The 72,089-nt window shown below is 33.8% G+C and overlaps 1 protein-coding gene and 1 non-coding gene across 3 annotated transcripts; one reads left to right on the forward strand and one right to left on the reverse strand.

The window, feature by feature from the left end:
* The first annotated feature begins 11,654 nt into the window (after window positions 1–11,654).
* MOS14 (ARM repeat superfamily protein) lies at window positions 11,655–30,745 on the forward strand. 2 transcript variants are annotated; one of them, XM_007037010.3, is made up of 27 exons: window positions 11,655–12,003; window positions 13,532–13,609; window positions 13,690–13,752; window positions 14,170–14,217; window positions 14,287–14,433; window positions 14,809–14,940; window positions 16,121–16,161; window positions 16,877–16,968; window positions 17,105–17,232; window positions 19,354–19,429; window positions 19,602–19,722; window positions 19,791–19,890; window positions 21,188–21,269; window positions 24,249–24,331; window positions 24,803–24,919; window positions 25,324–25,375; window positions 25,645–25,800; window positions 27,192–27,315; window positions 27,421–27,502; window positions 27,590–27,678; window positions 27,781–27,855; window positions 27,953–28,007; window positions 28,770–28,889; window positions 28,976–29,068; window positions 29,154–29,299; window positions 29,823–30,000; window positions 30,139–30,745. In XM_007037010.3, the coding sequence occupies exons 1-27, from the start codon at window positions 11,872–11,874 to the stop codon at window positions 30,415–30,417; spliced, it is 2,889 nt and encodes a 962-aa protein (XP_007037072.3). In that variant the 5' UTR covers window positions 11,655–11,871; the 3' UTR covers window positions 30,418–30,745. The 2 variants fall into 2 exon arrangements, with proteins under 2 accessions (XP_007037072.3, XP_017973541.2); XM_018118052.2 differs by lacking the exons at window positions 11,655–12,003; window positions 13,532–13,609 and having other exon boundaries at window positions 14,292–14,433.
* Window positions 30,746–48,177: 17,432 nt separating this feature from the next.
* LOC148763619 (small nucleolar RNA R71) lies at window positions 48,178–48,284 on the reverse strand. Its single transcript, XR_016025651.1, has one exon. It is a non-coding gene; the product is annotated as a small nucleolar RNA R71 (small nucleolar RNA).
* Window positions 48,285–72,089: the final 23,805 nt, after the last annotated feature.

The following is a 72,089-nucleotide window of genomic DNA, read 5'->3' on the forward strand; positions in this document are numbered from 1 at the left end:
CAATTTCTCTCCCCTAGAATTTCGTCCAGCCCTTGATATCACTTTTTGATCTCTCTCCTCAAGCATGCTAAATGGAAATAAAGGCATAGGAAAGGTAGAAATCAAGCTAAAATCGAAAAATCTTACCGTTAGACGCGTAAACGGTCGAAAACCGCGAATTTCCCTTTGAATTTTCTTGTTTCTCTTTGGTTTTTCTTTTTTTCTTCCTTTCCTCTCTATTTCCTCTCTTGTTCTTCCTTATGGCCGGCCAGCACTCAAAATTTGGGTTTAAATGGGCTGACTTTTCATTAAAATAATATTATTTCATTTTAAAAATGCCACGTGTCACTTTCCCATTGGCCCATTTTTAAAATTTCATCCATTTGTTTCCAAATTTTCACCATACACTTGTCCCACATATCCATAGCTTAGATAAAATTCTTAGACTTATCCAAAGTCTCGGTGGAGTAATTTTTAAAATTTACACTTTTGCCCCCGTAAAAGTCAAAAATTACATTTTTACCCCAAAAATTGAAAAATTGCCCATAGACATATTTTTCGTCCCTTATACTCATACCATTCTCCAATTTGTCAAATTTGATCTAAATTCTCTCAAAATCTCAAATTTTGTCCGTGGGTGGCAAAATTACGATTTTGCCCCTACACTCCAAAAATCACCAGAATTAAACTTTTTCACTTCCTATCATTAAATTATACTCCAAATAGTTAATCTTGGTCAAAAATTTCACTCCATGATCAAATTATTATCTTAGGTGGCAAAATGACGATTTTGCCCTTGAATATCAAAATTTCTAATTTTACCCCAAATGAACCCTCAAACTCCGAACAATCATTTTTAGTCATTCCTGGACTATAAAATATTAAATTTCATCCTACAATTCCTATTTGAACTAGTTCGAGGTTAAATCAATTTAAGTGTACCGTTAGGTACAATATCAGGTTTCGTTTATTCTTAGGTGCTTTTCTAGCGTAATAACATGCTACTCAATGCATGTATGTCATGACATGTATTTATAGGGTCGGGTTTTACATTTAAAGCCAACAATCTCCCCTTTTTTAATATGACAAAACTATGAGCATAATTTGCATTTGAAATGATTTTAAATTCTCCCCCTCAACATATGCATAAAATTAAATTTGATCATGAACCTTCTCCCCCTTTTTGTTATTTCAAAACGGTTAAGAAGTGTGAGCATTAAACACTTAAGCTCAAGAAATAATGATTAACAAAAATCATCAAGAATATAAGCATTAAGACCATGAATATATAGCCATAAAGCCACCAAGTCATAATATATATGCACTTAATATCCTCAACCAAGTTATTAAGAAATAGCTATTAAACACATTCAAGTATTAATTCATCAAGAGAATCATCAATAAGAATGCCACATGTATATATATCTATAAGCGAAATGTGGACATAACATTTATGAAGTTTAAGAAAGATAAGCATAAAGATGTTCAATAAGCACATAAGCCATATTTCAACTCCAATACCAAGTGTTAAAGTTCAATATACCAATCGATAGATATAAGTAAAATCTCCCTCTTTATAAACATGCAATATCAATTATGAGAGATGGAATCATTTTAAAGCTTACTATATCAATTGGTAAAGCATTAGTAAAGACTTTCCTTATTATTAAACATTCCAAGCATATCAACTTCGAGGCTCAAATGCATTTAAAAAAAGATATGATCAATTTAAAGCTCAAGTGAGAAAAGATAATTTTAAAGCTTGGTGCTAATATTAAAGTTAGATACTAATTGAGAAAACTTAAGGCTTGATATCAGTTATACATTTTAGCATTCAAGTTTAAGTGAGAAGCAATATAAGGCATAATATCAATTTTGGTGTTTAAAAAGATGTTATCGGTAGTAAAGAACACCAAATGTTGAATTCTCACTAAACTTTGTTGTTAAAGATCTTAATTCCATATAATGACAATGATTGACTCCCCTTTAAGAAATTATAAGCTTAACACAAATTGTTAAAGATCCTTACTAGGTCAAATATTAGGAGAGAAATTATGAGCCTAGAATAAATGAGCGTTCAGATGGATATTAGTTTATTTCCTTAATACTCAAGTATTCAAGGAACTAAAAGAGTATGAGCATTTGGATAGATGTTCAACATATGTATCAAATACTCATACTTTCAAGAAATATTTGCAAAATAGTTCCTAGGCATGTCTTAGGTATCATTAGTCTTCAAGCACTTCTCAATTATCATCAAGTATTATCAATAATTAATCATCATCAAGCATTCATTATTTATTCTCAATATTAACCAACCAAGCTGTATCAATCAAGCATTCTAAGAAATTCCCTAATTCATATATAAAAATAACAACTCAAGGTGAAATTAAAAAAATATCATCATTAATAATTTTTAACGAGTATTTTTCCAATCATTTTCAAGCGGTCATTCATTCAAGTTATTTTGAAGCAAGCATTACAAGATGCATGTATTCTCCAAATTATATATGAAATTATCAATTCAAGGAGAGCTTTCACAAAAGGCATATCATTATTAATAAAGCATAACCAAAGCATTTTGCATTTATTGCAATCATGTATGAGAGTTATGATCAAATAAGCACAAACATGATTACAAGAAATAAAAAGGCTGTAAAGCCCAACCTTATAAAATACTATTCATGACATACATGTGATGATAGCATGATTGCATGCTAGGAGAGTCCCAAAAAATTTACAAAAGTCGGTATTGTACCTAGAGGTATAATAAAGTTTATTTAATCCTCGAACTAGATCAAATAGGAATTTTAAGGTGAGATTAAGAGTTTCACAGTTCATGGATGACTTAAAATGGTAATTTGGAGTTTGAAGATCAATTTGGAGTCAAATCGAAATTTTCACTAACTAGGGGTAAAATGGTAATTTTGCCACCTCAAGGGCAAAATTGTAATTTTCCACCACCAGGATATTTTTTCCAGCACATGGTCTTCCTTTATCTTCATCTTTGACCCTTGACTAAACATGTGGTGGAGATAAAATGTTTAAATTTTTAAAATTTTAAAAATGGACCAATTAGAAAATGCCATGTGTCAAGCTTAGGATATTTTATTATTTAACTTAAAAATCAGCACAAATCAGCCCATTATTCCCCAAATATTCGGCCAAGCAAGGAAGAGAGGGAAAGAAAGGAAAAACAAAACCTAGGTGAGGAATTTCAAGAGAAAAAGTGTGGAAAATCAAGGAAAACAAGTGAAAAATGTAGGATTTTTCAACTCAAGCTTGAAATCTATTTTCCTTAAGCATTTCTCTTCATTTTCCATGCTCAAATTGCATGTTTTTATGATGAATTGTTGGCTGATCAAAATGGGTTAGGAGAGAGAAAGTTGTTGGATTTATTTGATTTTAATTTATGTTAGTGTTTTTAGTTAGTTTAGCATATTTAGAAACAAAACAACAAGAAAAGAATTTATTTTCTCCCACAACCATTAATGGCTGAATTTATCATGTATTGAGTGAGGATGAGTTTGATTTTTATTCTAGTAGAATTGGTTAAGAAATGATGAATTATGAGCCTAGAAAAATAATGGGAATTTTCGGAGCAAAAATATGAATTTTTACCCACTAGGGGTATTTTCGTAATTTACTATCGAGACTGATAATTTGCACCACACTGAGGGACATTAAGTTAATTTGGGTGCAATTGAGGTATAGAAACTGAAAAGAATTAAATTGGAGTTTAAACGGACGCGTTAGGAATTTAATCGGGTGATAAGACGAATTAGGCCAATATTGAGTTTAGATAGTTACCAGTGCATTTTTGCATTCCATATCATGCATTGGTAGTCGAAATTAGTTTAATTTTGATTTAGTACCAACTTGGTGAAATTCTCGATTTTGTATTGTGTCAAGATGGTGAGTCCTCCGATAAAGGCAAAGAAATTGCATCCAATGACTAGTAGACAGAGTGCTTCGAAAGTCTGCATTCTAGACATTGTGAGTAAACTTACTGTCATTTTAATTATCTAGGGTGGTTTTTAAATGCTTTCATGAATTCTATGGAAAAAGGAATTTAAAAAGGTAAATTTTCATGTTTTATGAATAAATGAGTTTCAATGAAATTAATTTATAAATTGTTTTAGAATTAATAATGATTTTGAAAAATAGAGTACACGGAGACTGTTAATTGTGGCAATTTGATTGTTTAAATTGACTGGCTTATGATAAATCGAGCATGATTGGCTAGTTGGCAATTGTATTGAAATGCGAATTGTTTGGTTGCCTTGAAAAACTGTGAATTACAAAATTGCCATATCATGTTATTGAGTTTTATTATATGGTGGATTATATATTAATTAATCACTGCAGTAGGGGGTTTCTATGGACCAGCCTTTTAGAGGGGCACGGTAAACCCCATTATATTCTTACCTCGAACGGAGAGGCGCTTAGGGTATCTCCTGGGTTAAAGTTTAGGGTTCACTTCACGCTAAATCACCACGTGAGGGGGAACTCAGCCAACCCCAAGGAACGGCTATGTTTTCAAAACAAAAACATGATTTATGTGAAATGTGAATTTGAATAGCCTTGGCGGTCTCGGTAGGATGCCTCGGTCAAGGTGTCCTTGAGAATGGATTTATGGCACAAGCCTAGATTTTTATGAGATTCATAAGCCTTTTTACGTGTTTTGAACAAAATGTGTTCTAATGCTATAACTCAGTTTATGATGATTTACTTTATTATCTCCATGTACTCAACTCTAGATGTTTATGATGATGTCTGTTTACTCATTGGGATTTTATAATCTCACCACCCTCCTTTCCACCCATTTCAGGTTCAGTATAGACTGTAGATAGCTGATCTCATCGAGGACTACAGTGGGATCTGTATTTTCCAAACCGTAGGTTCACAGTCCTCTTTACTTTTGTTTATTCGGGGGCACTCTTGTTATTGTAAATTAAATTAAATATTTTTGGCTTACTGTATTTAAGTATGTATAAATTTATTTAGTTTTTACGCTATAAAAATTATTCACGTATAACTCTATAAATATTGTTTTATAAGAAAATAGAATATTTTACTTAATATTTCTTTTATTTTCTTATTATATTCAAATAACCGTAATTTCATTTTAAATGAAGATTTTAGACTTTTAAACTCGTTTTGAATATGAATTATGTGTTTTGTACTTGTATATTACGTTTTAGCCAGTTTCAAAATTTTTGAGAAAAATGACCAAAATACCCTTGTGAGACGAAAAATTAATATTTTATTTGTTTAAAGTTGGAAACAGCTTAAAATCTTTTAGAACACGATATTTGACAATGGTTGCTCACAAGGGAACAGAGAAACTGATAGTAAAGCCTTGCGGGGGTTCGGGTTGACATTCTGAGCAATAAGTGTCTATCGGGACACCGCGGAGGTTGTCACGGGCTCGAGGGGAGTACCGGGTCGTGACAAAGGCTATCTTCATTAATCATGATTCTAATTTTGTTTATCAAAATGAAGTTCAAGGTACATGCAATTTCTCAATAATTCATGATTCATGAGTGATATCAATTGTTATAAAATATTGAAAAGTAAAGCACTCAACTCATGAATATATTCAAAGTGAACATTCAATCATCAATGAATACCAATTGTTAAGATTCAAGAAAGAAATACTTAATAAAAGCACATTAAGTATTCATTGCTAACTAAAGCTATAGGCTATATTTCATTTGACATGTTCAGTTATTCATGGTAACCTATAAGTTAAAGTTTGATGCACACAAAATGTTTAGATCATGTAAACATTAAGATTCAATGAAGACATAGTTAACGTTTAAATGCATATTCAAAATAAATTTCAACTATGTCAACTTATAATATATGTCATGATCAAACTTGACAATTAAATTCATAATCAAATGCATAGCTCAAGTCAAGTTTTAGACTTTAAACCTTAAGGTCAAGCAAAATAAAAAATCATGTAAGCTTGTGTCTTAACCAATATAATAGATGAACCAAACTTTATTTTCATGAAGTTCAACAAGTTCTTCATATCAAGTTCATAAGTATAATCAAAGATTCAATCTTGAAACAATCATTTAAGTACAATCATAAAGCATATTTCTAGAATTTATCTTAAGATTCATTGAAAAGAATTTTCAACATAAGCACATGAACATTTTATTCTCAAGAAATGATATTATTTATGTAAGCACATAAATTCAAGCATTCATGAATAATTTCTCATTTTTCAATTTTAACATTGTAAACACATGAGAATTTATGGAATCAATATGAGTGTCATGTTTGGGAATAGATAGATTTAAGTAATCAAGAAAGTTTTCCCATTTTTCAACAAATGTTACAATTTCAAGAACATGTACTTGCACCAAATGATCATAAGAATATTCATAATGCATGTTTTAAAGAGTCAAGAATCATCTTTGAAAACGAAATTCATGGAAGAAAATATTGCAATGGACAAGAAATGAAGTAAGAAAACATTTTGGAACTTAAAACCTGTCCATTTTGACTTTAGAGTTGTTGGAGTAGGATCTTAGTGAATTAATATGATTGTGTAATGCATGGATTTCAAAAAAAAATTCTTTTTATAAAGGAAGCAAGCAATCCAATTATAAAAGAGAAAACACACATTCTTATTATTGCAAGCAATATAATCACACCAAAAAAATAAAATAAGAATCTATTAAGTAAGAAAAACCATACTTTTATTTTGAGATTCTTATTTACAGACGCCACCACACGAATGAATGATTTATCGACCAAATAAGTTTACCACTTATTCTTCAAGAATACTTTCAACTTGAACCTTGAGTGGATAAGGTGTGGAATGCAAGGCTACAAGATGGCAATTGATTTTATTCTCTTTTCTTTGGAAAAGCTTGGAGGAAGAAAATAGAAGAGATGGCTGAAACCTTTTTTTTTTTAAGAAAAAGTACATTCTACCATTTTCTTCCAATCTCTTCTCATTTTATTAAAACTCTTGCTTCAAAGGTTTAATCAAAATGAAACACCTTTGAATCAATCTTGACTATCCATTCAGAGTTATGGAAGCATCAAACATGCTCCATAATTATCAAAATAAAAATTAAAAAATAAATAATTTAATTCTTTAATTATCATTTAGAGTTCTTGATAAAATTAAACTCTTTATTGAATAATAACTCTTATTTTATTATTATCCATCTTTATTTAAAAAAAATTAATAATAAATAAAAGATTAATAGTCAAACATGGAGTTTCATTTTATCAACATGGATGTCTAGATTCATTTTGCAAGAATCCTCCTAAAATTACCTTAATTTAAGACAACTCTTTTTTGTAATTAAGAAAAAAAAATATCTTATCTTATCTAAATTGAGACAAATATGTTAAAGTTGCCATTTTTGTACACAATTTAATTAAACGAATTAAAACATGCATTCCAACTAAAACAAGTTGAATTCTATGAAGCTAAGTGGGGAATCTATTTGAACATAGATATTCCAAGCTCCAATAAACTTAGAATTATTCTTAATCTCATTAAAAATAATTCAAGCTTATTAATCATGAAATCACTCCACCATAGATTCATGGTTGCATTCTTGGATTAACTATAATTATAAGAAATAATTCAATATTTGATATTAATTGTTAGTTGTCCAATTGCAAACCTTATATTATGAACCCTCATAACCATCCAATGACAAAAGGTGAAATTACCGTTTTACCCTTTATGTCAATTTTGTCCCCTAGTCTCAAATTTCATCCAATTAGTGATTCAATACTCTAGATCTAATCTTTTGAGTATCCAGATGTGATGAGTAACTAATTCATTAATCCACTAGGCCCATATTAATCACCAATCTTCTTGAAATCACTAGAAGTGATGTTAATGCTATGAACACCATTATTTGGATATATGTTCCCAAATGTTCATCTCGATTATAATCCCAAAATACGGAGTCTAGATCAACATTTTATGATGATCATGCTTGTGGTAAATCAAAGATCATAAGGAGATTAAACATGAGTCTATTATCCATCAGGATTTCGGTTCTACTATAAGCAAATGCATAAGTGTGAGATCAAGATTTAGGTAACAGTAAAACTTAAATTTGATTCTCACATGATTCCAGTTCATGTTATAGTGTCATTACTCGAAGTCAACCATTTCGATGATTTGAGACTCATCATTCCCTTGAAATGAATCACATTCGTTTCGTTGGAAGTAATTTGGACACTACCGCCTTAATATAATAAAGTGACCAACTTTATTATATGACTGTGAATAATTTTTTAGATTCAATTAAAATACAAGTCTCCTATGTATGACTCTTCATACAAATGTATTTTAATATCTCAATAGAATCTTGGTACCTTAATAACTAGATAATGAATGCTTACTAAAACAAACTCTTCATCTTATTATCAAAATGTACTTTCATTACAAATAAATTTAATGAATTTAAGCATGAAAATATACTTGCTTTCCAGGGCACCATATTTTCAAAATTCCTAACAAGAGCACTCAAGAATTAACTACATATCCTTGGGAGTCGACTTTTTATCATTCCAGTAGCTTTTTTTTTTTTGCATTTTGTTCTCTAATAGTTGACTAACTATGCTTAGGAGTCGACTATGCCTAATCCTTGCACATTAAAAAGGTAAAAAACAAAAAAATAAAATAAAACATGCAATGGTCCAAGGTTCAATGATCTCAAAATATAGACTTGCGTGATAACAATTTAGAATTTCATTTCAACCACATTTGGAACATCATTTTGGACATGTATGATCAAAGATTCTTCAAGAAAAATACGTGAACTTAAATTTTGGCTTTTATTTCTCACTGTTCACAAGTGCTAAAAAGTTGAAATGCTCATTTGAAGAATCATGTCTCTAATATGTTCAAGTATGTTCAATTTTCATCATGATGTGTGAATATGACTTATAAAATGTATAAGCATTTTAAACAACATTTAAGCATAATAAGCATCAAATTTCACATTTTCAACATTTTTTCAACATATAGACAAAAATGCCCTTAAGGTCATTTAAGTATTCATTTGCAACAAGAACAAGTTATAATAAAATTTTTATCATAAGGCATACTTTTTCAAGTTTTATATCATTGAAATCATTGTAGCCTCAAACATTACAAGAAGTTTTGTTCATTTGCTTAAAATATCATCAATGTCAAATTATCATACTCATGATTATGCTTAAGAAAACTCTTTCAATCTATTTCATAAATCCTGAAAGAAATATCAAGTAAAATGGGATTTATGCAACTCATGTATTAAATCAATTTTGCTCAACCATGCTATATCATCAAAAACAATAAATCAATTTCAATCAAAGAGAATAAAAATATTTTGTAAGAAAATCAATTGATAAAGATTTAATCTTTCTTTATAAACTTTTCAACTTGAAACATTCAAGATTAGACATGCTTTGTGAAAAATCATGAGTTCAATATCACTCAAATTTGTTCAATTATACTTTAAATGATTTATAAAATGTGTAATGAGCATAATGAATCATGTTTATGCATGTCAGGCTCATTTTCAAATATCTCACAATCATGTGTCAAAAATGCCCTTATGACCATTCAAGTTTACAAGCAAGCATGCACATCCAATAAGAACAAGTCATAAGTATTTTCATTACGAAACAAACTTGTTCAATTCATAAATCATTCTAAACTTAAATGATGAGAACATTTTTCTCATATAAGCTCATTTTGCTTTAAAAGTACCAAGTAAAGTAGTTGACACTTATCATGCTAGACTTTAACCAACTTGAAACATTCAATTAATTCTTAAAAGAAAAGTTGTTCAAGTGGTCAAATTATCTTAGACACAAGAAAATCAAAAGGTCAACTGTTCGAACTCAATTTTCCTTAGTTATAGGCAATTATGTAAATCAAGCTAATAAGCACATATTAGCCATTTCATGTATTCCTTCAATCATGAAGCTCTTGTGCTCAAGGTTAGGCGTAAAAATAATTTTTCTAAAAAAAAAATGGTATGAACCAATTTCACAAAGTATGAAGAAAAATTATGCAATATATACATAAATATTATAACAAATCATTTTACATAACAAAGCAAAATTAATCCAATTAAATATGACTATCCAAGCAATTTTCTCAATCAAACGAATGACTAACTTTTTGCAAGAGATCATGAAGAAATATTCAAGTTCATATAGAAGCACAAACTTACCAATCCTAAACTTCTACTTCCTACAAAATTATGCAGTTTGTAACATGTATCATATTAAATCAATTTTACATAATCAAGATTTATCAATAAGGCTCAAGGGAGAGTAGTCATAGAATTATACACTTAATATTCAAACAAGAATAGGCAACCAAAATTTTTAATTAAGAAAAGTAAACAATTTTAAAGCTAAATTAATGAAACACTCAATGAATAAGTAATAAAAATCTCATTAAAAACAATCTTTTAGCATAAAGATCACCTATTTTCCTTTACGTGTGACTAGAGAACATTCATTTTTCAAGAATTGTTTTTCCTTGCTCTAGCACACCTACAAGGAACATTTTTCATTTAATCTTTGATATCCAAATTGCTTTGGAGTCTTGAAAGTTAGTCTTGTCATACAAAGTTTCTTTTGGAATCCATACTTTTCTAAATTTATAATGTAAGCATTTTCTAATTCGGCAATAGTATGAATAATAACTATAAAATGTGTAATAATTGCATTTAGTCATTTTGGAAGATGAAGAATTTGTGAAATCCTTTTGTTTCTCATTTAATAAATCTTCAAATTTCCTTTTCACATCAAAATTCTTTTTTTTTTTTTCAAAATATCAATCTTTTTTGGTAAGCTCCAAAATCTATTTTCAAATTTCAAGCGGGACCATTAGTTTTCAAAATAGACACTCCACCCTAAGAGTGCAAACACTGTTAATAGAGCTTATGAAAAGACTAAAATAATTTTTTTATTAATTTAAAAATTTATTATTATATTTTTTTTTAAAAAATAAGGAGCACGGTCGATGCTCTCGAACGCCCCAAGAAAAGGGAGCGCTGCTAAGGAGAGGAGCACCTAGTGCTCTCTAGATGGAGAGTTTTTTTCAATTAATAAAAAAATTAATAAAAAATTAGTAAAAATTATATAATAATAATTTTAAAAATTAATCAAGATAAAATTATTTTTTTATCCTTACCACGTCATCAAACTAACAAAAATACCAATAATTGACTAATGGTTAGACCTACATGTTCAGTAAAATATATTTTTTAAATTGAAATGTTTATTTTAAAAATTAATATACTTTTATATAATTTTGATTAAAACTTAAAAATAAAGATATTTTAATTTAAAAATTAATATAAAATATAAAAATTTAGAAAGAAAAAAAATATAACCGATTTGCAATCAATTTGATTATGGAAAGAAAGAAAAGCGACCAACAATACTCCCCGCATTGACAATCTGCTGAGCGGGACCCCAATCAGACTGACGGAACCCATTAATCATAGTCCATCTATAGTAACATACAAAGTTCTCAACCATCGCGTTGACAGAGAGTCAAATGTATACAGATCGGACGGCTACAACTCACTCCCATTCTCCATCACCACCAATCGGAGCTCCCCAAAGACCCCACGAAGGCCCGAATTCACTGACGGGCGCCAAAAACCCTCCCAAAATTTCATTTAGAAAAAACAAATCAAAACTCAAAAGAGAAAGAAAGAAAAAATAAAAAACCCTTAAAAGCAATCAGGGAAAAAAATTAAATAAAATTAAATCAAATCAAATCAAATCAAATCTCTTAAACATAGACTGAAAGAGGGAGAGAGCTTGGTTTTCTTTGTTCTTATTTCTGCGAGTGTACAGTTGAATTTTGAAATCGAAGAGAGAAGAAAAATGCAAAGCATGGAGCTACAGAACACTGTGAAAGAAGCCCTAAACGCACTGTACCATCACCCCGACGATGCGGTGCGTATGCAAGCTGATCGATGGTTGCAAGATTTTCAACGCACCATCGATGCTTGGCAGGTATTCTCTTCTTCCATCTTTTTTTTCGGGGAGCTTGTTCGTTCGATTTGTGCAAATAAAGCTGTGTTTTTGGATAGGATTATTTCCATCGCTTTTTCAGAAAGCTTAGCATTTTTTTTATATTTTTTTCTTTTGCATTTTGATTGGTCGAGGTTAAGTTCAAATGGTGCACTTCATGATTATTACTATTAGTTTTTCTTATTGTGCTGTGCTTATTGCTGTGTCTGGTTGAGAAAATTATGATAATTGAAAGGAATTGTTAGGATTTGATTTTATTAATTTTTATTGAGAATTTTGATTCCGAAAATGGTAAATTTTAGGCTTATCAGATTATATATATATATGTCTCTTGAGTTCCATATGGAGTATTCAAATAGGAGTGAACTCGAATCATTTGCATTTCATACTGGTTCAATAATCAATATAGAACATAAATGTCCAAAAAATGGCTCATCTTAGTGAAGGAAGCCAAAACTAATATCTGATAAATCAAAAGCACATTTCTATGTGATAGATTTAAATCAAAGCACATTCATATTAGCATTCCACACTGAAAAGGATTGTGCTGTGTAACTTACCTAGTCTCACATCATAGAAAAAGTTCATGGAACAATTTCTGCAACAGTTATCTTTAGCCACTGCCAACTGACCCTTGCACCCTCTTGCCATCTTCACTCTAGTAGGTTTAATGACTGCCTTCTGGCCTTTGTATTGAGCTCATTTGGCAAGGGGAGTGTAATATTGAGCATGGTTTAGCATTTGGATGTGATTCAAAAATTTTCCTTGAAGGTCAACTAGGTTATAAGTGTGCCATTTTAGTTTGTCTGTAGCCCATTGCTATATGTGCATGACTTTAAGATGCTAGGAGAAGGAGAACAGAGAAAAGGACAAGTGAAGGATTCATATGAGGCACATAATGCTTTTAAGATTGTCTCAAAGATATAAAGTACAGGCTTATTACTGAAAAGTATTCATTTATTCTTCTATCTACATGCCATAATTATCCTGAGATTGTCTGATTAAAATATGGTTGGTTAACTGCTACAGGACGCAACATTGAGTCCTCTCTTATGTAGGGTTGGCTACATGGATCATTTTGCATGCATCATTGTGCTCTATTTAGAATCATGTCTCAAGTAAGATTGGTAGCAGCATGTTCCTTTCTGATTGTTTCCACCTGTCTTCTGGACTTTTCCTCCCCTTTATTTGACATGGTTGTTCTCCGTTATGGCACATCTTCATTAGGAGTATTCTTTGGCCTTCATGTTGCATGCCCAAACACCTTAAATGTATCTCCCCGATTTTGTCGTTGATTGGTGCTACCCTACTTTCTCAAAATATGTCTGGTCAGCTTGTAAAATAGTGTCTGGTCTTAAATTTTATGGTGACATAAATTCCTCTTACAATTTACATTCATTTCTTGTTTTTCTCCCTTCACTTTGATCTATGTTTCTTGTTTTGCAATTTTCCCTTTCCTTTTATCTAAATATTTACTCATATTTCATTTTAACCTTCTTTCTCCTCTTAGGTTGCTGATAATTTGCTTCATGATGCCACTAGCAATCTAGAGACTTTAATATTTTGTTCACAGACTCTCAGAAGCAAGGTAACTTTAACATGCACTTATTTGCTCAATGTTCAAGACCAAAATCTTTTTTAACATGTGATGGTGCAATTGATTGATAGGTACAACGTGATTTTGAAGAATTACCATCTGAAGCTTTTCGCCAATTAAGGGATTCTTTAAATGTGAGTTGGTTTTATGTATATTTTTGACCATTGAATAAGCTTGGATTCAAACACCATATCAACTGCAAATAGAATTGTCTTATAAAAATAGATTATATTCCTTTTTTTCTTAAGAAAAATTTAAAGCTGCACTCACTTTCATAATTTCAAAGTATAGGAGTACAATCATAAAACTTGTATGGTCATTTGTTTTATTAATTTTTTATTCTTGTTATTCTGATTCAGAAATGTAAATCACTTATTGTTATTATTTATTTATTTGTTTTTAAATCTGCCGTCTCCTGCCCAGTTAACATAACTTTATATTTAAGTTGCTGTTCTGTTTGTTTTAAGTACACACACAGAGATGCATACTGCTATAAATAATACTTAAGCAACAACTGTAATGATTTAATGGAATTGATATTTCAAATGCAGAACTTGTTGAAAAAGTTTCATAAAGGGCCTCCTATTGTCCGGACTCAGGTACTATACACTTGCAATCTAAATTTTTTGGTAACAAAACTTTTTTTGCTCAGTTATTTTGCTTTGTAGATTAGCATTGCAGTTGCTGCTTTGGCTGTACATGTTCCTGCTGAAGACTGGGGAGATGGTGGTATCGTCAATTCACTTCGGGATGAGATGAACTGTCATCCAGAGTATATACCAGGATTTTTGGAGCTACTTACTGTCTTGCCTGAGGTATGTATAAATTTTAGGCTTAAGATATCAAGTCCCAGTTTACTTTCATGCTATATAGTTAGGCATATATATCTGATTTCACCTTCAGCTAGATTTTTTTTTTTTGAAATTCTGAACTCGTAGTTGTCTAATTAGTTGATGACTAACTGGATGTGCATTCCATTTGATCAGAAAGCTACTATCCTATTTGACGTTCTCCTGATGCCTTATTATAGGAGAGAGCTTCAAACCTTCTAAATGAACTTGGAAATATGGCAAATAAAAGTTCTTCCTAACATGTTAAAAGTATAAAAATGAATGTTAAAATAAATTGGTTTACTTGTGGCTACGTTTACGGTGTCTATTATATTGACATTATTTTTTGTTTACAACCAGGAAGCATTCAACTACAAGATAGCAGCTCGTCCAGAACGACGCCGTCATTTTGAAAAAGAGCTCACTTCACAAATGGAAATTGCTCTGAATATACTAACAGCTTGTTTAAATATAAGTGAATTGAAAGAGCAGGTGGGAGCTTTTCTTATTTTGTTACTTCTATTTGTAGTTTTATTTAGCATCTGATGTGATGAACTAAGAATGAAAGAGAAAGGGGGAAGCAAATAATTCACAGCAACTACAGAAGAGAAGAAAAAAAGAACCAATGTAAAAAGAGAAGCTCAACCTGTAACCTTTTGTGATAAAGGATATTAACTTAACTGCCCACATACATCTCCTCCTTCAATTTGCATTGCACTTCTGATTTCAATAACTTGAGGATCCTATGTGATTTCCTTAATTTCCAATAGTGAAAGATATAAATAATTCCACATGGGAAGAGACATTCAACAGAAAGAGACATTCATAATTCAAGACATTTAAGACTAAGCATTAATTTCTCTCTTTGACCACTGTATATCACAGCGTAATTGTTACATTAACTTGCCTGTGTTAGTTATATACTTGCTTGGCATGCACGTGAAACCTTTTTTAACGGTCTTGTGTGCTGAGTTGAAACTGAGTTTTTAGTTTTAAAATTTGGGTCTGTTGATAAGGTAATTTAATCTTAGTATCCATTGATAGTTGGCTTGCATAAATGTAGCTTCTTCTGCTCAGATGATAGGGTGGGCAGGGGGGAGGAGCTGCTTATGGCTCATGCACAAGCTTGCATAAATGTAGCTTCTTCTGCTCAGCTGGTAGGGTGTGTAGGGAGAGCTGCTTATGGCTCTTGCTTGTTAACAAAAAAATTGAGGCTGAAAGCTTAGAAAAGAAAGTAGCTTGTTCATTGACAAGCCAAATTCAAATGCATGGCTAGTTTGTTCTATAGCAATAAAGGTGGGTATGCTGTTCAAAAGGCATTGTTTTCCCTATGTGGAGTTCAAGTTGCATGTGTGATTTGAAATCTAAACGTGCTACTAGGAGGGAGAGAAAGTAGGGCCTCTATTTTCGCTGCCCCTTTTACTTCCTAGTTGCTAATGGTGTGATGTCAGAGATATATCTTTTCTTATGTTCATATAATATTGAAAACAGGAAGGAGACCTCTTTTAGTTTGTTGACTTGTTAACACTTGTCCGGTCAATATAAGTTTTTATTAAAATACCCCCCCCAATAAAAAAAAATCATTAAGATTGATGTTTTGTTACACATTACTTATCTGCTTACTGTTGATTAAGTGACTTCTTTTGTTACTTCAACATGATTGATTTATCAGGTTCTTGAGGCTTTTGCTTCTTGGCTTCGGCTAAAGCATGGGTATGTGTTTTTTTACTGTAGTTTTTATTTATGGACAATACTATGTTCCAAATTTTTGTTTCTCTAGGGGATTAATTTGGTTGATTTATGCAGTCTACAAGTTTGGACTGATTGCTTGTTATGGCACTGTTTCATGTTAATGGTGCAAAGCTATAGATGATATTATTATTGGATTTTTATAAGATTATGGGCCAGCAATTAATGGAGGATGAAGGATTTTTGGTGATTCTCTTCTCCTCTTTAAAGGCATCTTGAGTAAAACTTGGTATCTTATAGGTTGGGTTGTCACTTGTGTTAAAATGAGCAAGAAAATTTTTTGTTGTGCCACGGTCTGCAATTGGCATGCCCTCTAAACGATTTTTGATATTGCCTCATGGTCATCAACGTTTATTTCTTGATGCTGTATTAAGTCCTTGTCCACTGGGAGAATATCTAGTCCTTGTTTCTCAGGGTATGTGGGGTTGTATAGGTTGGTTGGAGATGGAAGCTGCTGCTTGGTCAGCATTACTGAATGTGGACTTCACTGGTTAAATTAATGGTGCTAACAGCTAAGTTAGTCAACTTTTTGGTTGCTTATACATATGCCTCTTTGACAGTAAATTTATGTCCACCTCGGAATCTTTAGGGAGATCATTATATGATGACCTTCCATACTCAGACTCAGATTTGAATTTACAGTCATTCATGGGTTGATTTTAACTTCTGTTGGTTTCAGGATCCCTGGATCTGTGCTTGCAACTCACCCATTGGTGCTAACTGCTCTTTCAAGCTTGAACTCTGATATACTTTCAGAGGCATCTGTAAATGGTAATGCATTCTTTAGAGAAAATATAATTTGTCAGTCAGCTCTTTTGCTAAAATATTTTGGTAGTTAGATCTATCCTTATTGGAGGGAGGTGGTTAGGTATTGGGTTTTATTCATCATTTTCCCCTATTCTTGCAGTTGTTTCTGAATTGATACACTACACAGCATCAGGAAGCTCTGGTGGTGTTTCCATACAAATGCCATTAATTCAAGTAATTGTGCCTCAAGTTATGAGTCTCCAGGCGCAACTTAGAGATTCTTCAAAGGTATGGCATTAGTTGCATTCAATGTAACACCAGACCCCCTTGCCTTTCTCGAAGAAAAAAATCCATCTCGTATGATGGGGAAATGGTGTATGTGTGAGATATAATACAATTTCTTAAGACTAATTTGATATACCCCTATCTTTTATTTTTGCGTGGAGTTACACTATGTTTGGATTGAGGGGAGTAGAGGGAAAGGCAAGAAGGGAAAAGTTGGAACCCCCTCCCCCTTCTTTGGATACCGTTTAAATGCCCCATTTTTCATTTACCCCAAATTGGGGGAAATGGAGAGGAAAGGAAAGGAGTAAAATTTTTTAAATGCTAAATAGCTACTATACCCTCATTATTTTCTTCAATTTTCAAGGAATACCATTATAGTCTTCAAGCCTATCCATTGAGACAGCCTTTGAATCCTGTGGCAGCTCATTCATCAACTAGTTTTTGTGGTCATTAACTTTGGCTTCTACATATTTATACAGCACAATAAGAATGTTCTTATTTTAGTAAAAACAATTTTGAGACTAATATTAATACAACATTTTGATTATTTTTAAGCATGAAATGTTATGAGGGTTAAAGACATGCTGCTAATGTTATTGATATTTACTCTTTTATCTCAGCCAAACCCCCTCTGTACTTTGCTTTCTTGTAGCTCTAATCAACATCTTATCTTATGGCCTTCAAATTTATATTTATGGTTTTTCTTTACTTTGTATGTATATTTTTCATTTCATTTCATTTCGTTTTGTTTTTGTTCTTTCTTTAAGCATATTTCCTTTGTTTTATATGAAAATAAATTAGTAGTTATTATTGGTTTAGGCAATCATACCCTTGATTTGTTTTTTCTTTTCTCTAAATTTATGCTTGGGTCTTGAATTTTTTGCCATTTTATTACTTCACAAGTTCTGGCAAGAAGAGAAGAAGAATGGACTGTTGGAGATATAATGCCTATAGTGGAGCTTGTTAAACTTGTATGAAATTAATTATCCAAGTTTATAATTTTTTGTCTTAATAAGACATATTTAGGTTCGTGAATTTTCTCTTTGGAATTAACTTCGAGAAAAAAAAATAATTGTATAAAATAGTTCCAAACATGCATTCCTTTATGGATTAATAAAAAATACATTTCTTTAGTTGAAATTCTTTTTCTTTCCTTTCATTTTCAACTTTACTTAATTCGTCTAAAAATTATTCACATGATATATTATACATTTTATTTAGAAAGGATATAATTGGAGTGATGCAATATAATATACTCTTTCCGTTCCTTTCCACTCCTTGAACAAACAAAGGATTTTCATAGTTCCTCCCTTTCCTTTCCCTTACTCATTTTACCTATCCAAACAAGGGAATGAATTATCAGTTCCTTTCCTTAGAAACCCCTCTTTTCCTTCCCTTTCCTTTACTAACTTCAATCCAAATATAGTGTTAGTGTCATTTTTCCCTCTGTGTGTGGGGGGGGGGCGGGAGGGGGGGGGGGGGGGGGGGGGAGAGAGAGAGAGAGAGAGAGAGAGAGAGAGAGAGAGAGAGGGGAGGGGTCCAGCGCCAAAAGTTAGGTCTTGGTTGGTTAGGTAAATATTCATCAACAATATACATTTATCTCTAATTTGTAAAACATGCCATATGTTGATCTTGGAGACATCAAATATCATGTCGTCAATAAATTAATCATTCTCACCACATGGTAAAATTAAATTTATTCATTAGCCTTGACCTAAAAGGGAGAAAGTATGAGCCAATTCATTCTCTGATTCAAACATATGAATGGAATTTGAGATGTTTAACTAACTTTATTAATTAGCTGCAATTTGGTATTATTGGGACGAATATATCTTGTATATGTCATAGAAGACAGAAATGTGTTTAACAGTGTAATTTTTGGCATCCTTAGTGCTCTATATTGAAAGAATGATGTTGACTTAATTCCTTTTAAATTCTTTTTATAGCTGTATTGTTTCTCTTTTTGTGATTCTTCCAAGGTTGCCAACCATCTATAATGTTTTGTTTCACTAGCAGAAGTTTCGGACCACTTTGCTTGTGGATTCTCGTTGGAACATCATTACATATTTGAAAAATTATTGTATTTTGATATTTTAATTCCTAAATTGTACTTTGTGCTTTCAGGATGAGGAAGATGTGAAAGCCATTGCTCGATTATTTGCAGATATGGGTGATTCATATGTCGAACTAATTGCAACTGGTAAAATAACATTACTATATACTAATTTCAACAAGTGTTGAATACTTTTCAGTTTTCACCTCTTAACAGTAGATTGCGTAAAATTAGTGCAACTCTTGTTTCCATGAAGAATATTGAGAATTTTGTCTGTGATTTATTTCGGTCCCTCTTGATTGATGGATTTTCTTTTCAGGTTCGAATGAAGCAATGATGATAGTGAATGCTTTGTTAGAAGTTGCTTCCCTTCCAGAATATGATATTGCTTCAATGACCTTTAATTTTTGGCATAGTCTTCAGGTTATCTTGACAAAAAGGTTAGTCCACGCGGAACATTGTCTAGTTTTATGAGTTGTTATTGATTTGAAATTTTCTTGAATACTAGGAATTCCAATATTTCATTTGGTGATGAAGCATCTATTGAAGCTGAGAGAAATCGGAGGCTTCAAGTTTTTCATCAATCCTATGAGTCTCTCGTATCCTTGGTGAGTCTGCTTTTTCACTATTTTGAGTATTCAGTTTTGGTAGCGTCTTTAGTTAAAGGTCAAAGCTATTGTAGTGTCCCTGATGTAGTCAAAGGTGAAAGGTGCCTGGAGGGTGCTAAGGACCTTGTTTTGCCCAGGGTGCTGGATGCTAAGAAAAAATGCTTGCTTGAGTAAATCAAGGTGTTACTACATACAAAGTTCTTGTATTATAAAAACAGGGGTTGCTCTATTTAAGAACATAGAAATGGTGGCACTGTATCCTTTATTTTTATTATCTAAATGTTTTAGCAGAGAAAAGCAGAATTGTCTATGGTCTGTTATTATATCTATATGATGAAAGCAGAGACACATGCTCTCCATGAAGTTATTAGAAGAAAAAGGAAGAGAAAATTAGAAGCAGAAACATATAGGCAGAGAGAGATAGAGAGGGGAGGAGAAAATAAATTATATACCTTTTATAGATTTGTTCTGCACAATGAAAGCAGCCAACAACTTCAGCAATCTTTCCTTTTATTATGTAGCAAACCTAGAAGTAAACAAAGAGGCAATTCCATCTCCAACGAATAGACACTAGTAAACCTATTTATGCATGTATAAAATCCATGTATTTTCCTTTTTGCAAAATTCAAAGCTCAAGCATAAAAATTTAATAAGTGAAAGAAGAAATTCTAGATATTAAAGAGACAATTTACTGAGGCAATGCTTTTGGCACCTCTTGCCTGGCAAAGAGGTGTTCCTAGGCACCAGTGGCAACTTCTGAAAAATGTTGCCTACCTAGCGTGCCATGAGGTACGTTTTTTTATTTGTTCCTCACCTTAGTGCCTAGGTGAGTGCCTTGACTACATTGGTGTCACCTATGGAGCATCAGCAAGTTTGCAGAGGCTAAAGCCCTGCTTCTCTGTTATCCAAAAACTGATATGGTGGCTGTCTGATAATCATATCATTCTTTAAATTAGTTTAGGGGGATTGTTACCATAAGAATTTGTAGAATACAATATTTGTTCCATCCTTATTGTTTTTCTGATCGGGTGTAGTTGGCTGTTTTGAGGGATTTGCATGAGTCTAGCTCTTTGCTTCAGTGTCCTGTATTTGTGAACAAGTATTTTGTGAAAATCAGTGTTAGATATGAGGTATATTTATTGTGACATATCTATCTTTTCTGAATTGGAAGAGGAGCCAACAAATATTCCACGGATAAACTTCAACTGAATGCAAAAGAATGAACTACATGATCAATTTTTGAAATTGTATATTTCTATTGGCTCAGACTTTGGAGTGCCATGGTTTTTCTTCACAGGTTAGCTCCCGAGTTCAATATCCGCAAGACTATCAAGATCTTTCATATGAGGATCTCAAGGAATTCAAACAGACTAGATATGGTAATAATTGGCTCTTTTGTGTTGGCTATTACGTTTTTCTTGTGAAAAGCCTTGTAAATGGCTGAGTAAAACCCACATCCAATTGGATGGTTTTGGTGTTCAAGGAGTGGCAAACATGGGATTTTGGGTGTATTTCTTATGACTTTTAAAGCTCTCTTTGTGATGCTGTATTTTGACATTGATGCGCTGTGCTCGACGTTACATCTCCGAATTATCTTAACATGGACATGTGAATTATAAGATTGAATGTATATTATGTGCATGTGGTTATACCTGTACAAACTCATATATTGACAAGTCTGTGGTATGTATGTATGCATATGACTGAATTTTCCCTTGCTTCTTTATCTAGCAACAGTTAAACAAATATCTAAATAGTTTGTGTAAAACTTTAAGATAAAGGGATAGAAGCTTTATATATCTATCCATTTGTTTGTCAATGTGAGGGTTTAGTTCCCAAACAATACTGGTAATCCTCAAAGTTTTTCACATTTCAATTTGGTATTTTTGTTTATATTCCTATAACATTTTCCTACTATCATGTCACTTACAAGGCATGTGGAGGCAGCTCACAGCTTATTATTTGCATTTTATCAATGAGCTGATTCCAAATTATGTAGAACACTATTGCTAGGGCAATCTCTAATGCGCTTGATGGATGTAGATTCCAAGTGGATTGTATGAGGGAGAACTCTAAGCATGGAATCTAATATCATAAACTGCATGTTCTTCTAGCTTAGTAAGTTTTCATGATTTTGAAATAATTTCAGAAATAGGGTCTTCCCATGAATCAATTGAGAGTGAAGTTCTTGCTGAAGGGCATGGTAATATTGAATTAATCGCTTTCTGGTGTGCCTAGCCTCTTCTTGTGGTGACTTTCGTTCCATGTTGGTTTGTTCATTGGTGGATATTTTATATGCTTATAAAAGTTTGTTTACTCTCTAGCTGAATGTTTCTGACAAACCTTGTCTCTGAACCACTTTAAGTTGTTCAATTTGATAGATTCTTTTGTAAGTCTCTCTCTTTACCTTGCTAGTGCACTGGGATGTTTATGAGGCTTGGTTTAAGTTTAATTCATGTCTTCTGTTAAGAACTTACTATCTATATACGCTTCATCTTTGTGTCTAAAGTAACCAAAGCATCATTTGGTCACCTGCATAATCATAAATTTATCAAGTGTATCTCTTATGTAAAGTGTCATTGAGTTTTGGTTTGTAAATTAGGTCCTTTATTCTTATAATTTGCTCTCAATAATTGTTGCTTCAGCAACTGCTAGCTAGCTATTCTGGTACGTCTTCCACTCAAATGGAAGGGAATCAGCTGTTGTTGGCTCTTGACTTACGATGATTATGTGCTCCCTCGAGGGAACGATTTGTGCTTGTGTAATTTGAAGAGTTGATTTAAGACTATCTTGTAACTGAAGATGATGGAAATTACTTTGGCTGATTATCAGGTGAATTGTAATTGTTTACCGAAGTTTTTATAGTTTTGTTTCAATTGGTTAAGTATAGCATCTACATAAGAAGGAAAATCATGCACAGCAAATAAGTTGAAAGATCAGTGTCCTTTTATGGTAGGGAAGGTGACCATAGAGAAAAGTCTATTATTGCAAAGAAGTCCACCTTTCATTAAGTAAGTTGCATAGCTTTCTTGTAACTGGTCAAAATGTGACAGTCAAGAGATATCATTTAAGAGTTCCTCCTACTATGATTCAGTGTTTAGCTGAGTTTCTGGATTTCCGACAACAATTTTGAGTAATTGGAAGGCTTAATATGCTGCTGTTTATTTAGACTTGATAATGTTGAAGTTGGAATGTTTGTTCTATTGTAACTTGGGATGTTCATTAGATGGCATCTCATTGGAGTCAGGGGTTACTGAATAAAAGCTCTAACGTCTTATGAGCTTAATGAGTGCTTGTGCTGCATATTTCTTACTTTGGTGGGAAAATTTGCAATAATTGTAGATAATTATGGGCCTTTTATTTAATTTTTCCTTCTATCAAACATGAAATGCTAAAATAAAAGTGTTAAAGATTAATGGTTTGGATTACGTTATGGGACTGCCTAATGTTTACTGAGCCTTAATTTCAGCATCCTATCAGTGCTAGATTTTGGAGCCAACAATGGTTTTTAGTTTGTTATTTTGTTGCATTTAATGCAAGGATATTGAATGTCTAATTGTAGATCTAAGTTGCCTGTTCAGTGTGACATGTGCAGCAGATGGCCAAGCCACAGGCTGGTGCCTCCCAAGGAAATAGACTCTGCAAATCAAATTCTAAGTACTATATAGCGGATGTTGTTCATACATTAGGGATTAGATGCTCTTGGTTTCTTAGGTGGTCTACCAGCTTACCTTGATGATTGTATAGGTACTATATACCATCACCTATTAGAACCAGCATGTACATGTTCTTTAGAATTTTTTAGGTTGATGGAACTTATGTGTTAGGATGTTTAATTAAATAGCAAGAAATTTTTATTAAAAAAAAATCTGGGCATTTTCCTTGTTCCATCCCTCAAACAGGTCTCATTACATCCTTTGCAATCCTGAACAGTATGATATTTTCTTGATTCCTCGTTCCATCACATAGTACATGGTTGATTTTTTTTATCACTTCAAAGAAAAGAGTTCTCTAGCTGCAATATTATATTTCATTAATTGATGTTAGATTATTTGCATGTTTCCTATTATGTAACATGAAGTTTGCTTCTAGGATTAACCTTTCTGTACATTTTTTTCTCTATAACTGAATCAGTAGGCTGTTATCGAATTGTTAGAATAGGTGACTAGATAATTCAATTAGTCTATACTGACATAGTGTAATTTTTTTGTCTAGTCTTCTGTCTGTGATTTGGTCTTAGTAATATTTTGAATGTAAAGGTTATTAGAATCGTTTTTCATCCTTGTTTTTTTTGTTTTTTATTTGAAAGAGATGTTTTGGCTTTGATGAGACCCTGACGGGATCTGTTATGATGCTAGCTGTTGCGGATGTGTTAAGTGATGCAGCTTCAGTTTTAGGTGGTGATGCGACACTGCAAATTCTGTACATGAAGCTTGTAGAGGTATTTATTATTTGCTTTGGTTGCAATATAAACAACCTAAGTTTTTCTTGGTGCTACGTGGGACCTGATCTGTGGTGACTTGGGCAAAGTACCATGGCATCTTGTGGCCTGGTCTGGTGATTTTGACCAAGTTCCAATGGCCATCTCGGTGCTTTTGAATGAGGATCAATAAATTGCTTGAAAACTTTTGATCACTGATTTTCTTCATTCCATTTTCTTTTAAATGATTACAATCTTGGAATTGTAACTATATGCATATTTTTGGAACTCGTGGCATATTTGCCAAGAATAATATTTGCATGACAGGAAACAATTTGGAATAACAAGGTGGAGGTTTAGTTTTGTCTATACAACTTAATTTTGATTGGCCTTTCAGGGAAATTTAGAACTGCAATTTACTCTGTTACTGACGCTATGATCCTTTAGAAAGTCCATAATGCTAAATTGAGTTCTCTTTTTTGTATTACCAAGGCTATATCTTGCTGTGGAAATGAACACAATGAATGGCGTCCGGCTGAGGCTGCTTTATTTTGCATTCGAGCTATATCAAATTATGTTTCAGTTGTTGAAGCAAACGTGATGCCTCAGGTATGAATGATCCTTAGATTCCTCCTATGTGCTTTCTGTTTTAATACATCATATTGATATTGTCCCTGGAAGTGAGAAGCCGTTAGTTGGTTGGGATCTTAACATTATCTTCCACCTCTATGTTTTCATATACGCATCTGCAGTATTGAGTAATGTTCAATGTGACTCGCCTATAATATGAAAAATATAATTTCCTACAAGTTATGTGGCTCTTCTGGTACTATTGTACTCTGGAAATCATTGGCAGTCTGAGAGTTTTACTACATGCAAGTTCAAACTTGAGAAGTGCTAATTGTGTATGATCTTTGAATTTTGCTGTCATCTTATTCGCACTTATGTTTTGAAATCATATGTTACTTTATAATCCATAGAATACACATTTTGTGGTGTCATTGCTTTTGTAGGTTATGGATTTGCTTTCTAAACTTCCTCATCAGGCCCAGCTGCTTCAAACAGGTAATCTATCGCTTCATAATCTGTGAATTTATCTTCTTTTCCTCCCCCAGACTGGGGACAAGGTCAGTGTGGGGTGGAGATGGTGAACATCTCCTTCCAAGGCCAGTGGATGTGTTCTAAGTCCAAAATGCCTGCTCTCATCTGGCAGTCTTGAAGAGGCACAGCTATAAAGATTGCAAAGTAGTGTTCTAACTATTTTTAAATTTTATAGTCTGTTATCTGAATTCATCCTTGCTAATCAAGAATGATGTGTATGTAAAATATGTCAGTTTGCTTAATCATTGGAGCATACTCTAAGTGGCTTGATGCTGCACTAAGTGGTTTCTCTAAATTGCCTTTGGTGATTGATATCCTCATGAGCGGCATGCGTACCTCTGAAGATTCTGCAGCAGCTGCTGCTTTGGCATTTAGACACATCTGCGATGGTATGGTATCCCTCTTGTTAACTATTTTACTGCTTTCTTTATCTACCTTGTGGAATGTCATGGTACGCATCCCAGGACAAGTTGATCTAAAGAATATTTATGCTTGTAATAAAAGGCTTAGAGGTGGTTTGGCATTGCATTTGGCTCCCCAAATGCAGCTTTTGGTAGCCAACACAATGCCAAACACACCATGGTTTGAGTGCAAAAGAAATTTTTTGGCAGCAATATTTGAACCAACTGCGCAATCACCTCCAAGGTGCTTTTGTGATTTGCAACCCATAGTTTGGAGAGGAAAGTACTGAATACCCATTCCTATTCTGAAATATGATAAAATTACCCTTCAATTAATTTCTTCATCTTCTTCCATCAGTCCGTCTACCAACTGAGCTTGAAGTAAGCAACAACCTTTTATATACAAATTGACATATTTTGAACTTAAAATGAAAATATAGAACTTAAAATGAAAATATAGAGGGAATATAACTATTTAGTTTCTAGCTTGAAGTAATTTAAAATTTTTAAGGAAATCTTAAGTGTTCTTTTGTACAAATTTTTAAAATTAAACCTCACAATAATTTATTTTTTGCTAAATTTTAATAATAATTTACTTAAATAGTATTGAAAATGGCTTATTCTTTAATTTTCAACATCATTTCCTCTTTTGACATTAACTTTACACAACATTGTTTCACAGCAATGCCAAACACTTAAAATCTCAAACCACAAATTTCCAGAACAATTTCTCACAGCATTTTTCAGGTCTACTTTCCCAATTTGGGCTTTTTTAAACCACAATATTTATTGCTCTAGGTGCTTGTTGTACTTTCATGTAGCATGAGATAAATCTTTGTTTCAACATTTTGTTGATGCGCTGCTACAGAATGGAACTACCGTCAAAATGTGACAAATGATACTTAAGTGTTTTGGTTAGATCTGTTATTTAGTTTTTTTTTTTTAAAATCATATTAGGATTGGTTCCTGAATAATAGAAATTAATTGTGGGACATAAAATTTAATTTCTGTTCCGGTCTTTTTTTATCTTTATATTGAGTTTCAAGAATCATGAACTCATGATGTGTATGATGGAATCCTGCCTCCCTCCCCAAAAGAAAAAGAAAAGAAATAAACAGCCACCAAAAGAGGAAAAATAAGGAAAAGAGCACAAAGCATGGAAGAACTTTGCTGTCGGCATCATAATATATATTATATACACATACATACATATATATAATGTATGTATATGTGTAATCTTTGTAAATAATTAATGGGATATCCTTGGAAATGATCAAAAAGCCACCTGAGTTGATACTTAAGAGGGTGAAGATGTTTTGCTTTATGATTCTGCATTTAAAATTTTAACTGTGGATTCAAATGGTTTCTGTTGAATGCAGATTGCCGTAAAAAGCTTTGTGCTTATTGTAAACAGCTTTTCCATATATACTATACAGCAGTTAATGGGGAAGGTAGTTTTAAGGGCTCTGCTGAGGACTCATTGCACTTAGTTGAAGCTTTGAGGTGGGTTTGCTACTCAGCAACTATAGGGGCTAAAGATATGGATGGTTACTTATAGTTTTACATTGGCCACTTGTTTTATTAATGTCTGATAAATTATTTCCTCAGTATGGTTATTACCGAACTTCCACCAGAGTCTGCTAAGGATGCCTTGGAGGAACTGTGCTCATCAATTGTTACTCGTTTACAGGTTAATTTGTTTCCCGTGAGCTTAATTTGTATAATACTTAATTTTGTTTTTGTTGACAATGGATCATTTTTATGACATGATTATTAGGAAGTTATCAACCAAGGTCCAGAAGTTTTAGAGAAGAAACATGCTCGTGAATTAACAGTTCACATTGATCGATTTGCATATATTTTTCGGTGAGATAAATGTTCCCTCCCTCTGCCCTCCCCCTTTTCTTTTTTTATGGTTTCTGTTGGTTTATTGAGGTTTTCTCACCATGCAACTGGAACCAATTCTAGGTATGTAAATCACCCTGGAGCAGTCGCAGATGCGATCCACAGGCTTTGGCCAATATTTAAAGCCATATTTGATCTGTAAGTATTGAACAACTTCCTAAATAGATCATCAAAGTGTCAATGTCCTAGTTTTCTGATTTTTACCTGATTTGAGCTTTCAATGCTTCTGATGCAGCCGTGCTTGGGACATGCGTACTATGGAGTCTCTTTGTCGTGCTTGCAAATATGCTGTGAGTCTGCTGTGCTGTTTTAGTATTATTGAGTTGGCTCAGAAAAAGTGGATGTTTAATAGCTGAATTTAGAAGTTTGATTGTCAATTAACATTCTGCCACACATCTTAGATACAAATTCGGCATTCTCCCATCAACGTCTATGTTATGTTGCAAATTGGATTCCTTAATTATATAATTATATTCTCAGTATGTGACTGTTGAATTAGTTTGTTTGCCTGTGGAATGTGGTATGCCTCTTACCATTTTACTTAAGCTAAGGAGTTACTTTCTTAAGTGAATTGAATCTGTTCCATTTGATTATTCTGTAGTTCTACTTCTCTTAAATTCATATTCTACATTTTCTCCCCTTGTATTTTGGGTGGGTGTGCAGCCTAACTGTCCCAAATGATAACATGTGCATCTCTAGAGGATGGTATCTGAATGGCTCTAGCGAGTTGTTAAATTAATTGTGTAATTACTACAGGTCAAGTGGAATGGTAGTCCTTACTCTGTAGGGGTAGTTGCTATAAGTATGTTATTCAGGTGTATTCTTAGCTGGGCCTGGTGTTTTGCCCAGAGGTTTTGGTGCCCTGTCCAGTGACATATGCACCTCACAGGCATTGGGATCAAATCCAAGGATCATGTTAATTCCATGGCATATTTCCCATAACCTGGGAGAGAAGAAAAAGAAAGTGAATGAATTTCCTTTTAGCACTCACTTGTCTGAAAATAATCAGCATTACTAGGCAGTGGCAATGATCTCAAAGTTTTTTTTACTAGGTGAGAACTTCTGGAAGGTTTATGGGCATCACAATTGGAGCAATGCTTGAAGAAATTCAAGGCCTGTATCAACAACACCACCAGCCATGCTTCCTATATCTCTCTAGTGAAGTTATAAAGGTATGTCTTTCTTTGTTGATATTGCTAATTTTACATTTTATTCATTTTGATTAAATGTTGAGAAGTCAGTGACACTTGTGCTGCAGATATTTGGCTCTGAGCCCTCTTGTGCAAGCTACCTAAAAAATATGATTGAAGCACTCTTCAAGCACACAACATGTCTTCTCACAAATATTAAGGTGTGGTTTCAATGACTGGTGTATTTGTTTTTTCTGTTATTTAAATTTGCAAATAGGTCAACTTGTACATATTTTGTTGCTGCAGGAATTCACTACAAGACCAGACATAGCAGATGATTGTTTTCTGTTGGCATCAAGGTGCATTCGTTATTGTCCTCAATTATTTATCCCTTCTGCTGTGTTTCCAGCTTTAGTTGATTGCTCAATGATTGGGATCACAGTACAGCACAGGTATAGCCTCTTTCTTTCTTGCTGCTTGTATTTATTTCATGAGCTTATTTCTGGGTTTGTCTGTGTATATTTATGTCCGTTGCACATACCTGTGGTACATCCTTCTTGTAAGACACTTGTTGCTGACATTTAGTTAGCCTATAATCAAAAGGTTCATCAGATATGTGTTTGCTCCTCCTGTTTGTCTTCAATTGAATATTTTTGTTTTAATTTGGCATGCGGTTTTAAGAGAAACCTTTAACTTTTGGCCATCTATATTGACATTCTGAACCTTCCTCAAATATTAAATACTTGAAGTTTTATGGTTTCTTTTAATGCAAAAGGAAAAAAAAAATGTAAAAATCATTTTTAAAATGGTGCTTGGAAGGAGGAATAAATGAATTTTGAGATGACCAAAGAAGGGAAAGAGGAAATTATTTTACCATGTCCCAAAATGAGATGACATTCAATTACCATCAAAGGTAAATATGATTTTATAATACATGTTTTAAAGACTTATTTTGTGACCATTTTTAATTTGCAGGGAGGCCTCCAATTCCGTTTTGACCTTCTTGTCTGATATTTTTGATCTTGCAAAGTCCAGCAAGGGAGAACAGTTTTTATCTATCAGGGATAGTGTGATTATTCCGCGAGGTGCTTCCATTACCAGAATTTTGGTGGCAGCCCTAGCAGGAGCACTCCCAAGTTCTCGATTAGAAACGGTAGCTTCTACTGCTTTGTTGTATTCTTTATCTTTTATGCACATTGACGTTGATACATTAATGATTAGTAGAATAAGTTAAACCTTATCGGCATAAATATCATTCATGCATGTTTTATGGGGCTATTTGCTACTCCAGGTGGCATATGCACTTCTAGCATTGACTCGAGCATATGGGATGCAAGCCCTGGAGTGGGCCAAGGAAAGTGTTTCATTGATCCCATTGACTGCCGTCAAGGAGGTGGAGCGCTCAAGATTTTTGAAAGCATTGTCAGATGCTGCCTCTGGGGCTGATGTCAGTGCCCTGATGGTCCCAGTTGAAGAGTTATCTGATGTTTGTCGTCGTAATCGAACAGTTCAAGAGATTGTTCAGGGAGCGTTAAAGCCACTTGAGTTGAATATGTTACCTGTATCATAATGGAAAGAATCAAGGAAATATTGGAGGGGCTGTTTTGCTGAGGCCCCATCTTGTTTATTAGCCAAAATTACATGATCTTGTATTTGCTGTTTTATTTATTCTTCATTTTGTATCATTCTTCAATTTTCCACCTATTTTTTAGGTGAGTGTTGGCATTTCTTTTACACTAGGAGAGGATGCGTTGTTGTTTCTTCTGTTAGAGATATGGATTCCGAGTGGTCTCAAATGCATTGGCTTCAATTTTTTTGGTGAAGTTATTGGTATACAGAGTTGTAAGTTTAGTTTGTAATGGGAGAATACTTGAAATTGGTTCTAGTTGTTACAAGAATCAGTCAAGATGGATTGCTTCTGCAGGTTGCTCCATTAGGATTACAGCATATTTACAATGAAAAGAGTGTTCTTTTAGCTTATGCGCTTTTGCGAAGTTTGTTGTGCATCTCATTCTCAAAAGCTGGAATGGTTCCGAGAGAGGAGGAGTTTATGATACATAACTATACCTCCTTTCCTCTTTTAATAGTTTTGTTAATTTATTTACCATATATTATATATGAAGATAATGTATTTGTGCATGCCTTCTTCGCTCAAGGAAATGCTGCAAATAAACTATGCAAGGTGGATTTTTTGGAGATCTTCAACTGCGAAAGACCCCCCTGCCTCCAGCTACTCGGTTGTGCGCGATCCCGGGCATATATCTCTTATTATATTATATCATGGGGTAATTGCTTAAAATTGTGTTGAGGCTAACATAAAGAGAAGTTAGTGCAATGAAGTGAGAAAAAGAGGTCCAGATGTATTCATAGTGGAGAGGAGAGGGGTTCTATGATAGGAAGAGAGGTAGGATTTTAACAAGTAAAACAAGATGCATTAGAGGCGAAAGAAAGAAAAATCAGAGAAATTTGGAAATGTTGAATGCTATGATAGGAGATGATAATAAATTTTAGGAAAACGATATGGAAAGTGTAAAACCGGAGCTAGGTAGTAAATAAGGTGGAAAGAGTTGAGTGAACTTGGAAATCTTTAAAATGCTTAGTGTTGGATGGAGAATAAGATTGGAGCAGTTCTTAAAATGTTTGTGATAAGAGGTGATCAATAAGATTTAGAAAAGTATAGTGGTGGAGCAAGGTAGATAATAAGGTAGAAAGAACTAAATAATAAGAATTATTTCAGAAGAGTTAAGAGAGAGCTTGAGAGAAAGTATCTTGGAGAGGAGTGTTGAGTTTTTAGTATTTTTTAATGAATGGACAGGACTTCTATGTATACACCAAGAGTAGTAATTGATAAGAACATATAATTGATTTCGAAACATGTTAGCCAATTACATATATTGAGGTAATTGATAGGTACTTAGCCTTATTGATGTATTGGAACTTAGTGAAACTTAAAATTGTGTCACGTGTTTTTTGAGAAAAAAAAAAAAGAAAATTATTAGTATTTTAAGGAAAGATTAAAAGGAAACCTCTTAATTATATTTTTCATTTTTGAATTACCAAGTCAAACTCTTAAGAATGTCTCAAGGGATATACTAATCTATAAATCTTGCCACTTATTTTGAATTACTTTCATTACTATGCATCCGATATAGTTGTAATACTCATTATGTTCACTATGTGTTGTTGCTTTCTTTAAATAGCAATGTTGTTGATTTCTCAATAACAATATACTAAGAAGATGGTGAATTGGTATTTATAAAATTACTTTAAAAATATATTTATAAAAAACAAACCTTTTTAGCCAAAAATGTTTTCTAACACTAAAAGCAAATATCTAACAATAAATATCTAAGTATAAATACAGTGAATCAAGCAAAAATATTTTTCTAAGAGAAAAAAAATCAATATAAATCTATTTTCTAAGGCAAGTATAAACTGTCAAGCCCGGCTCTACAATATGTTTATTATGCCATTCCTACATAAGAATGCATGTTTGTTTACTTAGGTACCTCAGAAATCGTGAAAGGACGACAATATACCAAATGGTACAATTAAGTTGATTTAAGCCTCAAACTAGTCCAAATAGAGATTTTAAGAGGAAATTGAGAATTTTAAAACTCTAGAATGACTTAAAATGGTGATTCGGAATTCGGGGACCGATTTGGTGTTAAATTGGAATTTTCATGATCTAGGGGTAAAATGGTCATTTTGCCACCCGATGTTAAAATTGGAATGTTGGAAGAAGTTTTTGATCAAGATTGACTATTTAGAACATAATTTGAGTTTGAGAAGTGAAAAATTTTAATTTCGACATTTTTTCGAGCATAAGGGCAAAATAGGCAAAATTGTAATTTTACACCACCCAACACTTGTCCAGCACATGGATTTTACCCAATATTATCATGGATAATTGAGAAAATTTAAGTGGTGGAGAGAGATTGCTTAATGGGTAAGTATGACACATGGACCAATGGAATGGTGACATGTGTCAAATTCTCATCCATTTATTATTTTCCTTATAAATTAGCACAAAATCAGCCCATTTCTCTTCATATGGCCAGCCAAAGGAAGAACAAAGGAAGAAAAGAAAGAACAAGAACTCTAGGGTGAAAATTCAAGAGAAAATTGGTGGATTTCAAGTAATCAAGCAATCAAAGGTAAAATTTCTTGATTTTGACTTGTGATCTACCTATCCCATACATTCTTTTGCATTTTTCATGGTTGAATCACATGATTTCATGATGGGTATCTTGCTGGTTGAACACTTAGAGAGAGGTTTTGATGCTTGATTTGGTTAGATTTCAATGTATTTTAGTGTTTTTAGTTGATTGGTGATGTGTAGCATGAAAATTAAGTAAGAAAAATTCATGTTCTTCCATCACCCATCATTGGCCGAATTCTTCATGTGGAATATTGAGGATGATTTTGATTTTATTTCAAGTGATTTGGTTAGGAATTAGTGATTTATGGTGTGAGAATCAAGTAGGAAAAAATTATAGTATTGATGCACCCACCATGGCCGAATTTTCCAAGAGAAAATGTGAGGATGATTTTGCCATATTTCAAGTTATTTAATTTGTGTTTGATGATTTGGAGAATTGAAAGAAAAATAGAATTATTTGGAGTTAAATTGGACATATTGGCCAATTAATCGAGTGATAGATCGAATTAGGCCAATACCGTTTTATTTAGGTACACAATTGAATTTGTGTAGAGCACCGTGTTTAGACGATAATCCGAATAATTTGCATCCCATTTCATACATTAGTATAAAGCCTGAATTGGTTCTATAACAATTTAGCACAAATGTAGTAAATGGCTTATTGTGCATTATGTCTAGGTGGTGAGTATTCTGACAAAAGTAAAGAGATAGTACCCGAGGATCAAGAATCGGAGTACTCGAAATTCGACTCCCGAAATAGTGAGTAACCTTACTATCATCTTAATTATCTAAAGTGGTTTTATCCGATTTTGTGATTTTATGGAAAATGAGCTTAAATGGTAAATCTTTATGTTTTATAAGCAAAATGAGATTAAATGAAAATGATTTTATAAAATTGTCTTGAGATTGAATGATGGTTTTGAAAATAGAGTAATTGGAGACTGTTTTCATGTGTTGTAAATTCATGGTTTGAATCGAATGGCTTATGACAATATTTACATGAATGGCTGAATTGGTAAATGTGCTGAAAATATATGAACTGTGTATTTAGCCTTGAGAGGCTGGATTGTGATATAATTGCCATGTCATGCGGTTGAGATTTTATTGAATTGGTGGGTTTAACTTGCTGCAGTGGGTGGGTTCCGTGGACTAGCCTATTAGAAGGGCACGGTAACCCTATTATATTCTTACCTCGGTCGGAGAGGCTTGTAGGGTAACTTCCGAGGTACACTTTTAAAGTTCACTTCATGCCAAACCACCACATGAGGGTAAACTCAGCCAACGCCAAGGAACGACCATGTTTTTAAAATAAAAATATATTTATGTGTATACGAAATTTTTAACAGCCTTGGCAGACTCGGTTGGGATAGCCACAGGCCAAGGTATCCCTGATAACTGAGTATGAGAATGATTTTGGCACGAGCCAAAGTTTTAAGAAATTCATAAGCCATGTTGATTACTCGATTTATATGAATTGATTTTATTTGGTTGAAATGAGTTGAAAGGTGATAAATTACAGTATGATGATCGATTTTAATATGTCTCAATTTACTCAGTTTTAGATATTTTAGATGGTATTTGTTTACTCACTGGGATTATATAATCTCACCACCTTCCTTTCTACCCATTTCAGGCTCAAGATAGTTGGTAGATAGCTTACTTTGTTGAGGGCTACAATTGGACTTGCATCCTTAAAAACTGTAGGTTTATCGCTTTTGATACTTTTGATCGTTCGTGGGCCCACGTGTCACTGTAAATTAAAATTTATGCTTTGGTTATCTGTATTACAGTATGTATGAGTTTATTTTGCTTTTACGTTGCAAAAATTATCTACGTATAACTCTAAAAATATTGTTTTATAAAAAAATAGAATATTTTATTGAATATTTCTTTTATTTTTTTATTATATCCAAATAATCATAATTTCATTTTAAATGAAGGTTTTAGATGTTTAAACTTATTTTTGATTATGAATTATGTGTTTTGTACTCGCATACTATATTTTTAGAGGATTTCAAGATTTTTGAAGAAAATGGACCATAATGCCCCTATGAGAAAAAAATTATTTTTCTATTGTTTTGATTTGGAAATAGTTTATAATCTCTCAAAACATGATTTTAGTAACTAATACTCACAGGGGAAGCGAGTAAAACTGATGTTAAGCCTTGCGAGGTTTCGACTGACATTCTGGGTAATGAATGTCTATCGAGAAGTCGCGGTGGTTGTCACGGGCTCGATGGGAGTTCCGGGTCGTGACAATTATATTGGTATCAGAGCTTTTGGTTTTAAAGATCAGAGCTTTTGGGTTTAAAGTTGTTTTAAAAACTACAGTGACAGTGTGGCCCAAGTTAAGTTAAGTTAAGTTAGGTTTGATATAATAGAATACGTGCATTTGCATATAGAGTTTGGAGTTGTTTAGACTCGTTCTGTTTCTTCTTATAGATCTTACGGGAGCATAAGTAATAGACAGGGAGCTATATGAACTCCTGTTCCCAATAATCCACTTTCTTGTTAATGTCTTGCAATGGTCATAAGTAAGGCCGTTGTCTGAGTTTAAGATGCCACCCGTGACACGAGCTAGTGTCAGAGAGATCTTAAAATGAATGCTCCTAATGAAAGATTAATGAAATGATATATCCCTCCGATTAAGGATGGAGAAATTTGGAGTTGGACTAATAGGCCGTGATAATTTTTTCATTTGGTGGAGTTATAATTGAACTCGTGGTTGTCAATTGGAAAAAGATTTGGGGACTATGGATTGTATTGGGGTTAATATAAAGGAGCACGTGTGATAATGGTAATAAGGGGCGCACTTTGATTAGAATGAATAGTGATGGTTGTAATTCACTTGGAGTGTATAAATTAAGCATTGAGGTAAGAGTAAACCCATACTTATGTGCATGAAGATAAGAACACTATGTTATTTGAGTTTGTTATGCCCATATAAAAGTGGTGTTGGGATTTTGAAATATTTTATATGTGAATATGTGTTGAATAGGTACAACAGCTTAAAGGGAACTGTGTTGATTTCAATTAAGCGATTGTGAGATTTCAAGAATTGATTGGACCTATTATAGTTCATGGATATAAGCACGTGAATTAACTCAAGAGTGAGTATCAATGATTACTATAATTGATGTGTGATCATGAAGTAAGAAGTTATTAAACAAATTTGCTCTAAGGATGAGCTTGAACTTTGCTATGCATAGCAGGGGGAGCCAAGGAATTAAAGGACTAGATGTGGAATTGGCAGCTTGAGGTTAAATGACTTGGAAATGTCGAATCTAGTCTAAGTGCCATATGAAGTTCTATAGTTGAGACTGATATACGAATTACTTGAAAGATCAATTTAAAAGTTTATTCGGTTCAAGTGTGGCCTATGATACGAATGATCAGTCTTGAAGGTGATCTCCCTAGAGTAAGGAATTTAGAAAATATTGATGTTTGGATATACTCTAAGAGAGAGAACTTTTGCATCCTAAGTTTAGGACAACTTTGATCTTATGATCGCAAAGGCAAGGTGTAATAACTAAGTAATTTTTTTACTTACTAAATGTGATTGGTTATTGATGAATAAAGTCAAGATCTTAACATTTAGTGGTATACAATTTGATAATTATGTATTTAAGAGTATTGGGAGACAATTCCTTCATCAAATTTGCACTAAATGCTATGGTAAAGGCATATCAATGTTGATATGGAAATGTATCCAGGAATGATCTTAACATACAACCAAAAGAGAATTAAACATGTTGATATTAATGTTCTAATATTGTGCATATGATAGAAAGCTAGTTTGTAAGTTGTAGTTTTCATGATCATGAAATATATAAAGATTATCAATATATGGACATACACTTGGAGTTGTAATTTACAAGTTTTGAGTATTTAAGATATGATTAAATGAAATTAGCATTAGTTAAGGTACGTAAATCTTTTAATTAATTTCTGTGGAGTATGCATGATAGTAGAATAGAGGAACATAGTGCCGTGATACTATATGGTGAAGTTACTATACAATATGGAAAGAGTATTCTAAAGTGGGATTTATTGATTGTTGACAAGTGTTATAGGATGAGATGAATTTGAAAATATCGACTTTACCTATTATATGTGATAAGCACAAGAGGATATAAATGGTTATGGAAATTGTGACGTAAGCTTGGAGGGAAACCAAATGGTTGAGAATGATTAGTGTAGTAACCTTAAATATAGATGAATAACATTGATTAAGTAAACTCCAACAGCCACCGTGCCGCGGTGCTAAGAACACTTCATGTCTAGGACGCATGAATAAAATGAGACAGATGTGAAGTTGAACTTACGAGTTGACCTAAAGTCATTGAACTTGATTCTAAGTTTTGTTAACTGGAGTTTTAAGGTTTTGGAAGGTATCGATATGAATGAGTTAAAGCTGAAATGGTTAAAGGCGTTCCCTTCGAGGGGGGGGGGGGCGGAGAAAAAGGTTCAGGGTTTGAAACTTGGCGAGAAGGTCCTGTAGGGCTTGTGGTGCTGCCTTTAGGCGCGGGGTTTCGAGTAAGTGAAGTGATGGGGATCCAGACATAACAATCCCTTGGAGTTGGCCCCGAAGGGGATGCCACATAAATGGCTAAGTTACGGGTTAAGTGATCACATGTTGTGAGACATAAATTTGAGATAGATATCCCCAAGGAAATACTCAAGAGAAGTTCTGCCATGGATCTCGTGAAAGCAAGCACTAAGTTATGTGGTTATAAAAAGGAAGCCATAAGCTGAGAGTGATATTCATATTAACATTGAAAGGTACTTGAGGAGAATCTAGTTTCAAGTTTTGCAATTTCAAGTGCAATTTATAAATTGGCTAAGAGAGAATGATGTTATGTTCATATGAAAGAGTGGAACAAAGGATGATTGAAGTTGACCTTGATAATGAAGTAAGATAATGAAACTTTCCTAATATATTATGTAAAATTGGAATTCGAAATGCTTGAGGCATACATGATTCAAATGAATCTGAGTTTTAAGTGACAAATCAATATCGGAATGCAATAAGGATACAATATATGTAAGAGGCATGAAAGATAATCGAGGAATAAGGATGACTCTTAGGAATTAAGGTATTGCATAACATGCAATGATCAAGTCAAGGAAAATTTTTGAAGTATCAATGGGATTATAAAGCATACACGCATAATAGATTATAATTCAATGAGAGGACATTATGATGTAATGATATATAGTACAAGGAAACTTAAGCATATAATTGGAAATGATAAGAAGAGAGTATAAGTATGTAAATGATGTGGAACTGTGCACAGGCATGATGAGAATTTGTATGAATTATGAAGATTATTCTATTGAATCTTGGTTATGGATGGGAATGAACAAAGAGAAATTAGTCTGAAGGTATTTGAAAACAGGGACTTGTATACATAATGAGGAATATGAACATTTGAATCTGCGTGTATACGTGTGTGTGGAGTTAGTGATGTACCCAACTAAAATGAAAAATGGTTTTAGTGGTTTCGAGATTTTTGAGGAAAAATGACCAAAATGCCCCTGTGAGACAGAAATCATTTTTTTTATTGATTTAAGCTGGAAATAACTTAAAATCTTTTGGAACATGATATTTGGCAATAGTTACTCACAGGGAAAATGAGAAACTGATATTAAAGCCTTGCGGGGTTCCGGTTGACATTTCGAGTAATGAGTGTCGATCAAGACACGACGACGGTTGTCAAGGGCTCGAGAGGAGTACCAGGTCGTGACATAAACAATAAAATAATAATGTGAAAACTAAAGAGAGATACCAACAATTTATAGTGGTTCAGCTTTTCGATGCCTACATCCACTCATTTGGTAACCAAGGAATTTCAATCTACTAACAAGGATTTTTGCTTTTTAATGGGAAGCGATTGTAATACCCTGTACTTGATGTGGTGACAAATAAAGCTTATTGGATGCCAATTGAGGTTAATTATAATGTTTGAAAGTGATGAAAGATGAAAGGAACAGTTGGGATAAAATATTCTGCATGCGAGGAAATAATAAAATAATAATAATATTTTATTGGAAAAAAATTTACTAGCTAAAATATTCCGCACCCAGCTATGTGCGAGTAGGGAGTGCACATGAGCTGATGATGACCCAACCATGTGTGGAGGAGTACACATGAGCTAATGATGACCCAGCTATGTGTGAGTAGGGAGTGCACATGAGCTGATGATGACCCAGCTATGTGCGGTGTGGGAGTGCACATAAGCTGAGAGAGAGTTGGGGTGAGGCCGGAGATCGTATGTATGTTTATATATGTTATAAATATATAGAGGTTTTGGAAATTATATTGTGGTTGCATCAATTTTTGAATGTTAAAACTTGAGAAATGGTTTCCATTTGATTTTCACTGCAGCAAAAATGGATTTTCGTTGTGATAAGAAATTGAGCTAAATTGCATTGTTTTCAACACAAGTGCATCATGTTTTTTTTAAAACTTACTGTATTGATGCTTGTTCCCTTCCTACGTTCACTCACTGAGTTTGTACTCACGTTTTTAAAATTCATGTTTTAGGTTTTTTTGAGTCACAGGTGATTGGATCTTAGGACGAGGTGCTCCTCCCTATCCATTGTTCGGTAGGTTTACCATGACATTAAATGTTAGCAACCATGCCCAGAGTCACTCCGCTGACGGTCAAGGTCTAATTATGTGTATATGAATATTTAATGTGAAACATTAAGAATCATTTGTTAATCTATTTATGAATATATTGGTGGATGATGCCATTATGAATGTATGATTGGGTTTTATGAATCTATTCAAAGAAAAGGTATTTGAACATTTCGAGCTTTGGATTCTAAAGGAATAGGGATTAATGTATAAGATCAATTAAGTAGGCTTGCTTGGGCTTAGTGGGTTGAGCCTATTGGGCCCTTGCGCCGGTCATGGCCCGAAAATTAGGCTGTGACAATGTTGGTATCAGAGCAAAGGGTTGTAACCCGATCCCTGGGAACTATCGTGTGTGAATAGTGGCGAAGCATGACTCTCCACCTAGGGGCTTGTAGAGAGGGTAGTCCCCTACGAGTGCTCTGATAGGTACCCTTTGTTGCCATCTTTGAAAGAGGAAAGGGTTGCTTGTAGAGAAGGTCGTCCCCTACGAATGGAGCCGACCCTAGTGACAATGTTGATATCAGAGTTCTAGGTTTAGAGAAATGAGTAGTCTTTGAAAATGAGTTAGTGACTTAGAGAAATGTCTTGTGGCAGCAAAGATTGGCTTGATTGGAGAAAAATTGGTAACATGTAAGCCAATAACCCATGGGTACATGAAGGACTCAAAGTGGAAAAGGAAAACGGCAAGTTTAACACTATGTTTTAAAGCCTATGATTAGTTGAATATTGTGAGGCATTATGGTTGTTGAAAGGATTTATTTGACTAAGTTAGTTGAAAATTATTAAGATTGTATGGCATGTTGTTTGAAAGAAATGAAAAAGGAATATTGTGGATGGAGGATTGAGAAACAAAGTATTGAAAGTTAGATAGATAACTATGCATGTAAACTAGGAAATAATCGAGTGAAAGTGAGATTGATTGTTGCTGCCATATATGTGGATTATGTGCGGAAATATAAGATGGATTTGGGCAAAAATTATTTAGAAAGGTTGAAGTAGGCACGTGACATCATAAATAAGTTACCGGTGATATAATCTAAGAAATTACGTAAGCAATGGATATAAGTAATTTTAGTAAAAATGTATTAAGATGTGAGTTAAATGAAGATGGTTTCATGAAAGGATGAAAAATATAAATTTGAGTAAGGATTAATTGATTGAAGTGCTGCCCACATACGTATGTAATTAAATATATTGAGTTCGTATTATTGCTAAGAAGTGTAAAGCTAAGGTTAGAGTACTGTGGTGGCGTGCTGGAGTAAATAACAAGCGACCGGCCAGTGAAAATAGTTAGAGACACCTCCGAACAAATAGCAACTTAATATCTCGTTGTTGCCAGGTGATGGAACTTGCATTAAAATGTTTTGGAATAAATGATTATATGCTTGATTGAGCCACTTGAAATATTTTAATGGTTTTTCTTTAAAAATTGCATGGGAACAAGCTCTTGATGAAATGTTTTGATATTATGAGATGTGAACATGATGAATTCATGAGTTTCTACATTATGTTGATGTCTATATTATACATTAAATGATTCTTTTGCGTGATAATTATGACCCAGCCATGTGCGGTGTAGGAGTGCACATGAGTTGTGCTGACCCAGCCATGTGTGGAGGAGTACACATGAGCTGATGATGACCCAGCTATGATTGAGTAGGGAGTGCACATGAGCTGATGATGACCCAGCTATGTGCGGTGTGGGAGTGCATATAAGCTGAGAGAGTGTTGGGGTGAGGCCGGAGATCGTATGTATGTTTATATATGTTATATATATAGAGGTTTTGGAAATTATATTGTGGTTGCATTGATTTTTGAATTTTAAAACTTGAGAAATGGTTTCCACTTAATTTTCACTGCAGCAAAAATGGATTTTCGTTGTGACAAGAATTGAGCTAAATTGCATTGTTTTCAACATAAGCGCATCATGTTTTTTTTTTAAAACTTCCTGTATTGATGCTTGTTCCCTTCCTATGTTCACTCACTGAGTTTGTACTCACGTTTTTAAAATTCATGTTTTAGGTTTTTCTGAGTCAAAGGTGATTGGATCCTAGGACGAGGTGCTCCTCCCTATCCATTGCTCGATAGGTTTACCATGACATTAAATGTTAGCAACCATGCCCAGAGTCACTCCGCTGACGGTCAAGGTCTAATTATGTGTATATGAATATTTAATGTGAAACATTAAGAATTATTTGTTAATCTCTTTATGAATATATTGGTGGATGATGCCATTATGAATGTATGATTTGGTTTTATGAATTTTTTTCAAAGAAACGGTATTTGAACATTTCGAGTTTTGGATTCTAAAAGAATAGGGATTAATGTATAAGATCAATTAAGTAGGCTTGCTTGGGCTTAGTGGGCTGAGCCTATTGAGCCCTTGCGCCGGTCATGGCCCGAAAATTGGGCTGTGACAGCAATAACCCTTACACAATCCACATTGGATTCTTGCTTTTTTACGTAATCAAGTGGTAACCCTTACAATCCACAAAAAGGATTTTTGCTTTTTACAAGATCAAGCGATAATCCACACAATCCCCAAAAGATTCTTACTTTTTGATAGGAAACGATAACTTTTACAAGATAACTTTTTAAGGTTAAGTTATAACCTTTACAATGAAGTACAAATTTCAGCAAGGAAATTCTTTTACAAAGGTTGGGTGTTGAGATTTTTAAAGTTGTTTGTAGTGAGAGAAGAAATTTCAGCTTGAATAAAGCAAGGATTCAAGTTTAAAGGCTTGATGGAAGGCTAAAAGGATGCTAGAGAGTGAATATGAGCTTGTGGGTAGTCTCTCTAAAGTTTGAAACTTTATCTCAAGTCTTCTCTTGCTTCAAAATGTCTCAAATGAGTCTATTTATAGCTAGAGCATGATTTGGAGCTGTTAGACACAAGTTTAAATCAAATATGGCCATTGCTAAAGCTTGAGGGTTGACTACAACGCTTCTAGAGTTGATTATTGTGATAGCTCAATTTTTGGGCCATGACCGGCACAAGGGCCCAACAAGCGAAGCCCACCAAGCCCATGCAAGCCTTGTTATATGATCCTGTTCATCATTCCATCCATCACTTTAAATGCCATATTTCGTAATTCTCAAGTATAATTATTTCCACAATATAACATGGCAGCGAACCACTTACAATTATATTATCCCAAATAATGTCACCTACTGCCAACTCATAGTGGCAACGTTAATCAAAATAAACATATATTGTTTATGACATGTATCTTAGTGATTTACATCACGTGTACGTATACACAGGCAAAAAGACTCATTGACTTACAGTGGAGTGACCTTGGGTGAAGGTACAGCTACTGAATGCCATGGTACGTACCAAAAGGTGAGTGTAAATGGATGCCTCAGTCTAGGTCCCAACTATCTTTGAATCTGAAAAACATGAAGTTAAAAAGAGTGAGTATAAACCCAGTGAGTGAACATAGGAAGGGAATAAGCATTAATACGGGAAGTTTTAAAAAACATGATGCAGTTACATTGAAAACAATGCAATTTAGCTTAATTTCTTGTTAAAACCCCTCAATTCAACCCTTGATTATTTAGTGCCATAGTATTGAAAGATCCATGATCAACAATGAAGTTAAAGAGTGAAAATTACAGTAGAGTCCAAGCAAGGCAAGCATGACAGAGTAAATCTCGCTGCAACAAAATTTAGGCAAAATTTTGAACCAACCACTCGAGAGTTTCTCACTGCATCAAGAATGAATTTCGCTGTAGCGAAAACCCGGGCAAGCATTTTACCTAACTACCCAAGAGTTTCTCGCTGCAGCGAGAATGCATTTTCGCTGTAGTGAAAATCTAGGCTAGTCAAGCCCCCAACACTCGAGAGTTTCTCGCTGCAATGAAAATGAATTTTGCTACAACGAGAAATAAGGCAATGAAAATAAAAGAATTCTTGTCACAACGAAAATCCATTTTTGCTGTAGTGAAAATCAATTGGAAAGCATTTGTCAAATTTTAACATTCAATATTCAATGCAATCACAATATATTTTCCATAACCTTTCTATATATAACATATATAAACATATATACAACTATTGGCATCACCCAAACTCTCCCCCAGCTCATGTGCATTCCCACACCGCACATAGCTAGGTCATCATGTGCACTCCCACACCGCACATTACAATATCATCATCAGCATCATGTGTTCTCCCACGTCGCACATGGCATAAATCATCAGCGTGTGTGCTCCCACATTGCACACTACCGGCACTGTCATGTGCACTCCCACAACGCACACTCATAGTTATAGTTATCACATAATAGTACCATTTAATGCATGACATACACATCAACATAATATAGGAACACATGAACTAATCACATTGCACATTTCACAATATAAGAACATTTCATCAAGGGCTTGTTCCCCAAGCACATTTTAAAGCAAAACAAATAAAATTTTCAAATGATTCATTCAAACACATGCATTTCTCAAAACAATTTAGATGCAAGTTCACTCATTTGTCTTTGTTGATTCTTTAATTGATTTCGACTTCCATTACTACTCTAAGTGGAGATGTGGGGTTTCGTTGGAACCTATCAAACACAATAGCATCACACCAACTCAATTTACATGAATACTATTCCAAAAGTTGTTTCCTAAATCAAGTTTTACTAGTTTTTCCTAACTAGCTTCTAATTACCATTTGATTAGTCATTGGTTTGCACTACTCTAGTCACACTAGGAATAAATAAATAACCTTCAATAATAAACAAACCCACAATTCTAATTATTGGCCATTCACCAACAACTTAAAATCAAACCTAACTCACTACTCACTTTGGTGGTTTTGTAGTTGAATTCCTTTTCAAGAGTTTTCTTCAAGCTATTATGGAAAGTCTCTCTCTCTCTCTAAAACATCTAACTAGTGAGAGAAATTATTGAGGAAAGACTTTTGAGGGTTTTTGAGTTGTAGAAGTGAAAGAGCATGAACAATTCTATGACAAGGTATTTAAAAAACATAAGATTTGGGGTTACCATGAGAAAATCATGGAGTTTCAAGGGAGGCTTCCATGGAAGATGCAAAACATGAAATGGGGAGGAGAAATGGAAGGAAGAAGAAGAAGTTGCTGGCAATGAGGAAAAAGTGCTGGAAAAATGAGATATTTATACTTGGTTTGACTAAATCTCCACTTATTTACAAAAATGCCATTGCATAGTTGACTTTGCCTTTTTTCCTTTGGTTCAAAATTTTTACTCTTTTGACACTGAGAAAAGGTCCATAATAGATTGGGGGTACTCGAGTTCATAAAAACTTAAAAATTTAGACTTAAGGTCCAAAATGACCATTTGCCCCTATTATGGAAATCATCATTATTTCAATTTTCTTCGTTTATTTCATTATTGTATACCTCATTCATTTATTCCTTAGAACTTAGATCTTAAAAATGTTAGAAAAACCCACTTCTAGGAGCTCACCAAGAAAATGACAGAACTAGCCCTGACCCACGTCATCGTGTCTACCTTCTCTACACGTCTATGAAGGTCGAGGTTTCATAATTATGTTCTTCAAATTTCTCAATTAGGGTTTCCATTGTCGAGTATATATGTTCTCTAGTCGATCCACTTCCAAAGGGCGTGTATTCTTCAAGTTTGACCTTTATAGTTGACTATGCCTTTCTTATAGTCAACTATGGCTTCTTAAAATTGATTATTTCTGGCCTTTGACTTGTCAAGGTCGACTATATCTTTTTTGTAGTTGACTATGGCTGTTCTTCAGCTTGATTTTCTTGGCCTTTCTAGAACAGGGTCGAATATACTTCCTCTATAGTCAATTATGATTGTTTTGAACTTGATTTTCTTGATCATTTTAGAATAGGGTTGACTATGCTTCCTCATTAGTCAACTAGGGCTTTATGATCTTCAAGTTTTGCACTCTTTCAACCTTTAGATTGACTTGAGCTTCTTTAGGATGGACTCTTGAGTTGTGTCTTGAAGTTCCTTTAGCTTTTGATGCTTCTCTCTAGCTACTTTTTCATTTGCCTTGTACCTATATTCAAGAAACAATTCAATGCATATTTGCTTTTGATTTCTTAGCTGAAAATGCATTGTTTGAAAGCTTGTACGATGTTTTCTAAGGATGCATGGCTTTTCAAACAATTTTGTAACCTTAGGGGACTAAAAATGTAATTGAGACAATTTTAAATGCTTGACATTAAGTTCAAGAACACATGTGATTTTTGTCAAAAACTCTATGATATAAAGTTATTTAGTCACATTTTGGATGCTAAATTAGCTTAGTCCTTATGAATTTTAGTTAGATTAAGTTAGTTTTTATGCACTTTGTTATTTAGTTTAAGATATATTGATGTAGTTAAATTTACATAATTTATGTTCATTTTAATGCTGAAACTCTCAATTTAAGCCAATGTTGATTTAATCCTTGTTTCGGTAGGTGTTTAAGTGCATAAAGCTAAATGGTATTGAATTATGTAATGGAGACTAAGTGCAGATATTCATTGAACATGTTGTGGTAATTTGGACATAACTCGAGCTACAAAGATTCACTCAATGTGATTCTTGAATCATAGGAAAGCTAGGAGGCAGTCCTATAACTTTTCTATTTACCATTCTTCCCAGATCAACCTCGAGATAGGAGAAAATCGCATTGTAAGATGAGTTATTGAAGTAGTTTCTGCACCAATGGTCTACAAGGAGTAGTGTCGTGGCCAAGAAGCACTCAAGGCTGCAGTGCCCAAGGGAGCATCACAGCTCCCATACAAAAACCTGAGAGCTCGATACCGCAGCGGCCAAGGAAGAGGGCCATGGCGCTGGTTGAAAGACAATGAAAAAAAATGCGACACTAGAGGGCTGAGGTGCCCATGGAGCAAGGCCATGACGCTCTAATGTGGATTAAGTGATTTTAGCCAATTAGGAATTGAATTTTTAGGGTTTTTAAAGGCTACAAATATGTGATTTTTAACAATTGAAAAAGAGAAAACTGAGAGTGAACAAACAATAGTTTTTTATAGGAAAAAAAAAGGGCTTTTCAACAAGAGAAACAAGAAGAAATTAAAGGCAATCAAAGATCAAGAATTGATAGAGGCTTTGTTCTTATTTTTAGTTTTTAGTTGCTTGCTTGTTCTTTTACCATAGAAATGATATTTTCTTTTGAAATAGTTATGTTTGTTGTAGAAATGATGATGAACTAAATTTGTTTTCCTAGATTATGGTTTATTTCAATATGTAGTTTGAATATATGATTTCTCTTTGGTTAGTATTAATGAATATTGCATGGTTTATTCAATTCTATGCTTATTGCTTTTCACTACTTGATCACTAGTTGAAATGTCTTGGTTCTTTAAATGTAACTCGATGGAGGGAGTTCATAATAAACCATTGTTTTGAATAGCTTATGTTCGATTCACTTTGGAATTAAGTGGTAGTTTCGTATTTATGATAGACATATACCTAAATACCTTAGACAACCAAATTAGAACATGAACGTAATGAACTTTTTCTAATTAATTTACATAGACATATAGAATTAGTTTTGAAAGGTATATGTGCATGATCATGACAAAGACTTATACATAATATGGATTCTAGGTTGGTTGTGTACCCATTTAGTCTACGTTAAGGAGAATGATTAAATCCAAATGAAATATTGAGAAACATCGTAATTCTAGGCTTTTGAATTAATGTCTTGTCTAGTAAATTTTTTTTTCTTTTATTTACTTAGTTTTGGTAATTGCTTTGAGATTAATAAATCATTTAAAATTGAGTACTTGGATAGGATAAACTTTGATACTTAGTAAGAATAGGGGCAAATCTCTGTGGGAAACAATACTTAACTTACCTTTATATTACTTGTACAGCCACGTGCACTTGCACATATTAAACTTACAATAAGTTTTTGGTGCCGTTGTTGGGGATTTGTTTTCCTGTTTATCTTTGTTGATATTAAACTAAACAAATTGTCTTAGACTAAGCTTATTTTTTTTTATGTTTTTTTGGTGCGTTTCGACATTGTATGGACAAAGCATGAAACTTAACAATTATCTCATATGACTCAGAGATTGAGAGGACATTTCGAAGACTAAGACGACAAAGTCAACAAGGTTCTGTTTCTTTTAATACAACGGATGAACAACCAAGAGAGTAGCAAGTCCAAGAGATGGTGGTTGAAGAAAATTAATCGTTAAGGGACTATGCTGTTCCTCTAGTCCAAGGTATTCCATCAAGCATCAAAAGGCCAACCATTCAAGCAAATAATTTCGAGATCTAGCGAGCTATAATCACTATGATCTAGACATCAGTTCAATCTGGGGGTCTTCTAAATAATGACCTAAATGCTCACATATTTAACTTCCTGGAGATATGTAACATCTAAGCATAAGAGTGTCACAGACAATGCCATCCGATTGAGATTATTCACATTATCATTGAGGGACAGAGCAAAGGTGTGGTTGAATTCATTACCCACTAGCTCAATCACAACATGGGATGACCTTACCCATAAGGTCCTTACAAAATACTTTCCTCTGGCGAAGATAGCAAAAATAAGGAACGATATCACTTTATTCATATAGTTGGATGGTGAGTCACTATATGAAGCCTGGGATAGAATCAAAGACCAACTTAGGCATTGCCCCCATTATGGTTTTCTGAAGTGGCTTCAAGTGTAGACATTTTACAATGGATTGCATTGTCAAGTTCGAGACACCATTGATGCAACTGTTGGAGGAGCTCTTATGGGAAAAACTATCGATGACGCATATAATCTATTAGAAGAGATGGCGTCAAACAATTACCCATGGCTATTGTAGTGATCCATGCATAGAAACGTAGCGGGAGTTCATGAGGTTGATGCCATCACGACATTAATCTCACAAGTAGCTGCTCTAACTAAACAATTCGATTCCTTTAGCACTAATCTTGTTCAAAGTCCTTTTGTAGTCTGTGAATTTTATGGAGATGGACACACCAATGATCAGTGTCCAGGTAGCAACATAGAAACTATTCAATTTGTCAGAAATAGACAATAAACAACCCTTTCTCCAACACATATAATCTTAGATGGAGGAACCATCGAAACTTCTTTTAGGGAAATAACTAGGGAGCATTAACTTCGAGATCGAACATACTACTTGGTTTCCAACATCAATTGCTCGCCCCTATTCCTGATAAGAAGCTATCAATGGAGGAGTTGATGATGTTGCGCATGGCCAAGATAAACTCCCTCATCAATAGTCAAGCAACCTCATTGAGAAACCTTGATATGCAAGTTGGGTAGTTGGCAAGCACAATTAACAATAGAGCTCAAGGGACATTGCTTAGAGACATTGAGACAAATTCAAAGATGTAGGGCAAAGAACATGTGAGGGCCATCACTTTGAAAAATGGTAAAGAGATTGAGGGTAATACTAAACAAGCTGAACAAGTTGACAAGAAAGCTCAAAATGACAGATAGTTAGTCCTAACAATTGAAGTAAGGAAAATAAAGCTACAGTCACACCACGACCACCTTTTCTTTAATGATTCAGAAAACAACAACAATAAAACCAATTTCAAAAATTTATGGAGGTATTTAAGAAGCTACACATCAACATACCATTTGTAGGGGCTTTAGAGCAATGCTTTTTTATGTTAAGTTTCTGAAGGATATATTATCGAATAACAAATGATTGGTTGAGTTCAAGATAGTGGCACTCACTGAGGAGTGCAATGCAATTATATAGAATAAGCTTTTGTCGAAACTCAAGGATCCTGATAGTTTTACAATTCTGTGCACCATTGGGGCTTACTATTTCACAAAGGCATTGAGTAATTTGGGGGCTAGTATCAACCTAATGTCGTTGTCTATTTACAAGAAATTGGGTTTGGGAGAGATTAAGCCCACTGATAACTCTATGATATAGAGTTATCTGGACTTAATTTTGATAGTAATTTAGCTTAATTCTTGTAGTAATGCATAGAAATTAGTAGGTTTTATTTAAATTATTTTAAATTAGTTATTTTAGGTGAGTCAACCTAATCTTAGATAATTTTATACTTAATTTGGTGTTAATGTGGTTAAGATAGGTTGTTGCTGATTTATTTGTGCTTTTGTAGGTGTTTGATGAAAGAAAAAATTTAATGAAAGAAGAAGAGCAATTTCAAGGTGCAGACTTCCACTGCACATGTTTCAATATTTGAAAAATTACTCTCTCTACAGAGCTCCAAATGAAGCAATTCTTAGACCATTGGAAAGATAAGAGAAAAAGATTCAACTTTTATGTTTGCCACTTTGCCCAGTTCGGCTTGAAAAATGATCCAAAATCTTATTGAAGTTAATGCATTGTAGTAGTCCTAGAGCAATTATAATTTCTGTTAATTTATTAGACAAGGCTGTGACCCATATAGTCTGATGAGGAAATTCTAGTTGAAATTGACTTCTTTCTTCACCTACTTAGCTTAACTTCAAAGCCCTATAAAAAAAACCTTTTGGCGAACTTTCAAAAGAAAAATAAGAGAAGGAAACACTAGATTGACAGCTAAGATTTAAGCCACAAAACCATTGAAAAACAAGTCTCATTAGAGTTGAAAAGAAATTAAAGGATTCAAGAAGATTTGGAGATCAAGAGTTTCACTCTTGCAGTTTCTTTATTCTTTACTTTTCTTGGTTTAAGTTTCTATGTTTAAACTTATTTTGATGATAATGTGTGACTTGATGAGGAATTAAATTGTTTATCTAAGATTATGATTGAACTCAATGTGTAGTCTGATTTATTTATCTCTTTTTTGCTTATGTTTACGAATTTAAGTCATTTATTTTATTTTGTCCGTAATGCTTCTAATTGCCTGATCACCAATTAGATTGAATTGGCAATCTAGGTTAAACCTTGATGAAGGAGATTTAGGTAGACCTTGAATAGAATAACGTAAGACCGAATACACTTAGTTGATTAGGTGGTTTGATTTGCATATAGGATAGACATGCACTTATAAGCCATACATAGCTAGGATTAGAGCACAAACTTAATGAATCTTTCTTCAATTTAATTTGCATAGACATATTATAAATTAATTAGGAGAGGTATTTTTCTGAGAAACTTGACAGAGACTTGTAAATAATTTAGGACTCTAGGTTAGCAACTTAATCCGTTAAACTAAGTTAAGAGAGAAAGATAATAATTAGATAAAGTATTGAGGGATATCATAATCTTAGGTTTGATAGTTAAGTGAGTTTTATTTGCTATTTAATTTTAGTTTCAATTTATTAGTTTTAATTTTTCCTTTTATTTTAACTGTTTGGATAAAATTAGGGTGTTATAATTTTAGTAGTTAACAGTAGGAATTAAACAATTCTCCGTGGGAACGATACTCTACTTCATTACTATATTACTTGTTAACAATACGTGCACTTGCATGAGAAATCAACAACACCCACCACAGTGACTTTACAACTAGCAGATTCCACCATCACATACTTGAGAGGTATTGTAGAAGATGTGTTAGTAAAAGTGACAAAGTTTATATTTCTAGCAGATTTCATGGTACTTGATATGGAGGAAGATAGAAAGGTTCCAATCATCTTGGGGAGACCTTTCCTACGTACTACTAAAGCACTCATATATGTAAAAAAAAGACAGCTTACCTTGAGAGTTTAGGAACAAGAGGAAACCTTCAATATCTTTAAAGCTTTAAAATTTGCTAACAATCAAGACGAGTGCTATGCAATGAGTACAGTTGATAGAGTCACAAGAGAAATGTTTGAGGAGAGTCATCTTGTGGACCCAATTAAAGCTTCCTTAGTAGCTACTTTAGGGAGAGATGATGAAGATGTTATTGAATGAGTGAATTTGTTGGATGCCCTTTCTCATGTCATGAGGACATAGTATGAGATTTTAGATACTTCATCAACATCTGCACTAGTAAAGCCATCTATTGAGGAACCTCCAAAGTTGGCACTTAAACCTCTACCAAATCACTTGAGGTATGCCTATCTTAGTAACTCATTTACACTTCCTGTTATTATTTCATCTAGTCCTACTAACGAGTAGGAGGATAAGTTGTTGAGAGTTCTAGGAAAACACAAAAAGGCAATGGGATGGGTGATTGTAGACTTAAAGAGGATTAGTCCCTTAATATGCATAAGATCCTATTGGAGGAAGGTCATAAAGCCATCATAAAGCATCAGTGAAGACTTAATCCAATTATGAAGGGGGTGGTAAAAAAGAGATCATCAAATAGTTAGACACTAGCATTATCTATCCTATATTGGATAGTGCATGTGTAAGTCTGATACAATGTGCACCAAAGAAGGGTGGGATGATAGTGGTGGCAAATGATAATAACGAGCTCATCCCCATGAGAACCGTAATTGGATGAAGGGTACACATGGATTATTAAAAACTCAACAGGGTCATGAGGAAAGACCATTTTCCATTATCGTTTATTGATAAGATGTTAGATAAGCTAGCAGGGAAGGAATTCTATTGTTTCTTGGATGGGTATTTGGGATACAACCAGATAGTGATCGCTTTAGAGGATCAAAAGAGGACAACATTTACCTACCCCTATGGCATATTTGCTTTTCTGAGGATGCTATTTAGACTCTGTAATGCTCTAGCCGCATTCCAACGATGCATGATGGCCATATTTTCTGATATGGTGGAGTAGTCACTTGAAGTATTTATGGATGACTTCTCCATTTTTGGTAGTAATTTTGATGATTGTTTATTAAATCTTAACAGGGTTTTGAGACAATGTGAAGAGAGAAACTTGGTTTTGAATTGGGAGAAGTGTTACTTTATGGTACAAGGTATAGTTCTCGGACATAAAGTTTCTAGCAAAGGATTGAAGGTGGACGAGGCTAAAATAGAGACAATTGAGAAATTTCCACTACCAAATTCGGTAAGAGGTATTAGAAGTTTTGTTGGACACTTTAGATTTTATCGACGATTTATTAAGGATTTTTCCAAAGTCTTTAAACCTTTATGTAACTTGTTGGAAAAAGATCTACCCTTTAAGTTCGATGATGCATGTCATGCGACATTTGTAGAATTTTAAAATAGGCTAATATCTGAACCCATCATTGTAGTTCTTGATTGGTCACTTTCATTTGAACTCATGTGTGATGCTAGTGATTATGTTGTAGGAGTATGTCACATCCCATTTCCTGGAGGGATCACAACCGATGCATAGACCCAAATGGGCATAACTTGTTAAGCCCAAGCAAGCCTCTCACCATAACATCATTAAACATTCATCATTACATGCGAAAACATCTTATAACATCCATTTACATACAAAATCATCATGCATGCATTCATAATACTCATTATACAATTAAGGAACTTATCAACTTAATTATATAAGCTCAAGCATTTGATATATATATATATATATATAGATATTAACAAGTGCCATTGTCATAGTGCACAATATCATTATCATCAACAACACCCTCGAGTGTTCATATAGGCTCTCGAGCCATCATCATAATATTATGCATAAAGTTATCCATGTAAAATGCCAAACATAGGCTACATTAACATAATAGGTTCATAATCCATCAACATGATCAAATCCATAAACATAAAGCTTATGATTGACTCGTCAGCAGAATGTGACTGACCCTTTAGGTATCAAATGGTTACTAGACACCTACTAAACAATGAGTACCAAACATTAGTTGCTGTGACACCGGCTGCTATTAAAATGCTATAACTGATTTGCATCAAAATAAATGGAAAAAATAATGTGTGAGTCACAAACACTCTGTGGGTGGATATGGGAAGGGGATAAGTTAGGGGTTAAGAGCGTTTTGTAATCATGCATTTACAATCTCATGCCATTTGTAATCAATTTAAACTTTAATCTCATGAAACATGATGATTGAACATGTTTGAAATAGCATATATGATGTAAATAAGTATGAATAACCACTAGAAAACCTTTTTACCTTTGAAAAGCTTTCCAAAAAGTCAATACATTCAATTTTGGAACTCATCTATTGATAGATGTTTATCATCTATCAATAGATTGGAAGCAGAATGCTTCCTGTGGTATTCTATATGTTAGTTATCGATAGATGTTCTACATGTATCGATAGATAGCCTTTGAACCTCGATTTTCTAGGCAAAATTGTGTATTTTTGTCATTCTTTAAGTCCCTTTACCTCTAAGAACTATCTCTACGGCTCGTTTCATTTCTGTAATCACATACTTATGCCAACATCGAGTATAGATCATAAACATTATTCAAGATGAACTTAACATGCAACATATCATAAGGATAATAATCATAATCATTCTATTAATATTAAACTCACATATTGTGATGGTATAACCCCTGTACAACCCCATTGCACCTTGGGTGTTTATGAAGCATCATAAGAGTGAAGTTTTCGTTACAACTGGTGTGAGTGGAATTAATCGCACTCATTAAGCTATTATTCTCTTAGCATTTAGTATGTGGAATGTCCATCACATACATGCTTACTTATCTCATAAGGTATATGGAATTTCACATCATATACACATCTCAGAGCATTTCCTTATGCCAACTCTTTCATCATATTATATGTAAAACATACATTACATACATAATCTCATAGCATTCATCATGCTTCCTCAAACATCTCATATAGTATGTGGAAAATACATCATATTCTTAAATATAATATCTTAAATGAAAATCATCGTACAAGCCATCACACACTTCATGCCTTAACATATCTAGCATACACCTCATACATTCATTCATTAATCAAAAACTATATCTCGTACCCACGCTAGTTTGAAGATTAGAGTAATCGAGTGGACTCAAACATAAGGTGCTTGTCCCCCCTTGTTGAAAACTAATACATAATATCATATTTACGTACATAGTAGGTTGAAAATGAATTTTAAAATACTTTCATCATCCACAATTAAATTTTCAGTTCATAGACATTTGTAGAAAATCATATTCACCGATAATCCTCAAATCATTCTTCAACTTTACATACCAAAATAGTTTTGAAAGTGGTGTATCCACTCACTTTATAGAAAGCTTGATTACAACTCCAATTCTGTGTAATCCGATGTCTTTTCAAGCATTCCTATCACATAATATTCATAACAATCAATTTCTAAACTAATGATCTTAGAATAATTAATCTAGTAACTTATAAATCTATTCGCTTTCGACTATAGCCACTTTCTCTCTCTAGACTAAGTTAGAAATGTATAAATCCTCTAAACTTACCTTAAATGAGCTTAGATGTTGAAGGAAATCACAGAAACCTTAGCTTTAATCCTCAACAAAAATTTCTCGACAAAATCATAAATTTCTAGCATTAAAAATGTGATCTTTAAGGTTTTAAAGCATAAAAATGACATTTTCACCATTAAATCTCAAAACTATGATAAAAATCATCAAAAGCAATGCTTTTTCATTAAAAATGGGTTGAAAGGGTTTTAAAGAAGTGTTACCTTTCAAAAAATAGTTGAGGGTTGAGAAACCCTCAGGTATTGGATTATATTTATAGTTTGGGAAATGAAAATATGTTTTTACCCCTTTTATTTTTGTGAAAACAATGTCATCTATCAATGGATCGGGGCTATTTATCGATAGATGAGCTTTAAAACCCTTTCTAAAAGCTTTTTTTCTTGTCATCTATTGATAGATGGGAGCCATTTATCAATGGATCTGGCCATCTATGGATAGATATGCTCATCTATCTATAGATGTTCTTCAAGGCAGCTTTGATAAACCTTTTCTGGATTGTATCTATCGATAAATAAAGAACATTTATTGATAGATTGGGTCTAGAAAGCAAAAATAAATCCTAGAAACATGTCCAATTGAACTCTTTTTAACACCAAACTTTGTAAATCATTTTAATGCATCAAAACAATAATTTTTCTAAGATCAAAACTTACTTTTGAACATTTTAAACACAAAAATCATCTCAAAACATTACACTATGAAATTTTCCATTCACAAAACTAAATTTTAAATTTTCGAAACACAATTTAACTTGCTCATCTAAGGATTTCTAACTTAACAAATTCCACATTAGGGTGGGGTTTCACATTCTCTCCCCTTAAGGAAAATTTGTCCTCGAATTTAACAAGGAACTAAGCTTCACAGAATAAATGCAGGTATTGTGTTCCCATGTCATGCTTGGCTTCCTAATTGACCTCATTCATTGCTCTTGTGGTTGTACCATTGCACCTTAACTAAGGCTACCTCCTTGGAGCGTAACTTCTTCACTTGCCTATCCAAATGGTTATCGACACCCCTTCATAGCTTAAATCATTCTTTAATTACAAAAGTCATGCTGAATCATGTGAGAAAGATTTGGTTGGTACTTTCGTAGTGTCTGTGAGACCCTGTCAAGCTCGATTAAAAGACGGTATTGTACCGAGTGGTACAACTAAGTTAAATCGAGCCTTGAACTAGTTCAAATAGAAATTCTAAGAGGAATTTGAAAATTTTAAAACCAACAGAATAGCTTAGAATAGTGATTTGGAGTTCAAGGTCCAGTTTGGAGTCCATCAGAAAATTGACCAATTAGGGACAAAACGGTCATTTTACCATTTGGTGATAAAATTGAGATTTTTAGCCAAGATTTGATCACATTTGACCAAGAATAATTATATGAAATATAATTATGATTATTGGAGTATAAAATGATGTTTAGCAGTGAAAAATTGTGATTCTCGGTATTTATGGAGCACAAGGGCAAAATGGTAATTTTGCCACTAAAGGACTAAACGAAATTTTTTTTTAAAACAATTTTTTTGCCCCATTTGGTTAATATTGATCAATATTAGTGTTATTTTAGGTTGAAAAGTAGAAATAATGAGATTCCGGTACATTTCAGAGTAAAAGGGCAAAATAGTAATTTTTTTGCCCCAGGGGCAAATCGGTAAATTTTTCACCCCAGCACTTGTCAAGATCAAGGGATTTTAATTGTGGTAGGATTGGATAAATACCAGAATATTTGTGGTGGAAAATTAAGAAGAAAAAGTCAAAAAGTTAAAAATTGGGCCAATAAGCATGTGACACATGGCATGCTTGATTATTTTATTATTTTCTATAGAAATCAGCCCATCAAATCCCCAATTCCCTCACCATATTCGGCCTAGACATCCAGCAACAAGAAAAAAGGGAGAACAAAAGGAAAAACAAGAAAACCTAGGTGAAAATTCAAAGAAAAAGTGAAGAAATCAAGGAAACAAGCTAGGTAAGTTAAAATTTCTTTAATTCTCCTTGATACCTAGCTTACCCATGCTTTTGTTCTTAATTTCCATGGTTGAATATTGAGTTATCATGATGAATTCAATTCTGAAAAATGGGTATGGAAGAGGAATTGTTGTTGGAATAATTTGATTTGAGACTATGTTAGTGTTTAGGGATAGTTAAGCATGGTTATGAACAAAAACATAAAAGAAATATTCAATTTCTCTAGGGTTCCTTGTTGGCCGAACCATGAGGGCTGAATATCAATGGGGGATTGTTTTTATTTCAAGGAAAATGGCATGAAAAATGATGAATTAAGGTGAAACGGTTATGTAGAAAAAAATTCGATGCTAGTGCACCAAATGACCAAATTTTTCTATAAGGAATTGTGAGGGTTCTAATGCTGAATTTGGCTTTATTTAAATGTATGTGGTAAATTAAGGTATTAGAGGAGAAATGAATTAATTTGGAGGTGATTTGGACACAATCATTGATTAATCGGGTGATCGGTCGAATTTAATCGATACCGTGATTAAGCGGTAATTAGACATATTTTTGCATTTACATATCAAGCATTAGTAATTTAAATTAATTTATATCAATTTAGGGACAATATAGTAAATCCCTCGACTTTGTTATTTGTCAAGGTGGTGAGACGTCCGAAAAAGGCAAAGGAATTGCGCCTGAGGACTATTAGTCTGAGTTCACTCAGAATTTGAATTTTCGACACCTGTGAGTGGACTGCCTATCAAAATTGTTTTGGGAATATGACTGTTTTGAACAAAGTGTTTGAGTGATTTTATGCAATTTTTCATGAAAATGAATGCCTTGGGAACAAGCTTTTGAAAAAAAAGGTTTATGTTATGAAATGTGGTTATTATGGATTTCTATGTGGCTGCATTATGTTGATATACATATATGCTTGAATATAATGTTGTGTAATTATGTTGACTCGGCTATGTGCGAGTAGGGAGTGCGCATAAGCCGAGGATGACCTGGTTATGTGCGAGTAGGGAGTGCGCATAACCCGGTGATGACCCGGTTATGTGCGAGTAGGGAGTGTGCATAACTCGGTGATGACCTAGCCATGTGCGAGTAGGGAGTGCGCATGAGCTGGTGATGATGATGATGAGTTGGTGATGATGGTAATGGGTTGGTGAGATGATGATGATGGATATATACATATGTAAATATGTGTGATATAGCAAATTGATGGACAATGATTTATGGTTGTAATGTACATGAAAGTTGACACATTGTACTTTGAGAATTTTCATGAATTTTAGGTTGATTTTATTAGTTTAGTAGGATGGCTTTTTGTTGAGTGAGCAAAAATGTTTCTCTTATTGCTCTGTTTTCACTGCAGCGAAATTCATGCTCGCTGTAGCGAGAAACTCTCGGGTTTGGAGGGGTTTTAAATAGGAATGAACTAAATTGTATTATTTTGAAACAAGTGCATCATGATTTTAAATTCTCCCTAATTGTTGCTTGTTCCCTTCCTTGTTCACTCACTGAGTATTGTACTCACGTTTTATAAAAATTCATGTTTTCAGATCAGGTGACTGTTGGACCCTAGATCGAGGAGTCCTCGTAGTTCATCTCTTGGGTATGTGTCTGGCATTCGATAGTAATCCCTTTTATTGTAAATGTCTCCGCTGGAAGTCATGGGTCCTTTTGTATTATGAATACAATCTAACAATGTGAATATGTGTACGCAATGTAAATTGCTAAATACATGATTGGTATAGTGCATGTATATTATTATCTATAATGCCATTGTGTTTTGGCTATGTTCACACCCGAAAAAAAGTGTGTGTGTATGCATGATATGATAAATTTGTTAAGAAAAGGTAAATGGATAGGCTTGCTTGGGCTTAGTGAGCTATGCTCATTGAGCTCATGCGTCGGTCATGGCCCGAGAAATTGGGTTGTGACAGTGTCAAAACATGAAACATTGGATGAACACTAGTAAGATCTAGCAGAAGTGCTAACTAATATGCTATTGTGCTAACCCTCTCCAATATCTCAAATAATCCAATAAACCCCGGGCTCAACTTGCCCTTTTTATTGAACCTCATGATGCCTTTGGTTAGAGAGACTCGCGAGAACACATGATCCCCAACCTTAAACTCCAACTCTCAATGTTTATGGTCGGCATATGGTTTTTGGTGACTTTGTGCTACCAACATTCTTTCCCTAAGTAATTGAATCTTTTCAGTGGTTTCTTGAACTAATTCCACATTTGATAAATTCTGTTCTTACTTAATTGGCACAAAAGTTGTTGTTTACAATAATCATTCTATGATTAAGTATCTAATTTCTAAGAAAGATGCTAAGCCAAGGTTAATAAGATGGATATTGCTACTATAAGAATTCAACTTGGAAATTTTAAAGATCGAAAGGCACAGAGAATCAAATAGTAGATCATCTATCAATGTTGGACAATGCTAGTCAAGGTAATAAACTAACTTTGACTAATAAAAATTTTCTTGATGAGTAGTTATTATTTGTTGATCAAAAGAGGGTACCTTGGTATGCTAATTACGTCAACTACACTGTAAGAAAACGTTTTCCTCTTAACTTAAAATTTCATTAAAAGAAGAAGTTTCTTCATGATGTTAGATTTTTTGTATAGGATGAATTGTGCTTGTTTAAGCAATGAGCAGATAGAGTTTTGAGGAGATGGATTCCAAAGGAAGAGGTTGAAAGCATTTTGAAGCATTGCCATTCATCGAACTATGGAGGTCATTTAGGAGGAGAGATTACAACAGCAAAGGTCTTACAATCAAGTTTGTTCGGACCCACACTTTTTAAGGATGCTAATAATATTGTCTTGCGTTGTAACAGATGTCAACGTGTGGGGAATATTTCAAGATGAAATGAGATGCCATTAAATAGTATTTTGGAAGTATAGATATTCAACATTTAAGGGATTGATTTTATGGGACCCTTCATCTCATCATTCAACAATCGTTACATTTTGATAATTATGGCCTATGCATCAAAGTGGGTGGAAGCTTCAGCAATGCCTACCAATGATGCAAATGTTGTATTGAAATTTCTAAGGAAGAACATTTTCACAAGATTTGGCACACCAAAAGCGATAATAAGTGATAAAAGTAGCCTTTTTTACAATAAATTCTTCATTATTTTGCTTACAAAGTATGGAGTGACTTACAAGGTGGCGACAACATGTCATCCCCAAACAAGCAACAGGTTGAGGTATCTAACCGGGAAATCAAGCGAATCTTACAAAGAGGTCATATCTCCATCAAGGAAGGATTGGGCCAAGAGACTCGATGATGATGGGCCTATAGGACAATGTACAAAACCCCTATTGGTATGTCTACTTACCATTTGGTCTATGGAGAAACATATCACTTGCTGGTGGAATTGGATCATAAGGCTTTTTAGGCTAAAAAAAAATTAAACTTTAATTTAGAAGCTGTAAGTGAAAAGCAATCACTTCAATTAAATGAGATAGATAAGATACGATTAGATGCCTATGAAAATGGCAGAATTTACAAAGATACAACAAAAAAATGGCTTGATAAAAAGATTGCTGAACGACATTTTGAGCTATGCCAACATGTTTTGTTGTTCAATTCTCGTTTGAAGCTATTTCTTGGGAAGTTGAAGTCAAGGTGATCAAGATTGTTTCTTACCTCAAGAGTGTTTCCATATGGTGCCGTGGAATTAAAGGACGACACAACCAATGCAAGGTTTAAGGTGAAGAAGCATCGACTAAAGCACTATTGGGGGGTGACATAGATTATCAACATTCTTCCATTAGTCTTTCTGACCCCAACTGAGCTAAAATGGGAGTCTAGCTAAATTGGTTAAAGAAAACACTACTTAAGGGGCAACCCAAGTCTTCTTTACATAAACAATTTTTGTTTATTCATTAAATAATTTTTTTCAGAATATGTTATTTTCATTTTTAGTTTTATTTTCCAACTTGCTGATTAATGAGTTTTTTTCTTTATTTTTATAGATAATTAGTATTAAAAAAAAGGCAAGAGTTAGCATTGCGGTGCTGGCCATGAGAGTCCATAACCCTGGTTAATGCCACGAGTTCCATAGTGGAACCCGAGGCCTCAATGCTGCAGCATCGAACATGAGGTATTGCCCTGGACTTAAACGTTAAGTTCCCAAGGCCCAGACTAGCGTTGCAATGTGCTAGGCGTAGTGCCATGTCGGGCCCAAGGCCTTATATACATTTTCTCCCTCAATTTTTAAACCCTTAGCATCCACTTTTCCTCTTTCTCCACCCCACTTGCAAAATTTCACTTTTCTTACACTTACCCATTACCAAACCACTTCAAACTACCAAATTCTTTGCATCAAACCTTGAGTTTAAAGGATTTGAGAGCATTTTTACTTCATTAAAAGCATTTAAGTGCAACAAAATTTTGGTAAATACTCCATTTTCTTTGTCTAATTTTTTTTTTATGGATGGAATGGTGTTTTGAAGATAGGTTTTTACTTAAAATTGATGGGCATATGCTAGATTTGATAATGTAGTGTATGGGTTTCATTAAATTTTGAGTTTTGTGCTTAAATTTGAATTTTCATGAAATGGGTATTGTGAATAGTACTTAAATTATGCATTTAGAATAAATTAAAATATTACGATAAGTTTTGTGCTATTCAAGTTATTGTACTATTAAGTAGTTAATCTTGAACATTTTTTACTTATGGGTCTTTAATTCTCATGTTATACTAGCTACTTGTGGTTGAAAGTTGGTAGTTGATTTGGTGTGTTCAAATAATCACCATGGCACTCAAGAAAAAGGCATGTGGTAGTGGAAGTGGGAGCAATTTTCATCGAAGTAAATTTGTTTTGGCTGAAGCTAAGGAGTGCCATGCTTAGTTCTTATTGCAAAAATTCCCAATACTAGCATGTGGCATCGATGTTCGAAGAGGGCTTTATCTTGATATATACAACATTATCGATGCATGATAGTGGGAGAAATTTTGTTCCCAACCAGAGGAAGTGGTAGTGCCAGTTGTTCGTGAATTCTATGCGAATGCTGTTGAACACGTGAATGGGCAAGCATTTGTTCAAGGACGTTAGGTATCTTTCGATGCTTACATTATTAATCAATTTTATAGTACACCTTACATTGAGAATAATGAGTACAACCAATTCATGAATGGAGAAGTCAATTTGGATAGGGTTTTGGGATCAATTAGCATTCTTGGCATAGAGTGGAAATTACATAAAGGTGTTCCAACATCCTTTAAAGTTAATGCCATGGATAGCGACTGCAAAATTTGGTATCATTTCTTAGTAGCGAAATTGCTTCCAATGAAACACCTGAATGGTGTGACAAAGGATCTAGCAGTCCTCCTATATGTAATTGTGATCAAGAAATCTATTGACGTTAGGTGGTTGATCTTCAACAATATTCTCATGTCAAACTGTTCACCACGCGACGGACTGTGGTATCCATCATTGATCTACGCCTTGTGTTGTCAAGCTAGAGTTGTTTGGTCACCTAATGAGGAGTTGTTACATCCAAAAATTCCATTGGATGCTAGAATCATTCATCAATTTCGCATAAGAGAGCAATCTACCTTTGGTGGAAGTTCATCTGTTGTAGCTCAACCCTAGCCGTGCAACCAAAATCTTTCAATGCCTCAGCGATTGGAACAACTTGAGCGTCCCATGGACCATCAGGCAACGTGTTTTGAAGCTATTGAAGAAATGATGAGGGCATATGCTAAGCAAGTTAGCATGGACATGGCCACCTTTCTGACATTGCCAACCAATCCCACCTTAGATAACAATGATGATGATGATGATGAGGATGACGCATGACATTGGTCTGCAAGTTTAACAGAGTATTCTCTTTTTTTTTTTTTTTTTGCTTGTAGTAACATTGGGGACAATGTTAACTTTAGGTTTATGGGGGGTCAAAATTTTTTTAGTAGTTTGCATTTATGTATTTGAAGTTGAGTTAGTTGTGTAGCAACTTAGTTAGGAACGTATTGAAATATTTAGCTAGAGTTTGTGCACCAACAAAAATTGATTTATTTATCCAATGATGAAAACTAGTTGCCTTGTTATTCTTTTTACTCTTAGCAAGTATGAATATTGTTGTAGTATTATGTGGAATTCTTGTGCATAGCATCATTTTAGAATGCAGTTTCCACATTTGAGCACCATGTTTCTTACACTATTTCATGATGTACATTTAGAAAATGATTATGTGAGTGTGAATCTTTAAACTATGTTTAGAATTTTAGAATTTGTTTGATCCTTCCTTAAGTCTAAATTCTAGGTCACACTTAGCTTGGAAATAACTTAGACCATCTTTGGATCGATTGAGCCTTTCGAGATAACCTAGTCAAATTTTATCCCTAGTATACCTCCTTGAGCCTAGATTTATTCTTTTCTTTGTCAACCATAAATAAATTAGCTTAGTTTGTAAAAAATTTTTCAATTCCACTACCTTAACTCCTAAGCATGTACATTATTTTAGGAATTATATATGGGCTAAATGACAAAAAGGTGGAAATGATGAGTTGAGAAAAATTCCAAATTCGATGTGAAGTATTCATTCTACTATTATTGAAAGAAACAAGTTTAGGGGGGGGGGGGGGGTGGGTGGGTTGGATGTTGAATTGTGAATAAAGAAAAAGAATAAATGCTTGATTGTAACGACCGCTCCTCAATCGCTACCGGCGTCTGAGACTTACTGGAGAACCCCCCAAATCCCGAACAAGACTACATAGTTATCATTTATCAAACTATCACATATCCATTGGAAAATCTCATAACCATCACCATCTTATTAATAACAAATGTTCTCTATACATTGTATTTCATCATCATATAAACATAAGTTTACAGTGTACACCATTGTTTACTTTCGAAACAAAAAATACTATAAATGACCCGACCTCTAATAGCGGAGTGACTCGGAATGGAATGCTATGAGATGCCTTTACCTATGTTGCAGCAAGTCTTGATGTGCTGAGTGAGGCACTTGAAATGATTACTTATCTGCAAAAGGAAATAAGGGGGTGAGTCTCACAGACTCAATGATCATCAACTTCATGAGTAGGGCATAGATGGGAAACAAGCTAAACGTAGAAGATTTGAATATATAGAACATAAGAACATGTAAACCATTTAAAAGCAAATAGAACATTGTGCCTTGCATATAAAACCAAAGATTTCTATGCAAGAAATCATTTAACCATCGTTGTGTCAAAACCAGTGTGAGTAAGAGATTGCTATCATCGAAATTGTTTAACAACTTGCTCAAGGCAATTCAACGTAAACATGCACGCTTCCGTAAAAATCAAACATTATCAAAGCTTTTACACAAGCTCATAAGTCAATTTCGTAAATCGCCTCATATGCGAGGAGTTAAATCCAACATCTTATTATAAAAAGGGAAGCTGCAGAAAATCTTATAGTTTTCACCATGTGAAAGCGTACAAGTTTGAAAACCCAAAGAGATGTCACTTTCGAGTAGGAAAATGTAATATCAACACGTGGACCCACTTCCACGTAGTAACAATCTAGGAGCATCGCTTTCCCTGGATTCCTACATGCCATGGTAGTCTCAATGATGTTGGTCGACATTGGAGAAATCAAGCGGTCGCAACCGCGAATATCACTTGTGGCCTAGCCACATATAAAAACCCATGGCCTTGCCACGTATATCACAGACTATGGCCCCAGCCATGTCTAACAACCTGTCGCGACCCAAAGGTTTTCTATCTAGAGCTCACTTGTGCACAAGGGTCACACTTTTTCGATGTGACATCTGGCATACTATCGAATCTCTCAGTTTGATAAAACTATTTAAAAGCCAAATTGGGTTCTCAAAAGATTATTTCAAATCATTTTCAAAATACCGATCATGGTAGCATACTAAAACCCCTTTTTGTAAAATTTTGCAATGTAAAACCTTTTGCATGAGGTTTAGATGTCAAATCAGCATGGTGAATATGAAATTCATTCATGAATACACATTACATAATCAATAAGGCACATTTTGATATAAATCGCATTGAAAAGCTTGTTTCCCGATTTTAAAATCCTTTACGTATATAACTTATATATATATATGGTCAAAACAACTTTAAACACTTTGGCATTGAAAATTTCCTAGGATATCTACTAGCTCATGCTGTCCACAAATTTGCATTTAAAATAAATCATCACGTATATATATATATATATATATATATATATATATATATAATTATGGGAATTTTAAAATGGACACCCCCTACTCACCTTTCAATGGCTGGATATAAGTTTGCCACTTATCTGGTTACGTTTTCTCCTTTAGTTGGTCACCCCGATGTCCTTTTTCCACTTGCACACTTCCTAGCAATAAACCAAACCTAATAATCTTAGTGTTTATCATTCCCATTTTCTTCCTTATTCAAACATTACCATCATGTTAATAGCTCATACTATGCTAGAATCACCATTCTTCCTCACTTAACCTTGCATATTCATATACATATTGACACATTGTTCACTAAAGGAATTCATATCTCTTACTTGCGTAATTCTTTACGTTATGTGTATCGGTAACTTATTTATATCATTAAGTTCCCATTTCAACCTTTCCAAGCAATTCTCATTCAAATCCATCTTATATTTTTATAACTTTAACCATATACATGGCAGCAACAATCATTTCCATTTTACTCAATTATTTGCAAGTTTACATGTATCATCATCTATCCAACTTTCAATGCTTTATTTCTCAATCCACCATTCACATTATTCCTTTTTCATTTCTTTCAAACAACATAACAAGCAACTTAACATGTCCATCTAGCTCATGCATTTTAGATCCTTTTAAGAACCATTAATCATGCATACGGCAGCAACTATAAACCTATTTCCACCAAGCAATTTCTAAGCTTATGTGAAACACTATTCATATTTACATGCCACCACTAAGCACAACATAAATTTTCCTTCATGCACACCACATTCTTAACCATTTAAGCCTTTCACAACAACACATGTCCACACATTTATGTTTCAAGCTTTTCAATCAACATAATTGCTTTCTAACTGTACCTAAGGCATCACATAAACACTGCACATTGTTTGCCTTACCTTTGTGGTGGATTTGCTTTTGCATGCAACATCAGTGTTCTTCAAATACTCCTCTCACCAAGCTGCCAATATTTTACACAATCATTTCCTCACAATATATAACCAACCGTATGCCTCAAATTATGGTATTATGCTTACCATTTCTTTTCCACTTTGAACCCATCATGCACCCATGATTTTGATAGCTTTGCATGTCTCTAAATCCTCTCTATTCAAGCCAATCTTTGCTACCACAAGACATTTCATATAGTTACCAACCCATTTTCAAGAAATGTTCAAGCTAAAACCAAAGTCCTTACCTTATCTTGCTTAAATCACAAAACCAAGCTTTACACTTCCTTCCACACTCCACGGCTACTCTCTTGAGTGTTGGAGACTCTTTGGGTGATGAAATAGCATAAATCTTCAAGATGAAGGAGGAAATCTCTTGGTTTTGTGCAAAACCGACCCTTACCTTCCTTTCTCTCTTTTTCTTCCTTTCTTTCTTTATTTTCCTTTCTCTTTTCTTTTTTCTTTCCTTTCCTTTCTCTTTTCTTCTTGGTTATGGGCAAACTTCTCAAGGCCAAGCCTTGAAAATGGTTTCCATTTTGTTTATTTTTGCCCACACATGGGCGGATTGCCTAAAGCCACCCTTTTTCATCATTTTTCTTTTCTTTTCTCTTTATTCTCCTTGCATGGGCTAATTGCCCAAGGTTTAATGATTGTTTGGCATCTTTTCCTCTTATTTTATGTGATAAAATCACATGGCAAAAGGCTTGCAACCTTTCCACTTGCCACTTGCATTTTCATTCTTTACTTTTCATTTTCATTTTTTTTATTCCATGCACTACATTTACTTTATGTTTTATTTAATCACTCATTGTCCCATCCAAATCACACCAACCCACTTTCTTCTTTCTTCATTTGACCACCATTGCACCAATAACTTTTCATACAAATATATTTTAATCTTATTCTTTCTTTTACTTCACATGGTGGGGGCCCCACATGTCCCCACTACCTTTTCCTTTTTACACCATAGTTTGCATGTAATAGTAACTTTCACATGTACATCTCATATTCCTTATAATCTAGCATTCCTTGTTGAGGAAATTCCCCTTTTTAACTTCAAATATTAAAATTGCAAATGAGTCATCAAACTTCTCTTTATTTACCATGTGACCCTTCCAACTTTTATCCTTCACAATTGGGTCCTTTTAATATTTCTTAAACTCCAATTTCCTTCTATTTTCCTTCCTTTACATGTGTACAAACAAAATATAAAGTTTGCACTTCACCACCGTATCACCATAATATTTAAATATATACTTACCCGCGCTAGCTTTATTTAATAAAGACACGCGAGCCCCACTAACATCATTTTTCTTCAAAATTTGTTCTTACTTCTTCTCCTCCACTTGGATTAGTCGTATACCCCTCATTCATTACTAATTTCAATAATTAATAAAATATTACTATTTTAATATTATTTTATTAATAAAATATAATTTTATTCTAAATTTTTTCACTTGTCTCCTTGAGACCTAAAATATCTTATTATGCCCTGGTTCACTTCCGAATAAGCTTTTATCTTGCTAATTCATTCTCGATAAAATATTATTATTTAATTACTATTTTCTCGCGTGCGAAATATTTTATTCCAAACTATTCCTTTCACTCATCACCATTCCTTGACACTTAGATTTATGTCAATCGACCCTTCATCTTGATGATAAGGTTGTATTGGCTCCTATGCGAGGGTACAAGGTGTTACATTGATGAATGAAAAGAGAAAAAAAAGGAAAAGGTGTACCTGGTAAAGAAAGATAAGGCCAATTAGGTCCTAGAATAATTATATTCTTAGGATGATTTGAGCTTTAATGTATCCTACATCATTCGTTAACCCTTGCTGAATATTATAAGCTGAATAAAGTCCTAAGAATCCATACCTAAGTCATGGCCGACATTAGGGGAGAGGGAGGTGAAAAATGAACATATGAAATTCTAAGGTCATTGAGATTCTCATGAACTTAAACTTTTCCAAAGTGCATGATGTTCATTGTAAGGAACTTCACACACACACAAGAAAATCATTCAAAAAATGGCATGCATTTCGATGAAATATGAACGTAGATAATATCCATGTTTTGTTTGGAGTTCAGAAGACAAGGTAATTTATGAGAAAATTAAAGATAGTCAATGAATAAGTGCAATCTCATAGTTGATGTTTTCAACTATGTTGTTTCATTTCAGTTTTTGCTTGAGGACAAGCAAAATATTAAGTTTAAGGGTGTGATAACTCTATGATATAAAGTTATTTAGTCACGTTTTGGATGCTAAATTAGCCAAGTCCTTATGAGTTTTAATTAGATTGAGTTAGTTTTTATGCATTTTGCTATTTAGCTTAAGATATGTTGATGTAGTTAAATTTGCATAATTTGTCAAGCCCAGCTCTATTATATACTTGCCATGTCATTCATGTACTTGATAGCATGTTTGCATACTTGGGTGCCTCAAAAAATCATTAAATGTCGGTATCGTACCTAGTGGTACAATTAAGTCGATTAAAACCTCAAACTAGTCCAAATAGAGACTTTAGGATGTATTTGAGAGTTATTGAACCTTAGAATGTTTTAAAATGGTGATTCGGAGTTCAAGGATTAATTTGGAATCCAATGGGAATTTTTATAATGTAGGGGCAAAATGGTTATTTTGCCACTCGAGGGCAAAAATTGGAATGTTGGACGAGATTTTTGACCAAGTTTGACTATTTGGAGCATAATTTGAGTTTGAGAAGTGAAAATTTTCAATTTTAATATTTTTTTGAGCATAACTGCAAACCGGTCATTTCACATGTCCATGAGGACGTAATTAGAATTTTTGAAATTTTACACCACTGTGACACTTGTCAAGCCCATGAATTTCACCTATTATCATTTTTATACTTTGGATAATTAAGGTATTATATGTGGTGGTAAGAAAATGCTTAATAGTTAAGTTTTAACCATGAACCATTCACACGTTGACACGTGTCAAGCTTTATTTCTTTTATAATTTTCTTTATAAACCAACATAAACCTCTCCTAATTTTTCTTTCATTGTTGTGCAAGCCAAAGAAAAGGGGGGAAAGAATAGAAACAATCCTTGAGGAAGAAAATTCAAGAGAAATTCATTGGTTACCGAAAAACAAAGCGATCTGAGGTAAGATTTCGCGATTTTAGCTTAAGATTCACCTCTCCCATGCTTTCTTTTTCATTTTCTATGGTTGAAACCCAAACTTTCATGAAGGAAGTCATGTTGGCCGAATCAAGGGGGGAGGTTTTGATGATGGTTTTTGTTAGATTTCATGCTATCTAGGTGTTTTTAGTTGTTTTGTGATATTCGGTATGAAAAACAAGCAAGAAAACCACATGTCCTTCACTAAACCCTCCTTGGCCGAATTTAATAGGGGATATATATTGATGATGAATTTTGTTATATTTCATATTATTTAGCTCGTATTTGATGATTTATGGTGTCGGATATCGACAATGGTTATCAAAAAGTATAGTGCCTTTAGTAAACGACTTGAACGACAATGAGAAAATCATGGTAAATGAACTTGAATTTGATTTCTAATGATATATACGAACTTATTGAACTGTGTTGACACTGATTAGCACGTTAGTTTGGAATCGGATTGAGTTTCGGATGTGATCATTTAAGTCACAATCAAGTTCATTGAGGTACTTTGGGTGTATTTGGAGTACCGAAAGTGCAATGAATCTATTTAGAGTTGAATCAGATGTTTTGGCTAATTAAACAGTGTATAGTGCGAGTTAGGTCGAATACTATTTCAGTCCAATAATAGTTGAACCTACGTAGAACACCATCTTTAAGTGATTATTCGAACATTTCTCATTCAATTTCATGCATTCATATAGAGCTTGGAATAGTTTTATAACAGTTTGGCACAAATGTATTGAATTACTTGTTGTGTATTAGGTATAGGTGGTGAGCCCACTGGTAAGGGTAAGGATATCATACCCGAGGACCAAGAGTAGGAGTACTTCCATTATTGTGAGTAATCAGACTATCATCTTAACTATCTAAAGTAGTTTATACTCGTTTTTATGATTTTAAAGAATAATGAACTTAAATTGTAAACTATTATGTTTTATAATTGAAGTGTTGGTTAAATGAAATGAGATTCATAATTTGGTTTGAAATTGAATCCTGGTTTTGGAAATTGAGTAAGTGGACACTATATGCTTGTGTTATATATATGTTTTGACTATTGTTAGTTATTCCAACCCTGCTTTGTAATAAATATATCGGCATAATGGGATTTGTAATTGACATATGGTTTGAATTGATGGCTTATGACAATGTGATGGCATGAATGGCTGGATTTGTGTTTGTGTGGAATATATGAACTGTTTTGTTTTACCTTGACAGGCTGGGTAATATCATATTAGCCATGTCATACTGCTGAAATTTTTATTGATTTGGTGGGGTAATTAATTTGCTTACTGCAGTGGGTGGGTTTCTGTGGATCGGCCTATTAGAGGGGCACGATAAACCCATCATATTTTACCTTAGTATGAGAGGCGCAGAGGGTATCTCCTAAGGTAGTTTAGAGTTCACTTCACGTCGAACCATTACGTGAGGGTGAAACTCAACCAACGCCAAGGAACGATTGTGTTTTTAAACATAAAAACATGTTTTATGTGTATATGTTATTTTAACAGCCTTGGCGGACTCGGTTGGATGCCTTGCGCAAGGTGTCACAGAGTACAAGTTTTGGCACGAGCCAAGTTTTTAAGAGAGTCATAAGCCTTGTTGATTTTTTTTATGAAATGTAACTGTTTGATATAGGTTGAAATGGGTTTTAATGTTATGAATCATATTATGATGAGATGTTTTAAATTATCTTCATTTACTCGGCTTTAGATGTTATAGATGATCTTTGCTTGCTCATTGGGTTTATAAAAACTCACCACCCTTCTTTCACCCATTTCAAGCTTAGGGCAGTCTGTAGACCGTCGATTTTATCGAGGGTTTGCTTTTGGATTCGCACCCTTAAAAATCGTAGGTTTACAATCGTATTTTTTTTGGCTCATATGTCATTGTAGAATATTTTTGTATACCTTGGCGCAATGTGCTATTATATATACGAATTTATTTTGTTATTACATTTCATTAATTGTTTACGTAGAATTTTATAAATATTGTTTTATATGAAAATGGAATACTTTATTCAATATTTTTATTTAGTTTGATTAGCTATAATTTCATTTTAAATGGATGATTTAGATATCTAAATTTATTTTTTTAGATATGAAATGTATATTTTTTATTTATATATTATATTTTTAGCAGGTTTTGAAATTTTTGGGTAACATGATCAAAATACCCATGTGCGGTAGAAATTACTTTTTGATTGTCTTTGATTTGAAAATAGTCTATATTCCTTTAAAATATGATATTTAGTAATTGCTACTCATAGGGGACATGGAGAACTGATGCTAGAGCCTTGCGAGGTTTCGGTTGACATTTCGGATAAGGTATGTCTATCGAGACATAGCGGCTGTTGTCACGGGCTCGAAGAAAGTACCGGGTCATGACATAATTTCAGTTCATTTTAATGTTGAAACTCTCATTTTAGGCCAATACTGATTTAGTCCTTAATTTGGTAGGTGTTCAAGTGCATAAAAGTGCATAAAGCTAAATGGTGTTGAATTATGCAATGGAGACTAAGTGCAGATTTTCACTAAATATGTTGTGGTAATTTGGACATAACTAGAGCTATAGAGATTCAATCAACGTAATTCTTGAGTCGTAGAAAATATAAGAGGTAGTCCTATAACTTTTATGTTTACCATTTTTCCCAAATCAGCCTAAAGGTAGGAGAAAATTGCATTGCAAGATGAGTTACTGAAGTAGTTTCTGCACCAAAGGTCTACAAGGAGTAGGGTTGCGACCAAGAAGCACTCAAGGCTGAAATGCCCAAGGGAGTATCATTGCTCCCATACAAAAACCCAAGACCTTGGTGCTGAGGCTGCCAAGGAGAAGGGCTGCGGTGCTAGTTGAAAGACAATGACAAAAAAAATACAAGGCTAGAGCTGCGTGTTGGCTCCATTAGTTTTTGATGATAATAAAACATTCACATTCATTTATGTCTAATATTTC

This window comes from Theobroma cacao, chromosome 3, assembly GCF_053813885.1.
Source record: "Theobroma cacao isolate CCN51 chromosome 3, ASM5381388v1, whole genome shotgun sequence".
Lineage (NCBI taxonomy): Eukaryota > Viridiplantae > Streptophyta > Magnoliopsida > Malvales > Malvaceae > Theobroma > Theobroma cacao.

Excerpts from the sequence above, each read along its gene's own strand:
- MOS14 (XM_007037010.3), top strand. The coding sequence starts at position 11,872 with ATGCAAAGCATGGAGCTACAGAACACTGTGAAAGAAGCCCTAAACGCA. Across the intron at positions 13,753-14,169 it reads AATTAAGGGATTCTTTAAAT|AACTTGTTGAAAAAGTTTCA; the intron begins GTGAGTTGGTTT and ends TTTCAAATGCAG. Across the intron at positions 25,801-27,191 it reads ATTTAGACACATCTGCGATG|ATTGCCGTAAAAAGCTTTGT; the intron begins GTATGGTATCCC and ends TGTTGAATGCAG.